General features: G+C 32.5%; 8 protein-coding genes across 9 annotated transcripts; 2 read left to right on the top strand and 6 right to left on the bottom strand.

Annotated features, from left to right (window-relative positions):
* Positions 1-8,806: 8,806 nt before the first annotated feature.
* On the bottom strand, positions 8,807-10,803 carry LOC122599428 (bax inhibitor 1-like). The gene is made up of 6 exons (XM_043771937.1): positions 10,604-10,803; positions 9,929-10,072; positions 9,738-9,829; positions 9,436-9,622; positions 9,139-9,294; positions 8,807-9,047 (listed from the first exon to the last, which is right to left on the bottom strand). Exons 1-6 carry the CDS (start codon positions 10,724-10,726, stop codon positions 8,997-8,999), a joined length of 753 nt encoding a protein of 250 aa, XP_043627872.1. The 5' UTR covers positions 10,727-10,803; the 3' UTR covers positions 8,807-8,996.
* Positions 10,804-13,952: 3,149 nt separating this feature from the next.
* Positions 13,953-20,201, bottom strand: LOC122600850. Its single transcript, XM_043773625.1, has 15 exons — positions 19,785-20,201; positions 19,623-19,681; positions 17,980-19,179; positions 17,786-17,852; positions 17,623-17,685; positions 17,286-17,349; positions 17,117-17,210; positions 16,957-17,040; positions 16,791-16,880; positions 16,373-16,400; positions 15,777-16,268; positions 15,617-15,678; positions 14,901-15,010; positions 14,700-14,787; positions 13,953-14,485 (listed from the first exon to the last, which is right to left on the bottom strand). Exons 1-15 carry the CDS (start codon positions 20,137-20,139, stop codon positions 14,201-14,203), a joined length of 3,141 nt encoding a protein of 1,046 aa, XP_043629560.1. The 5' UTR covers positions 20,140-20,201; the 3' UTR covers positions 13,953-14,200.
* Positions 20,202-22,738: 2,537 nt separating this feature from the next.
* On the bottom strand, positions 22,739-26,947 carry LOC122600722 (vesicle-associated protein 2-1). Its single transcript, XM_043773476.1, has 7 exons — positions 26,506-26,947; positions 25,439-25,509; positions 25,167-25,248; positions 23,908-24,023; positions 23,698-23,814; positions 23,524-23,598; positions 22,739-23,101 (listed from the first exon to the last, which is right to left on the bottom strand). Exons 1-7 carry the CDS (start codon positions 26,552-26,554, stop codon positions 22,946-22,948), a joined length of 666 nt encoding a protein of 221 aa, XP_043629411.1. The 5' UTR covers positions 26,555-26,947; the 3' UTR covers positions 22,739-22,945.
* Positions 26,948-37,584: 10,637 nt separating this feature from the next.
* Positions 37,585-40,914, top strand: LOC122599186 (ras-related protein RABD2c). Its single transcript, XM_043771648.1, has 8 exons — positions 37,585-37,792; positions 38,834-38,906; positions 39,345-39,392; positions 39,480-39,527; positions 39,686-39,757; positions 39,863-40,018; positions 40,249-40,352; positions 40,472-40,914. Exons 1-8 carry the CDS (start codon positions 37,779-37,781, stop codon positions 40,566-40,568), a joined length of 612 nt encoding a protein of 203 aa, XP_043627583.1. The 5' UTR covers positions 37,585-37,778; the 3' UTR covers positions 40,569-40,914.
* A 725-nt stretch (positions 40,915-41,639) lies between these two features.
* On the bottom strand, positions 41,640-45,185 carry LOC122600374 (RGG repeats nuclear RNA binding protein A-like). Of its 2 annotated transcripts, XM_043773083.1 has the most exons (8): positions 45,114-45,185; positions 44,755-44,924; positions 43,707-44,010; positions 43,194-43,259; positions 42,969-43,098; positions 42,626-42,787; positions 42,467-42,523; positions 41,640-41,990 (listed from the first exon to the last, which is right to left on the bottom strand). In XM_043773083.1, exons 2-8 carry the CDS (start codon positions 44,918-44,920, stop codon positions 41,808-41,810), a joined length of 1,068 nt encoding a protein of 355 aa, XP_043629018.1. In that variant the 5' UTR covers positions 44,921-44,924; positions 45,114-45,185; the 3' UTR covers positions 41,640-41,807. The 2 variants fall into 2 exon arrangements, with proteins under 2 accessions (XP_043629018.1, XP_043629017.1); XM_043773082.1 differs by lacking the exon at positions 45,114-45,185 and having other exon boundaries at positions 44,755-45,078.
* A 3,572-nt stretch (positions 45,186-48,757) lies between these two features.
* On the bottom strand, positions 48,758-50,362 carry LOC122601830 (phospholipase A1-Ibeta2, chloroplastic-like). Its single transcript, XM_043774566.1, has one exon. The coding sequence runs from the start codon at positions 50,360-50,362 to the stop codon at positions 48,758-48,760; it is 1,605 nt and encodes a 534-aa protein (XP_043630501.1).
* Positions 50,363-58,298: 7,936 nt separating this feature from the next.
* On the top strand, positions 58,299-62,520 carry LOC122599799 (probable enoyl-CoA hydratase 2, mitochondrial). Its single transcript, XM_043772384.1, has 8 exons — positions 58,299-58,563; positions 58,727-58,896; positions 59,758-59,832; positions 59,919-60,009; positions 60,113-60,164; positions 61,272-61,375; positions 61,447-61,523; positions 62,166-62,520. The coding sequence occupies exons 1-8, from the start codon at positions 58,404-58,406 to the stop codon at positions 62,340-62,342; spliced, it is 906 nt and encodes a 301-aa protein (XP_043628319.1). The 5' UTR covers positions 58,299-58,403; the 3' UTR covers positions 62,343-62,520.
* A 5,325-nt stretch (positions 62,521-67,845) lies between these two features.
* On the bottom strand, positions 67,846-68,750 carry LOC122599877 (ethylene-responsive transcription factor 1A-like). Its single transcript, XM_043772479.1, has one exon. It carries the CDS (start codon positions 68,669-68,671, stop codon positions 67,991-67,993), a length of 681 nt encoding a protein of 226 aa, XP_043628414.1. The 5' UTR covers positions 68,672-68,750; the 3' UTR covers positions 67,846-67,990.
* Positions 68,751-71,591: the final 2,841 nt, after the last annotated feature.

The raw sequence follows: 71,591 nt of genomic DNA, 5'->3' as shown, positions 1-71,591 counted from the left end.
ATTGATGTAAAAGAGAGTGATATTGTCATTTTAAAGGTTGAAAAATGTAGTGGAGTTTTTTTTTTTTTGAACGATTGTTGGTTGCCCTTAGCTAGGAGTTTTCCAAGCCAGAATGCTACCCACTCTGATACCTCCAATACACCACATGGGGGGAGAAAACCCCCAATTAAATTAATTGAGGGAAAACTCTGCTCCCTCCGGATTCAAACTCAGGTTTTCTGGATCCAAAGCCATCATTAAAAGACTCTCATACCACTGGGCTATGAACCCAATTATGAAGAGTTTTATGAATATCTTAGATTAAAAAATTTTAATTTAGTGAAAAATAAATGGGTATATATATATATATTATATATATATATATATGACTACCACTACAAAGAGAAAAAAATAAATTTATCATTTAATCTTGATCATTGAAATTCAAAGTTAAATTAATCTTAACCATTAAAATTGAAGTCAAACTTTTTTTTTAAACATGGTAACTAACTTATTTTTATTTAATTTATAGTTTATATTAATGGTAACATAACAATTAGTCAATTTTTACGTAAAAAGCATGCAAAGTCTTCATGTTGTATGCATCTATTTTTAACCAAATTCATATATACATAAAACTTCAATTTTATCCATGTACAAAAATGAAAATAACAAAATCCTCTGAAACAACAAACGATTAATTATGAAGTTGGTGTAGTTATATCACTATCTAATAAAATTTCTTTTAACTTTTTTATTTATTATAAAAAATAAAAATTAAGTTTTAAATTTTAGTTTATAAATTAGCATTAGTTCATTAATATATAATAATAATAATAATAATAATAATAATAATAATAATTATAGCCTTTTGCTATCGATAAGATGCAATAAAGTATGATAGTTGAAATTTTATATATTATATATCTGATACAGTTATTTTTATGTATAATATTTTACCCAGACCTATAAATAAGTTCTATTAAGATCGGGTTGACACGTTGAAAAGTTTGTGACCCGAACCAAAGTTGAGTCGACCCAATCGTCTCGATTAATACATGGGTTGACATGTCAAACGAGTTGTTTTAGGTCAAATGAGTTATTTTTCGTTGACATGTCTAATTGGTTGGTTTTGGATCAAATGAATTGTTTTGAGTAATGTGGGTTGATCGGTCGAATGTGTGATACCCATGTAAACTTTTTTTATTTGGTCATCCAATGTGTAAAAAGTGAGGTTTGCTCTTTAAGTTTAAGTCAAATGGATTATAGGTTGTTGGATCAAATGAGTTGATGGGTCGATGTACTATCAACATTGTATAAAATTAAATATTTTTGGGTTGACGGGTTAACTTACTGACCCAAAAAATCAAGTTGATGGGTTACTGCGTCTAGATATCACAACTCTAAACTGACTATATATATTATATTATAAAAAAAATGTACAAAGTTGAAGATAATTTATTTTTTCTTTTTTGTTATGGGAACCATATATTTATATAATATATTAAAGGATTTAGTACGCGAGAATGAAACAAACTATGCCCAAAAATTTATAGCGTGCACGAACTAACGTTTTTTTTATTGTATGCATAAACTTAGTAAAATATTCAAATCATGCAATGTGTATACGTGGCATCCCATATAAGCTATCACGTGAAAAAAAATAAATTGAACATGCCACGTGTAAAGTTTTGATTGGTCGGTCACAAAAAGTTACATGATTTAAACTTTTTTTATTAAGTTTATGCATACAATAAAAAAACGTTAGTTCTTGCACACTATAACTTTCTGGGCATAGTTAGTTGCATTCCGGCGCACTAAACCCTATATTAAACTGACAATAAGTTATTATTTTTGGGTAAAAAACTTTTAAATTACTTGGTAACCAGTCGGTCATGCTATAATGAGAATATATATATACATATATACCTTCAAGCTTTGATCTCCATTTAGGTAAATGCCTATGAACCCCTTAGTCCCATAGATAAATTTTTTCTCCTAAGCTATCTAAAATAATACACAAAACAATCATAGCCTTTAAAATTAAAAGTCAAACTTTTGGTAAATAAGGTAATTTTTTAATGTTATATAAATACATTTTCTAATTACGACATGTATTTAATTTTTTTAATTTAAATTTAAATATTTTACATAGCTAACAAAATTATAATGGTGTTAGACTTGAAGAACCAGTAAAAAGGAAAGAACATAAAACAGCGTAAAGTAATTTTCATCTAAAAATCTTTGTGTCAAGTGTAAATTAGTTTTGTTGCGTGGGATTATCGGTTGAGATATATAGAAAGAAAGAAAGGCTTCATAAAATGAGGTTTTAAACTTATAATTTCAAATCAAAAGTAAAAATAGTTTAAGTCATATATGCATTGTTATTATTATACTAAAAGGGTACCCGTGCAATACAGCATAGGTGACGGGTGGCAGCGGTGCCGTCGTGACGGATGGCAGCGGTGGCGATAGCGTTGTTAGGCATGAGCATGGGTCAAAACTCGACCAGATCCGTACAAAACCCGACACCCGACAATGCAACAAAATTCAACCCGTCATTATCCTATTAGATATATGTTATGCCTTTTACTAATAAAAGTTGGATATTTACACTTTTGTTGATTTATTTTATTTTTTTATATAAAGTTCAACACGTTTCGTGTACTCTTAAATATATATATATATATATATATATATATATATATAGTTTTTGGGGTGGGTTATTTTAGGACTACCTCTTAGTTTAGGACCATTTAGGACATGTGTTTTTTGTAACTTATACACCACCATTATCTACTACGATATACAAGACTTTTTTTGTAAAAACACTAAGACTTCCCGGCGACTCTGTGGTCGGAAAATCATGGTGGTCGGAGATGATCATGGTCGTTTGTAAGTTACAAAAAAACACATGTCTTAAGATTGGTCCTAAAATAAGCGGTCATAAAATAACTTGCATCAATAGTTTCTAACATATATATATATATATATATATAGTTTCTAACCCGGTCAACGACCGGGTATAGATCTAGTATATATTGTTGATAGAGCATAGAGAAAAAAATAAGTTTCTTTTTAATCTTGACCATCTAAATTAATGAGCAAATGAATTCTAGCCCTTGAAATTAAATGTCAAACTTAACTAATATAAACAATGTATTAATTAATATTAAATGAAATGAAATACTCTACATTGACTAATATAGTATTGCCAATAATTTTAAACTTGGCTAATACAACCCATCGTATCAAATTTATATTTAGAGGCAAGCTATATATTACCCATAAATTTTCAAATTGGGTTATCAATTTGTTTTGGGATGGGGGTCATAGGGCTGGATAATTTTCACATGCATAGATTTTATTTTTGAAATTATATAAATAATGTTAGTAAAGCTTAGATAGAAAATTCAATGAAATTTTGACTTTAGTCATTTATTCAAACTGATTAACAAAATAAACCATGACTTTTGAAACTAAAGTCAAACTTACCTTAAATAGACATTGTATAAACATCGAAATTGAAATATTTGAACACAATTGCAGAAGTTTTTCAACTTGACGGATGGTGTATTTTAGATCTTAAATCAAATGTTATAACATATTTATACCACTAACATGAGTACACTAATATAAGTATTTTTTACATTAATCACTACGAAGAAAGTTACTATGTCACATATAAATTTAGTTATCAGATACTTAGTTAAAATTTTTTTTTTTGTTTTTAATGATTATAATAAAAGACATATTATATATATATATATATATATATTTAAAATCTACTTGAAATTTTAGCCAAAACTTGTCAACCCAACAAAAATCGGGTTGGCAATGAGTTGGTGGGTTGATTTCAAGACACGTGGTATATAGGTAGGTTGGCGTGTTAAATGGGTTGGTGGGTTGATCTCAGTTCATATGGGTTGGTTTGGTTGATGGGTTCATTTCAATTTAAATGAGTTGTGAGTTTTCGAATCAGATGAGTTGACAGAGCAACCTATTAACGTATATATATTATATAACTTTAAATATTTTCGGTTGGTGGGTTGGCCTATTAACCCAAATGGTCAACCCGACCTCGAAAAAAAATCAAGTTAGCGGGTTGAGATTTCACTCAGTTTCAAGTCAACTTTCGAGTAAGGTAGATTATTGACAATCTTAATATATATTAAACAGACTCTATATATCTAATATCAAAATATGTAAAAAAATTAGGACTTTATCTTAACATTACGTTCGATTTTATAATAAATTTATCTTTTGATAAAGACTTTGGTTATCCGGTCACCAACCGTGTATTAATCTAGTTAGTAAAGTTGTCGAGGAAATATTTAATTCTGAAACTGTTTATTACACCCACGTTTCATCAGTGGGTCCATTGATTGAATTTATTTATCGTTAAAAATATATATATATATATATATATATATATAGTATCATAATTGTTTTCATATTTAAAATCTTTAGTTTTTGTCAGCAGAAAAAAACACTCATTTTGTTGCATAATATTAGAATCTTGTAACAGAAAATTTTATAAAATACTGGTATTAAAAGCCGTACATTGAAGCTTGATATGATGATTTTCCCTATATAAAGTTATCCGGAATGAATAACAAAAATCGTCTTAGACATGTTATGTGGTCGTTGTTTTGATTCATTCTACTTTAACGTTTTTATTTATTTATTTATTTTATTATTATTGTTATCATTTTCTTTCATTGTACCTTTAGTAAAAAGTCTTATAATAGTTTGTTTTATTTATTTGTCATCGTCAACAAAACAACTATAAAAACAGCTCTTTGTGACACGTTATTCCTAATTTTGGATACATATGTCATAGAAAGAATTTACATTTTCACGATTTTCATCTTCTATGAAGTCTTTAAAAGAGACTGACTTCTAATAAAGATTTTGTTCAAGAAGACGCATATCTTTAGAATATTCAAGAAGACTGACAAATATTTTCTTAACCTTTTAAGTCAAATATATCAGTTTGAGAGATGGTAGAGTGACAAACAAATTCTTATAAACTCATGATCCACCAATTAAAATCAGGGAGAGAAAACACAATCAAATAATCAAATATCATTGGTTCAATTCTTATGTCATGCCAGTTTGTAACTTTATGTTTGTAAATAGTTTGTAAACCTAGCATTTTCCTTTGTTAAATATATCAAGAAGTATGTTCCAAACGGGAAAGGTATAGTTTAGGCGTATTGTTTATTATTAGATTACGTTATATCTGTATTCTTAGTATCTACACATTATGTAAAGTTAAAACGGCATATATAATGCAAATTTAGATACAATATTATTGCACACTTAACGTCAACCGGTACCTATTAATGTATTGATAACATTATCCCGATGTGTGTTTTTATATGGTCAAAAACTCAAAATGCACATCTAAACTCCCTATAATTACTTGAAGCCTTTTCAACGAGGGATTGGGACCATTAGTTTTTCCTTGTCATGCTTTCATTTTCTTTCATGTTGCACTAATTAATTATTCATTATAAATTTATCTTATTAAGAGCGCTTAAATTAGACATCATTAATCATGAAGACGACTTATCATAAACTAGTCATACAAAATTGTCAATGTTACTTGCACCACTAGTCATTTAAACCTTTTATTATGCGTGCACTACTTTTTGGGTTTTGATCACACTTTTTTTTACACTATAATGTACTCATTGCTTTCTATATATAATTATATATATATGAAAGGATATATGGAGTAGTAAGTTTTTTGTAATTAACGAGGTGTTTTGAACCACCTTCTAGGCTTCAACTCATCTTACAAAGGTGAGACTACTTACATTAGGCTGTACCACAACATAGTGGATATACAAGAAAAAACCTTCAAAAAATTTGTGAGTTAAACTCAAGTTTTGAGAGCCCCGATGCTTCTAATTGGTTGGGTTGATCATCATTGACATATTAATTATGTAGTAATTAAACATCGGGTCCAGATTAAACATTAAAGAAAGGGGATACCTAAATCGTATTAGTAAAAATGATAACCGATATGATCATCTACCTGTCCTTTATATATATGAGAACATAATAATAATTGAACATATAAATAGGCTAACCTACTATTTTGGAAATGCATGTTCTACTTTTTAAAAGCTCCTTCTTGTAGAACTTTGAAGATATTATTGATTTTGATTGATTACATTTATTTCATGTCGAGTAACTTTGCAGTCGATCTCTCTCTCTACCTTCATGGCCAAAAAAAGGTTTGGACACTCGTGCTAAAAACGTATATTTAAAATAAAATACATATGAAATTAAAAAAAAAAAAAAAAGTTACTAGGCCCGTGTAATACACAGGAAATGTAACACCATGTTAAAGGAAATATGTGAAGGAGATTTATTAGTCCATTGATCTTTATTTTTATGAGCATGTTCTATGATCATTAGGCTACATCGAAGAAATCTATTGATCGATGTAACTATATATTTAGTCAAAGTTTACTTGGTAGCTTAGATATAGACATATAGTTAGAAGTGGTGTTTAGTGTCAATTAACTCTTTTGTAGGTGAAAGGAAAAGTTTTCACAACATTAACTAAAACATTAATCATGTTGACCTCTTTATATTGTAGCGGTAGTAGTATATGTCAAAATCTCTAAGTGATGGTTGTCCATGTATACCACATCCATTAACCATATATGTGTCCATTCTAATTAATAACCTTAATGAAAGTTACCAAAACATGTTTTAAACTCCACTATTTTTTATTTTTTTGCAACTTTTTACTGAATTTAAGTTTATTTTTTTTACCCTTGAAACCCCCAAATTCAAGGAATTTTTGGTACCACATACGACCTCTCATTCAGTCATTCTTTTCTTTAATACCATCATATCTCATTGAACCCTTATATATTGAAGCACTATCTTTTTTGTTTTTGTTTTCTTGCGTACTTCCAAGTTCAATGAACAAGACATGCTAATCTTAAAAGCACAAAGACCTCTTTTTGTTCAAACTATTCATATTTCTGTTGGCCAAACAAATTTTGGAAATTTTAATTGTTTAACTTTCATAGTTGTTTTCCTACATATTTGGTTGCTAATATCTAGATGAACTACATAAACCCCACTCTTTATTGGTCATAATATGCTTGTTTGTTGATGTTACATTAATAAAATAGTGTACATATACGTAAAAAATAATTAATAATAATAACTCAAACACAAGTCTATTGTTTATTTACTTAGAGATCAGACTCACAATCTTAAACCTACCTTTTGTATTCAGGCAAAATGCTGAAAATTTGTTATTTTGCTGAAAAGGTAAAAACATACATTATATAGATCATAAGTTTGTGGAAAACGACTCTGTATACACCGCGTCGAATTGTCTTCGCCCGTGTCTATAAATAATGCTTTCTAACAAATTTAGTTTGCCTAATAGTTAGGGTATAACATACCACATGACTCGACAAAGTGACCAAAAGACCACCAGTGCCAGCCAGATAAAACTTTTAGACACAAAAGTTGCTAGTTATTAATTTGTACTTCTTCAATTGATTGCCTTCCTCATAAGTAATATGCTCAGGAATCAGGATAAACCTTTTATCGATGGCCGGTAGAAGTTAATTAAATCATCATACTCACAAGATGTATATAATCGTCTTAGGGATTTACACTAATCGTTTATTCTATTACTTGTTTGTTAGTATATAGTGTTGAGTGGTGTATAACAAAACAATATGAGCATAAAATTCTTACATAAAACAATCATGTTTGTCTGTTACAATGTAGTTAAATTAATACATTCAACCACTTAATACACTCTGCACTTAATGGCTAAAAAAAGAATGGGTCATAACCAAATTATCGATGCTCTTTTATGAAGGTTTGAAAACCTGGGCTTTGTAGCACTTGATGTATCTCCGGCCCTTAGATGCATTCTCAAGCTTTTAAACTTGTCCAAACTGCCAAAAAGGAGTTGGAAAGTCAGTTACTTGAATAAAGTAACAGAATTCATACTCACAATATTCAATAATCAATATAAGAGTACAAACGCAATGTGACGACATGATAGAAGTAATTAATATAAAAAGATTAGTGTAGATAATATAAGTGATATGATGTAAAATGATAAAAGAGAGAATATGAGTATTTTGCATATCTAATTTTTCTAATTTTTTAAGATGTTCTATCACTTTATAGAAGAGCACATAACCATTGAAGATCGTTTTGTCAAAGTATTGGCCCGCGCAGGATTTTCAACAACATAGTTCTCATCAAACACATTCGACGATTCACATAAAACACAATTCCATTACCACTGGATAACTTTGGTAGCCAATAAGAACGTCTAGAACAGATCGACCAAAACAGAGTGGGATAACAATTACAATGGAAGCAGGAACTATCCAGTGTACAAGCTTAGTCTATCAAATTCATCATCTGCATCATAAAGATTACGGTTTGCTTGCGTATACTTGCTATAACCAGACTGTCCAGACATGATTTACAGCTTTGGAAATTAAAAAATAAAATGAAAAACAATACAAACATAGTTTGCGTTAACGTGGTTGCTACTACTTGCCAGCATTTAACTTTGCAATGGGTGGATAAACTATTGTAACATAGTAGCATTGAATCAAAAGCCGTCTCAAATAAGATTGTACGGTCTAAGAAAATGCAGAATGACTAATAATTAACATCAAGTCAGGCCCTTTACTTCAAAGGTATTCACAGAGTTTAGCTTTCAGGCCATTCATACAAAGTCCACCCGAGACCATCCAAGGCCCATAAGGCCATAACTAAAAATTGACTTCATCCCAGCCTGCTCTGCAACAGATTATGAAGATTAATAAACTGATATTCACGCTACATTTTGTTCTTAATTAACAGTTATCCGTTTGTAATACATACTTGCAAGTAAAAATTCAGAAGTACACAAGTACAATTGATTTCTAACGAAAATTAAACATATGCGAGAAATACATATTCTTAGTGTTATTATTCCGAGGTTTCAGTTAGTCTGAAAAACTCTAATCCCTCCTCTTCTTCTTCCTCTCTTCCCTCTCAGCAGAATTCTTCAACTGTATCAGAGTTTACAGTATGAGTCAAATTCTATCCAAAAGTATTAACCTTTAGGTTAAGAATAAAAATTTCACAAAACACAAAGCTTACCATGATGATCAGGATGCGAACAAAGACAGCAACAAAGTCAGTAAAGAGAGTGAGTGCATGTTTGACGTAGTCTAGATCTCCAAGGTGAGCCTTCTCAATGATCTCCTGTGTATCAACCACCATGTACCCAACAAATACTAGCAGCCCAAAATACAGCTGCATAGTAAAACACACAAAATTGAGACACGGTTAGTTACCACGAACATAAAAACTCACACATATATATAACTCTACCGCGTTATAATGCACCTATTTACAATGTAAAGCTTATAGAGAAGGAGACGGTAAGCTAGTTACCTCAAACTTGAACATGGCCACAGAGCCACCAAAGATGGATGAAGCAAAATGCAACCAGAAAAGGATCGAGACACCAGAAGAAAGAAGGCCTCCTAGGTAGAGGTACTCTCGGCGCCTTGCTAACATGGCTGCTCCTGAGAAACAAGCAAACGCGATTGCAGTTCCCATGAATGCACTCACCAAAATGCTGCGAAACCCACCACAAAATATACATCAATAACAATGTACAAGGAGAGCTAAAATTGTACTACAAGTCGACTGTAACTAACAATTACGAGTATAACATAAATAAAAACCATTACCTTGGGTCAAAATCAATGGCCACTTCGATAAGGGGACCAATGGAGGCTCCTTGGAGAAGGGAAGACGCCATCAACAAAGACACCCTCTTTTGCTGGTCACATTAGTAAAAGACCAAAAAAATATGTCAGAATAGTGTAAAAGAAGAACAATCAATACCAACAAAACACGAAAAAAAGTAACAAAGGTTTACCTCATGGTATGTAGGAGTGGCGAGTAACCAAAACATACATCCCAAGGAAGCAAAAGTGGTCAGGAGACCACCAATGTTCCATAGGATATGAAGATAAGCTCCGACTGCAGACGCTACAAGAGCGCAACATAGCGATAGATACACCTGCCAATTACATTCCACATAACCACTTATTAGTTACTACAATTCCTTCAACCTCATCAACTCAAACCGCAACAGTTTACTGAAAAACAAACTATCTACTGTTTTAACATATTTTTTTACATCAACTATACAAACTATCTACTCACTTTCAGTCTTTGAAGAGGAGATTCCAGACATGTATATCCTATTCTAACAGATAATTAACTACAGGATACATATACATGTGATTTTATATATATATATATATATATATATATATATATATATATATATATATATATTTGATTAAAAGATATCACTAAGGCAAAAAACTCATCTAAGGACTTAATTAGCCCTAACACATCAACACCATACCATACTTTCAATTAACACAAAAATACATATATAATATAATCAATTTTCACAAGTATACAATAGAAAATCAAATTGATTTATTCAGAAATCAACATCTTAACTAATCAACTAAAACATACATACATATATAGAGATATAGATATAAAAAAGATGTAGATATAGATATAGATGATATACCTGTTTGAGATGAGTTTGAACAAGGGGAGAGATTTGACGGAAATTTTTAAGAGAATCGTAACTCCAACTGTTACGATGAGAGGCCGATTGTGATGATCCGAAGAACGATGAGAACGATTCCATTTTCAATCAGAGAAATTATTTTATTTGATTTCTAAATTGATTTTTGATAGAAGATGACTTTTGGGGAAAGAAACCACCAACCCTAATTTATACTCCTAAAACGCGTTGTAATTTGATTTTTTTTTTTTTTCTTGATGACGTCATTCAAGTTAAGTTTCGTCAAAAAATAATATCTGTATCTCCCGCAGTTTCGCGAACCCACGAGAACGAGCTGCATTTATTCATTATCCACCTTCTAATCTAACTCGTAAGTAAAAATAATACGTTTCTTTTTCTAGATTTTTTTAATTTTTTCGAACATTTCGATATTTTATTTCTTTTTCGAGATTACATCTTTAGTTAGGCGTTGATAATAAGTTTTAATACTGCCAAGTGATATTCTTATCACAATCGTTAATATATTTACCACACATGTGTTTTACTGATTTGTACAGTATGTTAAAAAAATTATACAATGTAATAAATAAATCAGTATTTATGGTACTAATATCAATTCTCTTTAATAATGGTTACCATATGTGATTTTTATTAACAAGACTTCTTTTTTGTTAATGATAATATTTTACGATTCTTAAAAGTTGTAAAACATAATTTGCTAATTAAGTTAAGTCATTTTAAATATGAAAAACTTTGACAACTTATTTAAGAAAGAATTATACTATACTAATCTTATAGGATATTATTAAGACTTTTTTTTTTTTTAAATTCTGTTAAGACTTCTAGCTATATTAGTAGACAAAATAAAATGGTAAAATAAATTTGTCTTACTTATGATAATAAATATTGTCCTGATTAATAAGTTATGAAAAAAATAACATACATGAAATCCTGAGTCAAAGTTCACTCTTTAATTAATAGTCAACTGGGAAAAGATATGGAACTTCTACCTTATGTCTTAAGATATGTAACTTCTACTAATAATTAACTACGAGATTTAGTGTTCGCGTGTTGCAGCGGTTAAATGATGATGATATACGTGTGTAAATAGTAAGGAGAGGAAGAAGTAACTGTGTGTTAGATATTGAAAAGATTGCTGAATTTCCTAAAATAAAGAGTTCAATATGTTTTGTAATGGAATATAGATATTAGTTATTGGGTTAATAGCCCAATGTTGAAAAAGTCTTCTCGTTAGAGTTTGGATAAACAATATATAAAAAACTTAATTATATTAAACAAGACTCATGGTTGATCTTGAAGTAAGAAATCTGAATCCTTCCTAGAAATTTCTACCAACTTTCTTGTCGATCTTCTTATTAAGTCTTGACTAAAAAGATTAAAAAGAGTGGGACAAATAACCAGCCTTTTTTCTATATAAAAGTATTGCAGCCGATGGTTTATACGAGTAATAGAATAGGATCTGACATGGACATGATTTTCATGTTGAGATAATAACTTTAATATAGCTCGAAGTAGGAGGATGGTTTTAGCTACGAACAAGTGTTGATAACTTAACGGTTCGAATACAATAATTAACGAAATGTAATTTAATTAGTAAAAAGATTTGTTCAGATACACCAAATAATACTATAGTCTATACATACAAAATAAGGATAAAATCTCAATTTCTTAGCTAGGAAACCAAGCATTTGTATTAACTTGTCAATGTATTTGGTTTCCAGATATCAATCCAATCTTTGATATGAAATTATATTTATATTGGGGAAAAATAACATGCATGGAATTGAAAGAGTCAAAGAGATATAATCACCATTTATGCCCAAGAACATCGAGCTTCCATTTGAAATCATCCATTCTGAGATGTCACCTTGACTTCCGGCGAGGTCTTTGCGTTGCTTCATATATGTTTGTTTGCAAACAATAGCAATCCTTCATACTGTCACATGAGTTTGTTAGCATGAACCTTCATCATATAACCAATGATAAATAAATCTCTAATAACCCACCACACACTACTCGTAATTGACCCACCATACGCTTACTTGTGAAGCTTTTAACGACGTTTCATTCTACTACTATTTGCGCTATCTCATTTGAAGCTGATGATAAAGATGTGAAAATTTTAGCATGTTTGAATTGAATGGATTGGTTTGTGTGGGTGTAAAGAGTACCAATTAGGAGGTAATGTTTTGAAACCCATTGACCAATGCCTACAAGAAATTGTCTAGCTACTCCAATTTTACCTGTTTCTTTGAGCAAAAAACCAATGCTATTGGTTTTTAATATGATGCTTCTACGGATTATAGGTTTCTACATGTGGTTAACAGAGGAGCTGTCTTTGGAGCTTATATCTATCTATTCCAGGGAGAAGGTTCAAGTTTTTATAAAGTATTGGAACAGCAACTATCGGCCACGGGCTACTTTTTCAGGCGGAAATCTTTATCATTGGGGCCACAACTATTGGTTGCTGGCTACTTTTTCCGGTGGAAATCTTTACTTTGCGATGAGGTCTTCCGACCCTTGGAATGTTGAAAGTTGCATTATCAGTTTTGATGTGAATTCTGAAAAGTTTTAGGGAGATAAGATTTCCAGTTTGGGACAGATGCTGGAAATCTAATGATTTTCAAAGACTCAAAGGTTGCATTCATTTGGGTACTGCTTATAAGTTATACGAGTAACTACCAGAACTCTGGGAGATGGACGCACTTGGACGGTGATGGATGGACACTTGTGGCTGCTTTATCCAATAATCCATATATAGACCAGATATATGAATCCTGGAATGCGGATCAGATATGTGAATCGAGGAACGCAGATTGGTTTGCAATTATGGACGATAAGTCTTTCTTTTTCATAATGATATGTGGTACTTCACGAGAAAGTCTATTTACAGTCCTGGAAGTTGGTCAGGTCCAACTCTAAGAACCATATTTGTTGAGATCCTTGAATTAGCAAATCCATGATTCAAAACCCAAAGACTCTTTTATCCTGATTAATTGCCTTTTCTTTTGTTTAGTATTAACAGTAGATTTTTTTGTGGAAGATGCTTAAAATACATTCCAAAAACACTTGCAACACATCAATGTTTATCACATGATTATGTTATATTTATTTATTTTTTCTCTTTCTTTACTTTGAATGCTTAACAGGAGTTTTTTTTATTCTCAGTTTCTTGTCATAAAATTGTTATCGGCCTTGACTCTACACATCTCTAATCATTTTTAAACGGAAATCCTACCCAAAATTTTTCTAGCAAGGGCCCACACTGTTATTACAATGACAAATTGACAATTAAAAACGAAGACTAAAACTATTATGTTTTGCCTTTTTTACAGTTATATTAACACTTCTTTAGAATGGTGAATCACCTGATACACTTTGTTAGACTGAAACCTACAACAGAAATACAACCATACACACCATATGAGATAGCAAATAAGAAGCTAGCATGAATTTAACTTGCTAAGATTCCTCCTAACTTTATTAGGCAAACTCTTTTTTCTAGGATTTGCAAACCCGTATGTTTCAAGCATGTGGATCAAACTCAAGCATGTGAAACTCCTGAGTCTGAGCGGTTCACGGAAGAGCTTCATAAGTCACAGGCTGTGAACTTTGTGATTTCAAGCTAAGCCTTTGCCTCCGCAACCTCTGTTTCTCAAGTTCCTCGAGGCATGGCATGAAAAACTCGTGTTTGAGAGCATCTTCTGCACTAATTCTTGATCGTGGGTTCACTGTCAAGCACTTGTCCACAAGATCAAAAAGTGATTTTGGGATATCCTCTAAGAATTCTGGGCGTCTTGTATTTTGGTTACACCATACTTGGAGTTTAGTGGAGTCCAATGATTGTGTTTGGAAGAGTTCCTATAGCATTGAATACATGTAATGTTAACTTGCATAAAAGTTGACAACATAGTCGGTTCAGGTTTAACAAATGCCTTTTCCTAGTACCAGTCAAATTAAGTTGGTTGAGATGACTTGCTGACAATTTTTTATTAACATTCAGCAGGTAACCTTTCTGGGTTAGTTTCCTAGGTTTTGAAGTGGACACAATTAATCAATACTAGTTGTATCATACCGGTGGAAATGATGACTCACGGTCATGCAACTTTGCCACTTCCCATAGATCTTCACTACCCCTAAACTTTGCAATCTCCTTCATGTTCCTGTTGGTGAATTAATAGAATGAATGATCGACCATGACTGATTTGAGTTGCAAAACACATTGAGAAAAAACAAAAAACTTCATTATCAATGAAAAGGAAATGGGGAGACTCACTGGTCAGGTTCACCAACAAAGGGGGTTCTTCCGATGATGAAATATAGTAAAGTGACCCCCGCAGACCATATGTCAACTTTTGGGCCTTGGTACATAGATCTCAACAATACCTGCAGCATATTTATAGCAGCAAGAATTAGGACATGCAAAGAGATTGCTAAAAAGATGCATGATCTCTTAGTCCTACACCAGTACACTTACAATGCGGAAAAGCTGTATTCATGCCCTAGAACACTAAAGTATATTGGTAGTACACAGCCTATATCTTACTTGGAAATGATCAACATACTTCAGATGCATACGTTAATGATCTTTTTTAGCACATCAAAGAACCATTGGTAAAAAAAACATCCCCAACTACCATGTGAATAAATTTTAGTGGTGGTAAAATAGGTGGGTTAGATGACGGGTTAAAACAAATATTTTGTTACGGGCTTACGGCTATAAACCAGGTAAGGCCAAAGTTTGTTCAAGTGGTTGACCGAAAACACATTTGTAAACCCAAATCCGCCCCTTCATACATAGATCCTTAGATAGCACTGAAAAGGCCCTATTTATATTTTATTTATTGGTGATCATCTAGTTCGAGAAGTGATCATTCAACCTTATCTTATGTTTGGAACCTAGAATTAGTATGGGTGTCTTGTATCTTATCTTATACACAAAAGACACGGAAAGAAACTGTATGACTGCTGAACCATTGCATTAGAACCTACCTCTGGAGCTCTGAACCCCTTTGTACCAACACACGGTCCATCTTTCCTTTGTTTCCCTTCCCCTTAGAAAAGAAGAAATCATAGTCAGTCCAGCTAATTGAAACCAAATAAAAAAAAAATATTCCAATATAATGTCAACCAAACTCGTATGGATATACACCTTTGTACTTGAGGGACCCGGCACCAGATTCAGCAACTCCTGGACATTGCAGAGGCATTGGAGTGAGATAGAAAAACTTATTATCAAAATTTGCTGGAGGAGCAGCAATTCTCTTTCTCTTTGAGCCTAGAGTACTTGTTGCGTGATCATGATTCTGCATTGCTTCATGTGCCAGGTTGAGAAGTTCTTTTCTGCCTTTGCAGGGAATAGGCTGTCTAAAGCGTTCTGCTGAAGGAACTCTGTTGCTTGTCGCATCCTTTGTAGAGGTTATTCCAGAACCATCAGCACCTTGGCTTTTCATCACACTCTTCATATGGTCCTTCACTTGATCTGTTTTCTTTTTCAAGTTCTTTGGGAACAAAAGTGATTTAGAATGCATCCCTGCTTCTAAAGTTTTGGCATTTGTATATTTCCGATTCTTTGAAGGGAGGGATTCTGGATCAGATGGATGAACAATCCCATAACTTGCATCATAGAGCGACTTGGATTTTCCTGCAAGTTCATCACCAAAATAATCATTCAGCCTCTTTTACAACCCAAACAAGATAGTACAACAAAGCTTGTATGGTAAATTTGAAAGGCTATATGTTGCTCACCAGTAGATCCAAACTTCTGATGCAAATCCTGTGTAAACAATATTGATAGTTGATAAGTAGTATATTGTACGTGATTGCGTATCATATTATCAAAGAAAATAAAACAAAGATGAGGTGAACAGAATCACAGATGGCAAAATGGGTCAGTTGGGTAACAGATTAAAACTAGTTAGTGTCAAAATGTTCAGTTTTTGATACATTTAGCTTAATCTCCATTACAATTTACATAGCCTGAAAGTATTTAACAACTTATATACACTTCTGGTCACCTTTGACTGTTATAGTCTATCCATTGTCAAATTTTACCCATTTAACCTACAAAAGCAGTAAATTATAACCCGACCCAAACTGTTTTAAACAAATGAGTTGAAACTGCCACCTCTAGCAAATTCCAGTAGAAAGGTAACACATTACTTACAGTCGCAAGGTTAAAATCTATGAGATAGCCTTTAAAGGTCTTCCGAGAGAAAAGGAAATTTCCAGGCTTAACGTCTCTGTGAACTACTCCCTAAAGCACAAAAATATAAATAAAAATTATTTGGAGACCCATGTAGGTATGAAATGTGTTTGCACTAGATATTTACCTGTTTATGAAGACTAGCAAGTGCTCTGAACAAACAGTAGCCATACCACCGAAGATGTAAAACATCTATTTCTCTCTTCAAAACCTAAAACAAACTCAAGCATATTAATTACGTGTTCACCAGATACTTGTTCGATTGAAACAAGTAAAAAGGTCATCACCTCAGGCCTGTCATGCACAACATGCTCAAGAACAAGACAATGGGAATCATCACTTCTAAATGAGCCTTCGTATCTAATCACAAAGTTCTTGCCGCTGAAGTATTATAGCATACTGTATCAGCATCATTACAACAGAATATTGTTTACAGTGATATCTTTACATTCTTACCCAAATCTCTCCAGCATTTTTAGTTCGTTATAAACATGGTGTCTATTAGCATTTACATGAGGATCTGCAAAACAGAGTACACCAATGCCAACTAATTATCAGGATGCTATCATAAGTAAATGGTCAGCGGAAAGTATACACAACGATCATGATTACATATTGAGAAGATCAATGACGCTATGTAATGACATTATTACAGCACTGCTGAATACCATAAATGATAAAAGCAGGCTTATGAGCTTGGTCATATACTTATATTATGTTTGGCTTTAAACCAGACAAGCTATTGACATGATGAAATGTTTGGCCACAGAAAGCAAAATATTCAGATACTTACATTTGACAGCAAACGTTGTTCCATCATTTTTCCTTCGAGCCTTGTACACTGTGCCATAACCTCCTGTATATTTCATAAGAAAAAAACAATAAAAAAATACTGATATAAATTCTGATATAAACTTAAGACTTTTCAAATTCAGGATCCATCTTTGCTTTGTTACCTGAGCCTTCTTCTTCCTCCACAATAAAAGAATCAAACCTTGGCACTTCTTTTTTTTGTGAATCCCCCTGCAAATGAAGCATTGAAAGCTTTGAAGTGTTAAAAGAAGTTAGCAGTGAGCTTGTGAATTGTATTTGTATCAGCCTAGAACCATTACTGTACAATATTGAACACTCCTACATTACTGGAACTCACTTTCATAGAAATGGTAGGAGCCTTTTCCCTATTTTCTTTTAAGTTATCATGTTTTCTGGTAGTGTTCATCTTCTGGTCGCAAGTTGGCTTTAACTTCTGCTTCGTCAATTCTGGCTTGTCTTTTCTACAATGATTTTGCTTTGTATGTGAACCAGCATCATTTCCCTTGTTTCGTGTTATAAAGACTTTTTGCACTGTAGAATTTGTAGCCTTTGAAACAGCTTCCATATCTGCAGCAGATCCTGGCAAATGCTTTTGATCGAAAGAGATGAGCTCCTTTGGAGAATTTATCAAATTCAGCTCAGCACTCGTACTAATATCTTTGCATCTGACACTGTTATCCAATGTACGGTCATCTTTACAAATCACATCGATGTTCATTGGAAAATTTTCATGATCTTGTTCTCCATTTTGTGAAGAAGCTAACCATTCCTCTCTTCCACAACTTACTTTTACTTCCTCCAGTAAGTTGTCTATGTGAGCATCATGCATGCACAAACTTTTAGCATCTGCTGGTAAAACTATGTTCTGATCACTAACTGCTTGGCAAGATGCCTTTTCTACACTGCCAAAACAATGTGCCATGTCCTTGCAACTCAAAATGTTTCGGTTTCCGAAATTGAACACGGGTATTGTTGCCCTGTGACCTGTGTTATTTAGCAAAGTTACAGCATTGCCTTTAGAGCATTCTCTTCCCTCCTCTACTATCTCTCCTTCACATGAGTTATTATTGGCAGCAGAAGAACCATCCTCAATCAAAGCCTTCACTATAGAGGTTACGTTGTTATTATCATTTGATTGGCAAGACACTGTACTAAGCTTCTTGCTCAACAAACAACCATCACCTTTTCTATCTTCAGACCCCACATATGAAAATGCATTTCTACTATAAAATAACTGGATCGGAAAATGACTCCTAAGCACCATGGTATTAGGACTAGGAAACCTAATGCAAGTATCATTACCTACAAAGCTATTTTTTATATCAAACTCATTCATGCTCAAAATCATACTCATCTCCCTTTCACCTTCACATTTGCCGTCATTTAATCTATAAGTCACTAGCCCAGCATCAGAATTCATGACCGGCGGCATCCCAACCGTCATTTTATATGATCCATCGTCATTAGATATACCAGCTGACAAATTTTCCTTGTTTATGATCACCCTCCTTACAGCATCAGCAGCATAAATATGGATCTGTTAAAGTATTATCATTACTATCTTAAATACTTAAGATAAATCTATGAAATGTCAACCTTACATATATTCCATTCAAAATAAGCAAACACAAGCTCAAATATAGACTAAGAAGATATCAAATAATTTACAACTAGTGGAGTATGCCCTAGGCTATATACACATGCACACATACATTCACAATAAACCAGAAAATAATAGGTAAATCAAACGAAATGCGTTCTACTTTCTACATTATTATGATAACTAGATACATATATTCAAATCAAACCTGTATATATATATATACATATATATATACACATATGACAACTGTGAAAATAAACAACACCGCGTTCTAACTTATTGTGATAACTACGTAATTAGTACATATATTTACATCAAATCTCCATACATATGCATAATAAAACTTTATAAAATATATTATTCAAAAAATAAAGTACCTGTCCACAAGGATTTAGAACTTTAAGCTGCATATCAAGCTCCATTTCATCTGCTGTTCCTGTTACATAATTCACAATTTTTTTAAATAATCAACAACATAATTAATAATATAAACATTAATTTACTCAAATTAACTCAAAATTTTATAAATGAATCATTACCTGAAACATTAGACTCCGATCTCCTTCGTTTCCGGCTACCTGAAACAAAAACGTGAAAATCTCGGTTCGAATTATTCAAAAACCGCTGTAAACGTGAATAAACAGCACGCGAAACCACAACGAATCCGTCGGTAGTCAACGAAATCGGAGAGTTAGTCAAAGAGCAAATAAATTGAATCAGTTCAGGTTTCGCATCAAAGTAACTGCATCGAGATGCTAATTGGATCGGAGTAACCGGATGTCCGGTTGATAGTAGAACGGAAAATAAGTTCCATGAGTAGATCTGTAATTCAGTATTGTTGATTTTAAAATCAGGAAATACATCATCTGATACAATTATCTGATTGTTTTCCATCGGAATGTGTATACTGAACTTTGGATTTAGATCTGATATAAGTTTTTACTACATCATTTTGGATTTTGGGGAAATGAGAGTGGGAGGCGCGAAAATGGGGAGATTTTAGGGTTTTATTTGAGTACCATTTGTTTTTTTCCGTGTTTTCCCGCCCCTTTGATCAAGTTTTCGATTTTACGAATTTTATCCCTTATACTTTATCTTTTGTTGCAGTAATGGTCCCTTGTATTTTATTTATTTTTTCAAGTTATACACACGTGTCTGGTCACTGGTGTGTGGGTTGGCCGTGTTAGCTTTGTGTATCTGTTTGTACAAATTCGATTAAAAACATCTTCTATACTGCTAGTCTTCTAAAATACCAAAGCACACTTTTTTTGACTGATATCAAAAATATTAGGTACAATTTCTTAAGTTGTACACCTAAGATTTAGGTATGTATTTTATATCTTTTTATATAGGCCACGTGACATTACCGTCTTTTTATATTTTTTTGGGAAAAAAGTTAGGTAAAACATATGGTACCTATATTAGGTAAAACATGAAAGATTATGTAAAATTCAGGGGAGGTTATGTAAAATTCAAGGGCTATGTATGTTTATCAAATTCAAAGGTTTAATTTATAACTTTTTTTAAAATGTCAATACCTAAGTTTAAGTAAAGCTTGTCAACGGATCATTCTCCTATCTGAAAACTGAAAACCTATATAGTATATCGGTATGTATTGAATCAATAAATGTGCGGAATTTTTCAATTTAAATCTATACTTTTCTATCAAAAGTTTTGAATATATTAGTTTGGAACAAACTTCTTCATTGTTCTTTTTATTCCCAACACCTTGTTTCTTCGTTGCCATTTTTTTTTCCCTGGGTCATTCAATCAACAATTTGAATTCTTATCAAATCTTTTTCTATTCCTTCCAAGTAATAATATTCCTTTTTAATGTTATCTTAATGTTTCTTTCTTCGTTCCTTTTCTCAATCACTCTTTTTCGTTATCTCATCTAAGTCTTCTCCACATCTCTTTGTAAATAATTATAAGACTATGATAAACAATACCAATTGTTTGTTTATGTAAACCAATGTAGAAATAAATTATTTCGTTATTAGTTTAGTCAATGTCGGCTTAAACTTTTTGGTGATCTTAAACGAAACTAATTTTGGAGGTCTTTTTGAAACTTTCTAACAAAAACCCTTATCCTTTATCTTAGTTTTAAATCGACAAAAATAAACTAAAAAACATATAATGCAGAGTTTGAAATAATTGATTTACTTTTTATGAGTAAAAAATTGTTTAAAACATTTATATAAAATGTTTTTCAGTAAGACTTTTTAATGAAATCTTTATACTCAATTTCGTAAGATAAATTCCCAATTAACAAAATATCTAATCCATAATCCTCGAAGATATGCAATTACTACTTCACAAATTATATTTATTTTACTTTTAAGTTATCTATACGACTGTACGTGATGTCTTATTTTCTTAACGTTAAAAAAATTATAATACATAGATTTTCTTTCTGAATAGAACTCAAATAGTAACAAAATAAAGTTATAAGCCCAAAACAGTATATTAAAGCTTAGAAATTGAAATTTTTGGGGCCTTATCTTTTAGTGGGCCTAAGGTCACTGCCTAGTCTACTATCATTATTGAGCCGGCACTGAGTTTAGTACACCATGTCAATTTTGTGTCCATACTTGTATGGGCACAATAAGGGTTTATAAAAAAATCAAATAAATTTTGAATGACTAATAAGCATTAAAGATTTTGTTAGCGTATATAAGTCTTTTTATATTGTGTATAATTCTTTAATTTCATGAAATATGAGACTTTTATATTCTTAGTTGTTACATTTATTAGTGTTAAGTGTGTTATGTTAGTTTCATATATACCCAAAGAGGCTTGAATGACCTTAACTTAAACTCGTTACAACTTTGTTATTCACTCAACAATGAGTAGTCAAAACAGGAGTCATGTTAACCTATACATCAAAGCCCCACAAATATTATGTGACTTTTAATTTAAGTGGTTAAGGTGAGATACTCAATGACTTAAATAACGAAAAGCTCATCGATTCAAGTTTCACCCGTGATTAAGTTTGAGAGTTCATATTAGGGCAAAGGTTGACTTTTATGGTAAATCCAATTATGTGGAAAGTGAAGATGATTAGATGGTTAATGGATTTTTTATAAAAATAAAAAAATCTTATAGCTAGTATGCAACCTCTTCAATTGAAATAGAGCCAATCGATGAATCCCCCCCCCCCCCCCCCCCCACCTCTCTCTCATACTAGATAGGTGACCGCGCGTTGCAGTGGTACCATTTAAAATGTGATGGTTTAGTGTGGCGGTGATGGATATGAAAGGCGACGGTTGGGGTGTCGGTAATGATAGATACTGAACAGTGATAGTATGAAAGAAAGGGAGACAAAGAAGCAGTGTGAAGTGAACGTGTTACTTATTTTATGGTTAGAGGTAATTTAGGGATTTTGTAAAAAAAGTCTTAAATTGAGTTCTCCTTATAAGGGTTTATAGACATAGATAAATGATTTACTCCTTAATATTAAAATATAGCATAAAAATAGTTTCAAAGACGGTAATTACGAAGAACAATGAAGCTTAATTCAAAGTTGATACAAGTGTTGAGAAAAGTACAAAAATACAATATTGCAATTTGCAATTGTGAATGATCAATGTACAAAGAAAAAAAAAAGACAACAAAACGTAAACAAGGTTGATTAAAAATGAATGAAAGAATCATTATCACTGTCACTAGTTTTAGGTTTTAAACGTGACAGTAAGGACAATTATTCTTCTGTTGTTGGTGATGGTGGTAGGAATGGAGGTGAAGGCAAAAATAGCTTCAAAAGTAAACCAACCATTATCCCAATGAGCCCGACAGCTATTGCTAGTTTTATCGAGAATCCAGAACTCTTTTTCTGATTCTTTCTCTTTAGCGAATCCTGAAAGGAGGTCAAACATGGTGCAATGTTTAGTACTATGAATCAAGTAAATAAAAGAAAATATACTCGGAACTTATGTAGATGTTAGAATTCACACATGATGTAATGATAAAGGGGTACAGGTTTGTTTCATATGACACAATAAAAACATAATGTTTGCAAAGCAAATCATCAACTAAAAGAAGGACATTAATCTTACTTTGTAGGTTTATTTGAGTTCTCAAAGAGATTACCAGTTCTTGTCACAGCAAAATACAAGCCTTAAAGTGTTTGGGCAAGTATATAATCAAGTAGATATGACATTAATCAGATTTTGCATATAAATTGATTTCTCAAAAGGGATGATCAATTTTTTTAGAATGGTGGAGTCACGCCATTTTTCTAAATAACCAACTTAGTATGAGGATAAGAAAATAAATTACCAGCTCTTGTTGCAGCTGGGCTACTTCTTTCACAGCTGCATCCTTGGCAGCTCTTGCAGCCTGAATTGCCTGATTCTATATTTATAGAGAAGACGTAACTCATTATAGTCCCCTCTCTATACACAAATGTTGTAAATAACACTAATATGGAAAATAAATTGTTATTGGACTCACAGAGTTTGGATCAGGACTTTGTTTGACATTGCCATCTGAATTTGTCTTGTCAGTGCGAGCAATGTAGACGACCTTGAGCTTGTATTCCTCTAACTGTTTACCAGCTTCCTTGGCAAACTGAATGCAACAAGAAAAACATGAGCCTGTCAATTATTAATTCAATCGACCTTAAATTAGATGGTATATATATATATTCAAAAAAAATCATACAGTATTTTGTGGAAGCTCTTCTGTATCAGAGCTTGTAGACACCGGTGTGCATTGCAGAAGAAATTTATCTCTGCATTGCATATCTGGAGGGTACTCAAGCTGAGCTTGCAAGGTAACTAAATGTATAGCAGCGAGTTGTTGTTAGAAGACACGTAAGAAAGGGGGAATGTATCTATACAAAAATACTGATTGTATTAACATACATACGTCCAAACCAAATTCCATGTCCCTCATATAACAGTACTAAGCACCCCTCTTATATATGTAATCCGTACATACTTATGCACGTTGTGTTACAAAGATTGATGTCCGTTTGACGTGAACCCATGACTATCTGTTTGGTACAGCTAGAATGGAATGTAATGATTACCAGAATGGAATGACCAACCGCCAACGGAATAGAATGAGGCATTTCATTCCGTTAGCATGTTTGTTTTGTTTTGTTTTTGAGATTAAGAATGGATTGAAGTAAATGTACACAATGACTTCATTGACCTTATAACATTTTTTATTTGTAATATTATAAAGCATTATGTCAAGTAGGTGATAAATGTAATTTTGATTGATTGCACCCGAAAGAACATGGGGTCTTAAAAGAATGGAAAAATTGGTTATAGATAGAATGCCATTACATTTGGAATTAATCATTCCACTCAAAAAGGCATAACAAACAACATATTTTCATTCCATTAGAATACTTTATTCCATTCCATTCCATCTCTGATTACACCATACAAAACTTGACCGTTCGAACCAACAACTGCCTCTAATTAGAATGTAAATGCAGAAAGTAGATATAGGGTAATATTTATATCATACATACTAGTAAGAAAAACTCCATGACCAAAAGAAATGAATTAGGTTGCAAGATAGAAAGATCTAAGGGACACATTCTCATAGCATATTATAAAAATTTTAATGTAACAGTTCGAAGCAATGGACAAACAGAGGAGCGATTGTATGTGGTCCTTAACATCCATGATCATCTTGTGTATGTGCTCTCTATACCATTGTATATACTAAATCAAGTCAATGTGTCTCTAATATATGCCAATATAACATGTGTCCTCCAAAATAACGGTGTCATACCCCTCTATGTTTTATGACATGTAATTGGCTAATCAAGTATTTAATGTTTAATCATAGTTCTAACACGATGTTGACTAATATATAAGGTATATGGGGATGTCATATAATTTCACTTTTGACTCAAAATTAAAATGGTTTAAATGATAGCACCACCAAGAGTCCACAAGTACCTCTTATGATACATGATTCCCAGGGTTGAATGACTCCAGTATTTGGTCGTACAAAGTATTTCTTCGGGGATGTGGTTTTGACCTAACAAAAGCAAAAAAAAAAAATCAGACGAGTTAGCTGGGTGAAGGAATCATAAACTCAGTTTCAAATTACATCCAAAATATTATATGTGGGCATAACAAGTAATGAAATACAAATTGCATAGCATCAAGGCAACAAGAAAGTTGCATGCTTTGGATAATTTTCAAGTGATTTAAGGAGAAAAGCATACCTTAAAGGCAATATTCTTGTCTGTGGTGTTAGAAACTTTTAAATCACAATGGCTTGGTTTCTCTAGTTCAACTGTTAATTTCAAAGTTACATAATCAAAAGCAACATCAAAAAATAAAATAAAATAGTAACCATGCATATAAAGATGATTATGTTCTTAAACTGTAACGTGTAAGATTTCTTTTAGTAACAAACATAAAAAACAACTTTTCATCCCAAGTGTTCACTATACAGGTTTCTATGCATGTAAACTAAAACAGTCAAGTCATGAAAGATAAGAACTGGCAGATAAACCAAATGCATTCGATATTTGGACTCCTCAAATCGCTATAAAGAAAAAAACTTAGACTCGTTAAGCTTCGCGCCAACTTCAGACATGTATACCTCTGGTCCTATCTTATGCAGCCTCCTTAAAAGTATTATTGGATAATTAATCTTTCACATGACCATACTATGTTCATGCTCTTAGAAGCCTAACTTCCTCTCACCCTTCCCTTCAAATTCAAACATTCATGTCCTAAAGATAACAAAGAGCGTTACAAAAGCAATGATTAAGAAACACCATCACAATGCAGCTTGCATCCTTACATATACAAATAGTAGATATTATTAATAATTTGGTTTCAAAAGAAGAACAAATGTATCGTCAGATAAAACCAACACAATCATGAGGTACAAGCAGATCTCTACATATTCTCTAACTTTGGGTAAGAATTTCTTATTAAAGTTAGTCTGCCCATTTCATATCGCTCGTTTAAATAAATCCCGAATGTAACGCTATGCACACAAAGGATATTTACAATGGCCTGCCACATTTACTTCCTTTAAACACATTTCATATAGCCCGGTTTCCAGATAAAACTCACAAACCACTCGATTCACCGCAATCTAAATCAAATTCTAAGCTAACTAAACATATAACAAGTTATAGGTTGAAAACTTCAATCAACAAATACAAAGTCAAATACAATAACATCTAAACATTACATTTACATTTATATATCTATAAAAATGTATATATGATATTATGATATATATATATGTATAAATTGAAATAATAAAGCTTACATTGAAACCTGAGTTCTTCAGGGTCAACATTGACTAATTTGCTAGCCATGATGAGATCAACCAGCGATTAAGCTCTAATAATATTAATATAGATAATTAAAAAAAAAAAAACAATAAATTAAAATTTGTTGTCCGTTAATAGAAACGGAATCGGTCATGAAACTAGTGATCGGAAACCAAAAACAAAGACGTATAGATCCCAAACAGGACAAAAATTGAAATATTTTTACTAATTAGGCTCTTTGTTAGGACATCCTAGAAATTAGGATCAAATTATCACGGATTGACTTTCGTAACAACTTGTGGTTGTTGTTTGGTGTTGTTAATGGTGGATAATATAACTACAGAGTGATCGTCGGAATTGGATTTTTTTTTTCCACGATGAGTATAAAATAAGTCCCAAATTTTATTTGGTGTGTGTGTGAAAGAGTGAGTATCTATGTGACAAATGTGTACTTTCAGGGGATTAGAAGCTACTAAAAAAAGTGAAAAACATAGATGAAATTCTACAATGATTAGTCCATACAATAAATATTGTACTCATTTGTTTGCCCCCTTGACTTTTCAATTTCTTTCATCGAATAGCTTTCGAATTCAATGTTCAAATTCTAGCTTCTAATAAGCTTCTAATTATGTTCAAATGTTCATGTGAGGACTGTACTGTCAAAATAAGTTTTTTTTTTCTAAAACTCTATCAAATTTATACGTGGTTTAATTACAACATCGCATGAAATAAATTTTATTTAAATATTATCAAAAATTATTTACACAAAGCCAACTTGGCGCGTATTTTATTTTTTTAAGGATGAAGATCCCTAAAGTTAAAAACAATTTGAGGGGTAAAATTAAGAGAATCATGGTCCTTGGATTAAAATCAAGGGTCGAGATTCAAAGATATTCAAAGATGATCTTTGAATCTCGACCCTTGATTTTAATCCAAGGACCATGATTCTCTTAACTTTAGAGAATCCTCTTCCCTTTTTTAAACAAGTCAGCTAAAATTTTGTTTCTGTTACAGGTTCTATTTTTTTGCTAACCCTTTAGTGTCTTGTACCTTGACTTTCGTTACCTACTAGATTTTTATCCCGCGGAAAACCGCGGATCGATTTTAAAACAACGAAATTTAACACTAAAATATATTAGTTATATATAATGTGAAAGTAATGAAATAGGATTAGATATAAATCGGACAAAGTAGAAGTTGTACATTAGATATTACAGATAGTAACAAAAGATATTAAGCCGAGATTTATATAAAACATTAAGCGTGTTTGTAGCAAAACATGTTTCCTGCTTGAATGAAATAAGCCATGACTTTGTTGATGTTGTTATCCTACTTCCCTTACAATAGAAGCATCACAGTCCGGTTCATCTCCAACTTCAGCCACATCATCTTTTTCATGAATCACTCTATTTTTCTCCTCGTCGAGTAATCTCTTCTTTTCTTCAATTTGTCTACTTATAACATCTTTATATCTAGAATAAAATCTGAAAACAAAAAATGAACAACTTATTAGCTCTCTTACTAAATATGAGCACTCAGAAAAGTGTTGCAAGACTTAAAAGTAGGATTATCTAAGATAACCTTCAATGAAGGTCCTTCATTAACATGTCCTTCATTAACAATCCATAAATTACATTTAACCAACTCTTTAACCAACAGTTTAATATATCTTTTAAACTTACTTATGTATATGGATAACCTAATGTGTATAAGATGTAGGACTTGAAAACACCTTAACCAAAAAAACATACAATTCATTCAACACTAACAATTCAAAATATATTTTAAACATACTACATTAGAGAAACCAATGTACATAGAATCGATAATCGTTGGTTCCTTATAGTCATTTATATTTTTTTTTTTAGAAAGAGAACTCTGGAGTGAAACTTTCTTACGGGGAAAAAGTCATTATCATATGGTACATTGAAGATAATGAAGGTCATCATCGCCAAGTAGCCAACTTTCTTACTGAGCAGTTGTGGGAGATTGTAACCAAATATTTATATAATTATCAATCATCGTGTCACACTTGACTAATCACCAATTTGATTTCAAATTCCAAAACAATTGTCCCATAATACCATCCGTTTGCCCAACCCAGCTGTTCTCTACCCATACTTAAAGAACCATTACCCAAACCTCCAACTCCACTCATTTTTAACCATATTCTGCTACTATCCTCACTTTTCAAATTTGCCAAAACTCTACAAATACCAACGCTATATAACCAATTCTCTTTCCCATTAAAAATACCATTTCCACCACTATTATTATACGAATTGAGTGACCAAATCGGAAAATACTTTCCTGAACCATAGTTTACATATTGTGTCATAGAGCACACCTTAAAAGCCCATTGTGACTAAGCTGATTGAAAGTATAGTGTCATAAAGTACTTCCAAATATTTAGTAGTTTTGCATTTATTTTAGCGACTAAGCTAATGCATGACTTTCAATCTTATCTTTCTTATCAGGTATTAATCTGTCCATACCACCTCATTCCAATGGTGGACATGGCCTCACTCATAGCACAACAATATGTTAGCGTTACTATAGTCATCAAACCCTGAAATGCCGAAAAGTATTGTTCGGTCCTAGAACATGTAACATCTAAAACTTAGACATGGTCTCACTCACAGCACAACAAAATGTTACACACTTTACTTAATTCTAAGGCAACATTAGACGAGGCTTTGTTTTATCAAAAAAAGATGTCATAAAAGATAAAAACTTGTATACTAATCTCGACAACAGTTACTATCAATCTGCATAAACAGTTAAACACCGACAAACTCGGCAGTCGGCACCTTCCACAACATATAGCTAAGCGATCTGATATTGAACATAATAAAATATGAGATTGCTTTGGACATAAACTCAAGTAAAATGGGGTTTAATAAAAGAGCTTCAAATCAATATAAGATGAAGCTCTAACATAAGCAGTGTCTAAAAACCTATAAAAGAATACATTTTAGAGACATTTAATGCCCATCCCATAAAACAAAAACATAGAGCTCTAAATTATAAGTCTGTACTCTTTAATATTGCTATACAAAAAATAATTTAGAGCTTTGAAACGACTAAAATCCATACACTACAGTCAACCCTATGTCCCTATATGTTTGCCATTTTTAAGGTACCAAAAATGTACATATAAACATATGTGTAACTATACTCCATACCACCACCACTTTGCAACATATAAACCAAAAAACCACTAAATAGGAAGATCAAAAATCACTAATTTAAAAGATTCTCAAAAAACCAGAATGTGATGCTTACTTATTTAAAAGCAGCGACATTTAGTTAGATGCAAACCATCTTGGTGGCATTGTGTGCAACACTTTCTTGTTATGCTCTTCATTATGCAAATGCAAGTTCCTCCTTTATATCTTGCACAATAGCATATTCAACAATGTCACAAATGCCATAAATACGACACAATAATTAGTATAACATCATTAACTCACAATCTACTATAATTTTTTTAAGCGATAAAATTGGGTGTGGGTCAACCATTCATCCGGGCCCCATCCAGCCTGTTTTTAACCTTGCTAAATGTGACTGGTTACTACGAAAGTTCATTTTGACCCATTTCCCATCAGCTGAATATATGAATGGATGACCTGTGATTAAGCCGAAGCTTGCAATGAGGCATCCTACTAAACCAAAAAATGACATGTTTAGTCAATAATAAGCCTTAAGTGCTTTATTACCTTCTATTCCTTAAGTGCTTTATTCATACCTAAAGTGGATAAATCCATCAAGTTTTGGCTGAAAAAAATCCTTTCTATTTGCTCCCCTGCACCAATAATAATATATATATATAATCTAAAACAGCTACTAAATGCATACCTAACAACCCGTATTCATTTTTTTCCCGAGCTTGAAAGGTTAATCTCAATAGCCTCTCGTTTATCTTCTATCTCTATTCCCATTTTGTGCCTTATTTGCTTGCTTTCGCTTCCGGTTTGGACAACCCTTAAGGAGTTCAATCATTTTACTTTTTCAATGGATGAAAAACGTCAAGATTGTTTGCTATCGCTTCTGGTTTGGACAGTCCTTAAGGAGTTCAATCATTTTACCTTTTCAATGGATGAAAGATTTTTATCCATCATTGAACCTGCAAAGTATAAAAAGTATAAACAAAACCCATATCTAATATATATATATATATATATAAAGACATCATAAAACTTAATCACAAAAACCAAATCTATATATATAAAAAAAACTTGTATCAGATCTATATATCAAGAAACAAAGCTTTTAGCAACTGCTTAATTAACTTACTTGTATATAGATGATGAGTATTGTTCTTTCTATCAATTAGGGATCCAGATTTCTGATAGTCAAAGATTATACCCACTGCCGACCACAAGTTTTACCCAAAAATCCCTAATTTCAAACCAAGAACAACCAAATTAATTCTTTTTTTAATCGGTAGTAAAACAAAAAGAAAAAGAAAAAAGCCTTTAGAATATTACCTTTTCATCATCATCTTCATCTGCTGCTGACTTATAGGATTTTCGAATCCAGATTCTTGACTATTTTTAATCTACTAATTATTACAAGTCCACAATAATAAATCTAAATATATCAAGAAATAGAAGAAATAAAGATTTGGTTCAAATCTAATTTTGACAAATACCTTGATTTCTATCATCATCATCATCCTTTATTTCTCTACATATATATCATCATCAGAAGTTGCTTCACATGCCTATATCCTTTAATCTTATTCTTCTTCTTCTCGAATTCAAGAAAAAAATAAACAAATTGATTTATAGATGTATGTATGTATATGGATACATATACAGATGTATGTATATATATAGTTTATATATTTACCTCCAAAAGTTGGATTAGAAAAAGAATCAAAGAACAAGACAGAGATGAAAGAAAGTGGTGCAAAATAAGTTTTTTTTAGATCTGATGATTACTTTATTTGGCCTTTCTCTCTCCACTATCCCTTTACTCTCTTTTTTCTCACTTTCAAAATTCAAAAGACCCGCCCATTTTACACACACACTCTAAACACCTTGTAAAACATACCACTTGATGTCATAGTTCCAATGTGGCATCCCTCTTTGCTTGACAACACAAATTTGTGATGTCACTTTGGAACTTTCCTTTAGTATGAAAGGGGGGATATGTAGGCTTTTGTACCTTTGTCTTTATGCCCTTGGCTCTTTTGTTTTTCTAGTAGGAAAAAGTGAAGTAAGAAGTAGGGCATAGAACAATGAATGAAAATAGGAAACTTGCATTTCTCGGTCATTCCCATCCTTTTTGACTTAATTAGGAGTTCCAACGGCCAATTATGCGACAATATAGGCTGACTGAGGAAGTGCGATCAATGGTAGATTCCACACTTGGGTAAAGACAATTGACTTTGGACACGAACCAATTTAAGTTATTCCAGCTACAACACAAATAGACGAATAAAGAAATATAATACCATCATTAATAAGTATTTAGTTTTTTTTACCAGGTGCAATCCCAAATAAAGACCGATAATTTTTGTTAATAACTTTTAGGAAAAGACCTTAAAATAAGTCTCTGCTAAAGTCATAAAAAAAATTGAAAAACACTAAATACAGTTTCAAATGATGTACTTAACTTGTATAAAAAAATGTGTATTTTGATATCAAACTTTTACCTTTGAACTTTATGGTAAGTATATCACTATTTTATAGACTTTACTACACCCCGGGCTTTATTTAACAAGATTAAAAAAATAGGACCAGCCTTCATACCTATGTAGCACCGAAACGGATACGGCGACGGGGCACGGAATACAAAATAAAAAAATAAAAATATATTAATTTTATATAGAAAGACTTGAGACTTGAGATTTTATGTATAATTATAGATATGTATAAATTTATAATATATGTTTGATGTTGACCGGTGATCACGGATTAAATTTTTACGACTCAACTTTGGAATAGAAAAATCCTGATGGTGATCCTCAATTGTATAATGTAATTGGTTTGTGTTTGGGGTATGCATAGTCACAAGATGTTAGTCGTTTTTGGAATAGAATAAAACTCATTGAAATTCTAATATTAATTAGATTCGGTATAGAAGTTAACAGAAACGTTTCGGTATATATGGAAACTTCAAGGAAACGTTTCAGACGAGTTTTTGTTCCCATGGAGTTTCCGAAACGGTTACACCTACCTGTTTGGAGTTTCAAATATCTTTGAAACATGTTTTAATTATGCTTCGATATGATATATTAATTAGGGTTTAATTAGAAAAAGTATATATATGAGATTGCCCCATTATGATTAAGATCACACGATCGAGTTCGTATCTTCATTTTTTTTTCTTCTATTAAAGCCAGGCCGCCGAAATTAGTTTTTATAATCCAAATAAAAAAGCCATCGATCCAAAAAGATATGATGATGATATCTCATGTAGCAGCCGATGATGATGATGATTGTTCTTCTTCATTATTCATGCGTTTACCAGACGACATGGTTCTCGATATACTAAGAAAACTAACCGATTTAAAAACCTTATGTGCTCATCCCACAAATTTGGTTGAAGTCAATGAAAGAGTACTTTAGAGGTGTCAAGTCTCTACGTATCCAACTTCTTTCTTTAGCCAATGTTTTTGCAATGATAGGTTTTTCTCTTTGTGCAAGTGGAAAGTCAAGTTCAGTAATACAAGACTTGATGCGCTTGTACTTCTTTCACCCACGTCAATTTTTGATGGAGGATCGGTAGTTAATGTTGAAGCACCAAAAACATTCGTAACAGATTTGATATGTTCTGCCGTATGTTACACGCAGTTTGGAGAGATGTATAAGATGTCGATGGGTTGCATACTGGATCTTCCGTTGTTGGAAAAGATTTACATTACGGATTCTGGTAAAAGGGGCACGGTCTCGTTTAGTGGTACACAAATTACTGAGTTTAGAAAATCTCCAGAAACTACGATCGGAATGGATGGTAAAGAGTTTAGGACAAGACTTATTTGTGACCTCCCGTCGTTGGAATTGGCAATTTCATGGTATGTGATGAAAGGGGTAACTCTAACTATATATACGAGAGAGAAAGGATAACTTTATGAGCAATAATATTATTGAGGATTCTGACTCTCCTCAGGACTCTCACTGCCTATAAGGACAACTTCTTCAGAACTTCTTCGTCATATCATCAATACTTTTTATAATTTCTTATTACTTAAACATTAAATTAAATAACTATTTATATTAATTAAAAAAAATACAAATAGATTAATAAAATCTAAAAAGTATAAAGTAAAAATAATAAATTAAATTTAGGGGCTAAATTGATAATTTTCAAAACTCAAATTAATATTGTATACATGTATTATATTTTAGGGGTAGAATTGAAAATTGTTTAACTATTATATAATATATGCAAATGTTTGTCATCTTCAATCCACCTGCAATGACCACATACAGAAAACTATATATATACTTCATATACATATATATGTATCAAAGCAAAAAAAAAATATAAAAAAAATAGAAGAAACCAACCATTGGCCCCACAAGCAGAACGTCTTCCAACTTCTTGGTGGAGAACAACACAAGGACGCAAATGCAAGGACGATTGATGTTTATAACTCGTCCGCGTCTTCGCCATTTTGGACGCTCGCAAAACGGTGCTATAAGCATCGGCCTAATGATTGTGAAAACAAAGAAGAAGCTGCCTATAATGAAGCCATGGTTGAGATTTTTAACAAGCATAGCAGCTTATTATTAGAAACTACAACATGATAATGTTAGTTAATTGCATTCTTTGAATTCCTATATATATGTTTTTCATATATATATATATATATATATTAAAACAGTAAGAATTTTAGCATTCTAAGTCATTCTCTTCAAGTCAAAACTATGCTTAGATATTGCCACATGGGATAAATCTTATGTGGCATCTCCATGTTTTTTTTTTACAATACTAATCTTATTTATAGAAAATTTAAAATACAAAATATAAAATAAGCTAGATCGTATACCAAAAGCAATCTATTTATGGGTCGATCAACATTAATTTGGCAAAAATATTACATTACAAATCCACTATATATTACTAATTCCTTATATTTATTAGAATTGTATGTATTTACGGTTTTACTTTTTAGGTATTTATCATAAAAATAGACTGGGTTTTGATATAAATTTGTTTGTAATTGTTAATTTTCATAATCTGTTGTAGGATATTAATTTGAAAAATTGAATAGACGTACTATTTTCTCCGTAATTGGAGTTTGAAGCAAAGAAAAATCACTATATGAGAGTCCTGCATATACTTGATCGACTTGAGGGCGAGGTATCTGATTGACACTTCTTAAAAATCAATATTTTACTTATGTATTATCTTTGTCTAAAGAGGTCAAATTTAACCTTGGACATAGGTTGGGTTTAAGATCTATCAGACGGTCGTTCTTTGTATCTTTCTCATCTCACACATATCAACATCACTAGGAAACAAAAAACAGACGCACAACTTTATATTCGAAACTTTTATTTTAAAAGCTAAAACATTTAAGCATAGAAATTAGAAAATATGAAGAGAGTTTTCACTACCACTCAAATATCATAGTTAATTACACGGTATTCGTATATCGTATACCTATATTTTATCTATACAGGAGCTAAAATAGGTTTGGTCAATTATAAATTAATAGTTTAGTTATGAATTAATTTTTTTTGGAGATTTAATTTTTACCTTTTATATAGGGTATTATATATAATAGATATTTACCAAATAGTTAACCATTCGTCAATCTATATGTAGTCAGAAGTTTCAATCTTCATGAATTGGAAATAATGTACTTTATATGAAGCAATAGACGACAGTAGAGGTAGCAAAACATGTTGGTCCAGAGTCCAAATATTAATTCTTGATAATATTTTTTGGGCGCTCCAATATATCGAATTCACGTCTTTCAACTTGACATGTAGGTCGACACTTCATTGTTTTATTTTGTTGGCCTAATTCTATGTTGCGGGTATTTGATCAACTATAACAATGCTTTAAAGTATAGCCAAAGTCTTTAATGCCAAATTTCAATATGAATTTAGGTTAATTTCTATGTTATGGAGTTCACATTACAAAATTTTATCATCGAGAGAACATTGTGTATGGAGATCACTATTTTTTTCATGTTTCATTATATAGTTTATTATATAGCTTTGAAAAAAATCCGCACATCGTGCGGAGAAAAAACCTAATATATATATATAATATATAATACGTCTGGACCTAGCTAGCTAGTTGTTTACTCCAAATTAACTTCAAAATGGTGAGATATATAATGCATCTAATTAACATTCTTTGATATATAATTAATGCATCTAATCAGAGGCGGTACAAAAAAAAATCTCACAGAGGGCAAAATTAAAAAACTAATATAAAGTAAATTTAAAAGAGGGCAAAATGTTAAAAATCTATAGAAAAATTTAAAAAATCTACAAAGATTTTAAAAATACATAGACAAAATTTAAATTTTGAGGGGGGCAATGGACCCCCTTGGCCCCCCTTTAGTACCACCTCTGCATCTAATTAACATTCTTTGATATGTTTTTGATATGTTTTCATTGTGTCCCTTCAATTCATCAAGAACTAGCTAGTAGTCTTTGTGGTGATATATCATCTGTTGATCGAACATTGTTGCTAAGGATTTAGGATTAGTAATAAACTCTTTGAAGATATAATGCTATGTGGTTTTTCATGACACTGAAGAATTTGTGCTGAAAGTATATAAACACCCTCGGTACTACTAATTAAACTTCGTAATCATTCTTAACAAGTACTCATTCGTAAGTATATATACATGTTTGATCAGTTGCCTTATCTTGATGCTGCTCGAATGCTCGATCATCTCGCGTATATGTCTTCAAAATCGATCCATGAACCCCACTTACTGACTTACTCGCTAACCTAGCAAGGTAAAATGTTAATAATGTCATAATTATGTACTCAATTTAAGCAAATTAAACAAGATAGGATTAAGGACTACATTCTTAATTCATTAGGATACCATCTAAACATACATACATATACGTGTCAATGTCAAACAAATAAAAACTTTTCACCTTGACAAGAAATCAACTCGATTACTCATTTTTTTAGGATCTAAATATTAACTCAATCTTTCTAAGATATACTCTTCTTGACAAAAGAATCAAACCGAGTTGAAACCAAAGACAGTGACACTCCATATTAACTATCACGATTGAAATGGTGTTTAGTGGTTGTCACCAAAACTTTTTAGTTTGATATACAGTGGAACCTCTATATATTAATAATGTTGGTGATGAGATATTTTATTAATTTAATGAGTTATTAATTTATCAAGTGTTGATATATAATAGTTTTTTTAAGTTGAAACTAGATAAATTGTTAATTTATCGAATATTAATTTATATAGGTTTGAGTGTATACTATTCCAACAATGCTTGAAATTTCTTGTTTTGTTCGTGTCCAACCTTTTTTTGTGTGTGTGTGAACATTGGATGGTATACCCTAATGATCGAATGAAAGTCACCATAAAGATTAGAAAAATAACCTTTTAATAACCCACAAAATAGTATCTATATTATCTAATAAAACAAATCATTCATTTTTTTCTTTAAACTTTCTTTCTTTGAAAAACCAAATATTTTCTTCTCCTTTATTCACTAATTTAAATATCTCCATCTAATATACCTATAGTATCCTTAATGAAATAATATACAGTATAGATCTCCAAACACTTAAAATAACTACAATATCACATTTAACATCAACTACTTTTACATTCACCATCGCCGCCTCCATCACCATCTCCACTGTCGCCCCCACCACTTCCGCCATCACACCCCACAGCGCCGCATTGCGCGGACATAAGTCTAATAATAATAGTTAATTAAGGTAAAACCTAGAATTAAAACCTAACCGTTCTCAAACCGAACCTTTATTAAGGGGTATGAGATATTATTGGGCTAGTGCCAAATTGATGTTGGTTACTTCGTTTACAAATTTTCAGATAATTAAGTGCAAAAAACACGTGTCAAAGATTATATAACTATGTTATATATCAACTACCACCGTACCCACATTCTCAGCTCTCCAATATTATAGCCCACTTTCCTAATCTATATTCTCTATCGAATTCTATATAGCATCCAAATTCACTTCATTCTCACCTTTTTATCCGGCGAAGTTTCCGATCATCGCCGGCGCACCCAAAATTCACCGCATATCTCTGACTTAATTGATCTCGTCTCTATACACAGACATGAATCCCGAGTAGTAAGTCAAACTCTAATTACTCTTGTTTTGACCTCAAATTCCTATTTTTATATATTATCTGCTTTGATCATGTTAGATCTATGCAAAACTTATGATCAATTTTGCTTCAATTTGTTGATTTTTGTATGATGATGAGATAGGGTTTTATTATTTTTTAAAAATTTGGGGGTCTTTAGTTAAATATAAAATTAAGATAATCTGAATACGATCTGTTGAAATTGGCTATGCTAATTATATGGTTTGTTGATAAAGTTTGAATCTTTATTCGAAAGTTGAAGTGGGTCCCTTGATTTTGTTAGTCTTTTATATATTATTGTGTTAAATTAATGATTTTTGTATGAATTTATGTGCCGTTATGGATTCTTACGAAGAACTGTATGTATATATTTTGTGGGAAGATGAATATTTTGAGTTGAAGTTGAAAATCTTGGTCTGTGTGACTTGTTAGCTGTAATTGGAGTTTGGAGCTATAAGGTTGGGTTTGATTTCAAACTTGTAGATATATATATTTTTTCCTATCTGGATGTAATGTTGATGCGAGTTACATATTGATGCTTTCTTTTAGGTAGTAGGTTTCGACTATACAATAGTTATGTACATATTATAGATGAGATGTCTAGTGTGTCTGTGGATACTTGTATCTTAATCTAATATTCGCTACAGATAGTGTTGTGTTGGCGTTTTCTGAAAATTTGGAAAAAGTTTTTTTTTTTTTTTTTAATTTATATAACATGTATCATCTATACTACAACAAAAGGTACCTAATCCTGGTATAAGCGGGGAATTGGGATTGGGTTGGGGGGTAAGATGCAGACAACCTTACCTATTGAGGGTTAAGATCTCTTGATTTCAGATCTAAAGTAGGAACCCTCTCTCTAGAGGAAGAAAACTCAACTATGGCCTACAAAGTTGAAAAGACTCAACTATTGTATCATCTATACACTAGTAAAAATTGTATTGTAGATATTCTGCACGTAATTTCTTTTATTTGTAGCAGTTATTTTTGGCTTCTAAAAACTAATAGTTATACTTTTATTGTAGTGACTATCTGTTCAAACTATTGCTCATCGGAGATTCGGGAGTCGGGAAATCATGTCTCCTTTTGCGTTTTGCTGTAAGTTCTTCGCTTTACTTTTTTGGGTTTTCTCTGGTGGTTAACCAGGATGCTTATTATATCTGTATGTGTACGCTTTTTACAAAGCAATTTGTTTTGTATTGGTGCTCATAGTACGCAGAACATTATTTCTGTCAATATCCATATATAATGGATCCTAATGATTTCGCGTTGGCTAGCTAACCTCAACGTAAAACATTTGGTAATTGCAAAAAGTATTGGGCATTCTTGTGGAAATAGGTCACATGCCTATTTGTGATTAAACCTGAAGTTGAACTTAAAAATTATGCTCCTTGAATAAGTTGGATAAACCTAACAACAATATCTGAATTCGTATTATAAATAGAGTAAGATATCAATGATTATAGTATCATTTATGATATTTGTGTTTTCTACTTATAGCAATTAGGTAACCATTTTTATACTTTTGAACTGCAGGATGATTCATACTTAGAAAGCTACATTAGCACCATCGGTGTGGACTTTGTAAGCAAATCTTGGTTAAGCTTTCAGTTTAATGTGTTTCCTTTTTAATAGAAACATGTTTTTAACTTATCATGATCATTTTTGTAGAAAATTCGCACTGTGGAACAGGATGGGAAAACAATTAAGCTTCAAATCGTAAGCCGTTAACTCTCGTTTATTAGATATTTTTAAGTCATTTAAGCTGTACTAGAGCATATATCCGGCATGATGCTTCATATCCTATAATTCCTTATTAAGCATATACTCTTTTCTTGCTACATTTATGTTTTATGTCGCCATTCTTGTGCCTACAGTGGGATACTGCTGGGCAAGAACGTTTTAGGACCATTACCAGCAGCTACTATCGTGGAGCTCATGGCATCATTGTAAGTCATAATATAATGCTCTATTGGTCATTGCTGGGCATTTGTTTGAATGGCGCAAGCTATGGGACTTTCTTTAGCAACTTTTCCCTTGGACTTCTCCTGCAGGTTGTTTATGATGTGACAGATCAAGAAAGTTTCAACAATGTGAAGCAATGGTTGAGTGAGATTGATCGATATGCTAATGAGAATGTAAACAAGCTTCTTGTTGGCAACAAATGTGATCTGACATCTCAAAAAGTCGTGTCATATGAAACAGGGAAGGTAATGATGCAAATTTGTTGTGACGTCCTCATTTTTCCAATGAAATTGATACATATGGTTCAACTAAGAGATTAATTGACATAATGCTTTGTAGGGAACAAGGTAAAATTAAGTATTGAATCAAAAAAAAAAAAAAAAAAAAGGATAAAGAACTTTACGATTATCATTGGACATGGCAAAAAGGGAAGTGTTGAGGTATCATAGATTTGGCATTTTGTTTGTGTGTGCAGGCTTTTGCTGATGAGATTGGAATTCCATTTCTTGAAACAAGTGCCAAGAGTTCCACCAATGTGGAAGAGGCTTTTATGGCAATGACTGCTGAAATTAAAAACAGGTACCTTTTTTTCACTTCATATTTTTCTGGATTCTGAATTCATATAACATGTGTACTTAAAAGAAGTCATCTATTCTTAAAGTGATATGTGATTAAACATAATTTGCTCGGCTATTCAGGATGGCAAGCCAGCCAGCAATGAACAATGCTAGACCTCCAACTGTTCAAATCCGAGGACAACCAGTGAACCAGAAGTCAGGTTGCTGCTCATCTTGAAGAGGATACACATTTTGGTGGTCAATGTTCCGACAGTATGCATGTTCGTTTCCATTCATGCAAGCTTCAGGGTCGTGTACTTATTGATCACAAAATGTTTCTTATCCCCACATGACCACATCCCTTTGTTGAAACTTCTATTCTTTTCGATGTAAACTTAAATCAGGGCTTGTACAAAGTAGGATAAGATTGTTGAATGTCTATTATGTTTATACTGTTTTCCAACTTGCATCTTTTTGCGAGTTGTAATTTGGCAAATGTTCAAGATACTTTTTCCCTTTTATATCAACAACATTCCGTGTGTTTATGATGAATACAAGTTAACCTGAGGTCTGTTTGACTTTTATTCTGGTTCTTTTTTCAGTATTTCTGTTTACTGCACTTCATTTTTCATTATTAGAGCCATTGTTAGTAGGTTTTGTATACATTATTCAAGTTACTGAATACTGATTATGTGGTATTTAAGTTTTAACTTTTGAAGAACATTTCAATTTTAATAAAAAATGCTTACCAGACGTCAGATACTGCTGTCTTTCTATATTCCAGTTCAATTTTGACTATGAAAATGTTGCTCCAAGTACAGGAATATAAGCAAAAGACCAAGACCCCAAATTGTATCATCTGTCATTCATATTTCATGGTTTACTGCAAGTCTGCAAGTACATCATCACCTCTGTTTTGACAGAAAAATGCATGAGAATAATGCAGACAGCTGAGATTAAAATTGCACTTGGCAGATCTGGTCTTTTACTAAACCTTGCAGAAGAAAATGGGAATATCCATTTCATGGTTTATCGCAAGTACATCATCACCTCTGTTAAAACAGATATATTCATCAGAATGATGCATACAGTTAAAATTAAAACTTGCACTTGATCTAGTCTTTTAGTCTTTTACTAAACCTTAGCAGAAGAAATGGGAATATCCATTACACATTACTGGTGTAGCATTGACATATGGCGTCTATACAATAACCGATCTTTGCAGGGTACAAATTACTTGAGAAACAAGACCCAAAAACATACAACAGAAAAGAAGGGAGAAAAAAAAACAGAATCATCCACAAGAAAGTTCACGGCTAAGAAAAATACCATTGAACGAGTCATGATAAAAAGGAAGCCAAGTGCAGGTTATCTTGACGACACACACTCTTACAAGACCCCCGTTGGAGTTTTAAATACCAGTGTCATTTCAACATTACTAAGCAAAAACCCTGAAAAATTCATGAAAAAAAAAAGCTCAATTGACTTTCAAGGATGGAAACTGGGCAACATCCTCGATAGCAGGTGCAGCCACATTGCTCATTCTGTTTCCACCACCATATCCTCCTCTAAAGCCACGTCCACGGCCCCTACCACGTCCACTTGGGTTATTGTACCTTTCTCCGTCAGCTGGCTTTAGAAACTCATCAATGCTGACAGACTGCAAATTTAGAACTATTAAGCGAATTGATCCATGTTGTATATACATATGTAAATATGTAAAACCCAACTCAAGCCAATGTAGGGGTGTTCAGACTATTTCTAAGTCCATTTGATCCTGAATTTTTGATCAAATATAGAGAAACAGATAAAGATAACATTGTAATAAAACTCACATTTAGAAGCCATGAGGGTACTAGATAGCTAATCATAAACTTTCATCATTGTTCACAAATTTTCTTTTCTTTTTTCTGAACTAAAAACACAGCTAAATATCTGAATATGATTCTTGGGAGTTAAAAAAACACAAACACCCCTCTCAGGGTTAATTGGGTATAGCTTAAAGCCTAAAACCTTTGTATAACCCTAGTTATGTATAAAAATTTCTTAGCTTTTTATCTATTCTAAGTCATCAAGTAAAAAGCCTTTAGACTAAAAACAGATACCATTGAACGTTATATACTTATATATACTCACCTTCTTCATCTTTTCTTCCTTTTCAGTAGCCTCCTTCCGTTTGTCCTTCTCGGAACCCTGTTTGTAAATGGAATTATAGATTACAATTATGAATTTATAATACAAGCATTTATACCAGATAATATTCTGATATAGTGATATTAACAATGGAATATTTACCAGTTTAACAAAGATGTCTTCTTCACTCTTTTTGTTTGAAAGCAGGTGCATTTTTGCCAAATCTTTGTCTAACCCAACCTTCCTTTCCTCAGACTTCAGAGATGTCAATGTTTTCCTCTTCTCTTCTAGCACTTTCTCGTACTCCACCAGTGTCATTTCCTCCTGTTACATGGGCAAGCAATCAAAAGTTCAAATCATGATAAACGAAGGTAAATAAGTGAATTTCAGTCGCCCTTACGATAGCCAATATTGTTGCAACTGGTACCAAAGTGGATCTTCAAAAATAAACTATTTAAAAACATCTGATAATCACAAGCAGGGCCTTTTTGAAATTTCCACTCACCTTCTCTGGCTCTTTCTCCTCTGCCACATCAACACCATTCTCTTTGTTGGTCTCGGTTGTTTCTTCTTGTCCAGCTTGTTTATCAAAGTCCATGATCTTTTCAGTTTCAGTGGTTGGTTCTGCAGTCTCCCTACATATAATATGTGTTTTATAAGCTTACAGGAAGTGTAATTCACAAGTTAGATGGCAGAACATACGTGAACAATATCCAAAAAAAGTACTTACGGGGCAACCTCATCAACAGCAGTTCCCCAATTGCCCCGACCTGCACCTTCACGCTTATACTCATTTCTGCACAATGAGGACACAAATAAAATAAAAACTTTTATCAAAGAAGTACGCATTTACAATGAAGTTTTGCAAAGTGACAGTTTCTAAAAATAAAAATAAAAAACTTTTAAGCGGCAAAACGGGAGAATCAGGCAGGTAGCAGATGAAAACTTTTGAGTCAGTTCTTTTTATTTAACTAAATTAATTTAATAGTAATCCAAATTCTAAAAAAGCAATTTAGAAAACTGCACAGACCGGAGGATACTTTAAGTGACTTCTGTAGTTTACCGGTTGTCTTAGTGAGATAGAACCCGGGCAATTGCACTAGTTTCACATGAATGGATCAAACTATATCTCTAGTTAATGTTATTGATTGGACCAGATCACCAGAGTTACTTAACTTTGTTTATGAAGTTAACTTTTATACTAATGCAAACTTCAAAGTTTGACATATACAATAGCACTAACCCGCGCCCGGTTCCACTGCGGCGTTCAAACACCCTCCTAGGGCGTTCACCTTCTACTGCATCTCCATTGCTGTAACCACCTCGCCTGGCCCCACGGTTACCTCCACGTTGACCATTTCTTTCAGATGGATTCTCAGAGTCTCCATTCTCCAATGATTTGTACCTTCCAGAAAACCCATTGTTGTTTCCATGAGCATCCTCGTTATCAAATGAATCACGATTGAAACCACGTCCACCACGACCACCTCTCCCCATCCCACGTCCACCAAACCTCCCTCCTCCACGTTGACCATTTGCCTCTCGCACTGTAAGTAAAATTTAATATCTATAATTACTTGAAATGTATAGCATAATAATATATCAAAACCAAAATCCATTGTAATATTAATGATTTACAATTAACAATAAAAAGGAAATACATTGGGAAACTATCACACTCAATAACAAGACCTGAATAACTCCAAACAGATACTAAGAAATCAATCAAGTCTTTAACAAGTTATTTGCATGTCCTGTTTTTTGCTTAAATATGTAAACTTTACATTGCCATGTCCAACACACAAGTCACAAAAAGATATGCATTTTCACAGACAATCTATATTTCTAAAAGTGTTTTGTGTGTAAACGCCCATCATTAGTAATGATTTCAGCCATGACTTTCCTAAATTTCATGAGATGAATGTGCCTTATTTATACACTGCGCCCGGTATGCCTGTTAGCAATCAATCCAATAATGTAATGATTTCGGCCACACGTTTTCTTAATCTTTATCAATAAGGGTATTTGTATATTCGATTACTTAGCAGAAACTCTTTGCTCAAACAAATGTTACAACTTACGCTTTTGATTCGATTCAAACATTACATATATAACACCATACTAACATCCCTATATATTTCACTACATAGTAACAAATGTACACAAAGTCAGAAACTTTATTTTAACTACATATCTGATCATCAAAACCCATCATTCAAATAATCTAAAAGCATCACAATTAAATATACATATAACATATATATAATCATGTAATGATTAAAACAGGGTACCAGCTTGTGCAGGGGGGAGTGGCTTGGAAGGAAGTTTGGCTGCCGGCTTAGCAGGCACACCACCAGCCGGGGATTTCTTGGCGGCCACCGGAAGCTTAGCTAAAAGCTGAGTGACGTCATCGTTATCATCATCAACCAAAAGATCAAAAGGGTTTGCTGATGCCATTTTTCTTGAAACAAAAAGAAAAAAGATTCAAACTTTATGATTATTTTGAATGACTAAAAATGAAAGATTGTTAATTGAAAACCATTAACCGATTCCACTGTATGTTACAAATATAACACTGTGAGTGTGTGTGTGAAATGGGGGAGAAGAAATAAAATAGGAGATATAGTGAAGAAGTAAAGTAAAACCCTACCAAAGCGGCATGTAATGTAATGTAATGCAGAACTGATGTAAAACCTAATCTTGACACCCACTTTGGTCTTTTGGTTTGTTTTAAGTGTGGTCATTGGATTAAAAATTAAATAAATTAAATATCGGATAACATTTGGGGAAAATCAAATTTTGGCATTACGTAATATTTTTATTTCTAAAAACTAGAAGGGTAAAGCGTAATGCGACGGCGGTAGGACGATAGGCGGCGACAACGGTGGTGGCAATGGGTGACAATGACGGTGTGATAATAGTAATATAAAATAAATTATGTAAAAGGGATGGTATAGTCATCTTAAGAATTGAGGTTATATGTTATACATTAATAGTCTAAAAATCATCTTAACTGGTTTTAAGAGAATTTTTAGGCTAATTTTTATTATGATTTATTAATTTTCTTTTCATTAAAGATATTAAAGATATATTATATATAGATATTTAAATTAGTGAATAAAATAGATTATTAATTTGAGTAAAATATTGGTTGAAAAATATTTTAGAAATATACTTGGTATATTTAATATATAGTGTGTGAGTTGAAAACTAGTTAAAAATTGGAGGGTTATTTATTTAATTTTTTATTTTAAATGAAATGTTATGTTTTTAACAAAGGTTATGTTTTTATATTAAATTGTTTAGTTTAATTTAATAATAAAAAAAGGATATTCAAAATAATGGAAAATTTTTGTGCGTCAATTAAAATAATTTAAAAAGTTAGTTACGATGGCTGAAAGTAAAAAATAAATTGGAGGCATAAGTTCCCAATTCCCCGCCCGGGGGAAGTAATGCGATGAAATGTGATATTGACGAATTCAAAGTGTTATTAAAGAGAGTATTGCTATTACAAGTAAATAATGTTACTTCCGATGTTTTCAATTCACTCTAGTTACTCACGAATGACAAGAGATGACTCGTATTTATTTTACGAACATGAAGATGTAAGTAAATTATGTTATTAAGCTAGTAGTATATTGTTGAGCGATAAGAGAGACGACTAATGTATGAATTGGGATCCATAAACTTAGCATAGTGATTTATATAATCGGGATAAATTAATGTATCTATATGTAAACTGATTATAAATGTTATCCTTGTGTAATATAATAATAGAAACATGTCACTCACATTGTTGTTAAACTAGTATCCCACTATGTAACAAAACGAGTGGGGACAATGTCGTGGCTGTTGATAATCTTAGTTGTTGAAATAGGCAACCAGATAACAACAAATAAGGATTACATCAGCGCGCTAACGGCTAAACATATAAATCAACTATGTTAGTTAGGTTATATTGGAGTTGTAACGGCTGCTAACCTGTCCATTCACAATATTATTTGTAATCTATACATATATAATCCATACATCTATCTACTAACCCCTTATAATAGTTTCATATATCTATTGATAAACGCCTAGAATGCATGATGTAAAACCGATTTGTTTTGTGAAACTTAATAGACGATTAGAGGTATCTTTATGTTTGTTAAGTGTTTCAGGTTATAGGTGATAACATGGAGCTAAGGCAAATCAAGAAATGAGTTAAGGATGCAATTCTAGAAATCTGAAGTTACAAAGGGTAGCAACCTACGTCAGACTTGGCAGTAGGTTACGCCAGTTGAAGTTCCAGGGGGCGTAAGTTACGCCCAGGAGGGTAGTAGCTTACGCCAGTTGCTGCACAGAATTCCGGATTTTTGGGTTTTATTTAATTTTCAGTTTATATCCCATCTTGCACAACTTGTGGAAGTTACCATTCATATTTTCTCATATCAAGAGCAGTTTCTAACATTCCCAACACCCCAATTTCATCATCAAATCACAAATTCATGGAGATGACAATCTAAATTGAAGATTCAATGATGAAGACCATAGGCTAATTTCTCTTTGATCATTCTCATGTGAACAATTATGTAAGACAATTGTATTCAACTTTTTTTATGTTCATGTTGGATTAGATGTTTAATTTCCCATTAGTCTTTTAACATCTAATGTTGTTTGGATTTGAATGAATGATTACTTGTTTATAACTTTGAATGAATTCCATCTATCTTTTGATTTCAAATTCTTGTTAATCAATTATTATTGGAAGAATCTCTTATGACTTGTAATCTTGTTAATGAATAAAAAATCTAGTTGTGTCAATTCCCCGGTTTTCATTATCGTGAATCATCACAACCGATTAATTTAGTTCTTAACGTTCATTCAATCCAAGCTTATAACGAATCATGTCTATGTGATTTCCAACAAACATAAGTTAGGTTATACTTTTGAAAACATAATTTGAAGCATGAGAATGATCCCTTTTATTTAATTGAAGTATTCTGTTAAAGTTTATGATTAATTTCAGTTTTGATCAAATCAATCAATCAATTGTTTTATGTTTATGTCTAGTTTAATTGACTCTTGCAACTTGTTTAACACTTTCCCTTGATTCCCTGAGGATACGATACTCTACTTGCCCGTACTAGTTATAGGTAATTAGTTTTATTTTTGATTGGCTCAACGACATCGATCATCTATTAACCCCTATAATAATTTCATCGTTGAATGGGTGGATATTTTGACGTAATTTGATTAACTTGATGATCAACGTTGTCATTTTAAGCCATATGAAAGATTCAAGGTATGAAATGCACGCTTATATATGTTTATTATAACATTAAAGGATAACCTCTTAGATAACGAAGGTCTCAAGGTTGTGTCCCTAGGCCGTAGTGCGGTCCAAGGGGCGGTAGAGTTGGCAGGGTACATAGAACAAAGCACCTGGCTAGGCTCGTTTTGATAAAAATTTCAAGAGTTTGATTTCAGTTTATACATACAATGGGCGAATTTGCCAATACATTAAACTTGAAAATTGTCATGATGGCAGGACCAACATAATTGTAATATTAGCACGTTACACACGCAATGTGGCGACGTTCGTGGCGGCAACGATGTGATGATGGAGATAACTGTTGATGGTAGAGGCGATGTCGAGTGGTGGTTAATGGCATCTCTAGGCACCAACATTCGTCCCCACCATGACAGTGTTGCCACAATGACCACTGCAACATTGTGCATGTGGCGTGCTAGTTTCTTCAAGTGGGATGACCCTATCGTTTGAAAGTTCACTAAAAGGAATTTGTATAAACACATATTAATATTGCTCTTATGAGCTTTGAATTCTATTATTAACGTATCGTTACTATACCATCCATCTGACTATCATGTTTACGATTTAACGAGTTCTTAACATTTTAACTTGCATGTACTATAAATGTAGTGTGAATAAATAAGAGGTTAAGTTTTCTAAGAGTCCTAAAAAGTTAAATAATGATTTTCTATAGATTTTTGATGAATAAATCCAGAAATCTTCCATCATCAATAAACTTGATCATCTTTCTTTTGTTATTTCTAGTGATATGTATATGAATGACGACAATGTCACGTTTCGATAAAGCCAAGTTAGTGACTAGCCATTTTTATTTAATTAGAAGAATAGAAAGAGATATACATATAAATTAGCAAGAACTGGATATCGAATTAATTAATTATCCTTCTTGAAACTAAAAAGAAGAAACAAATATGTACCAACTAATTAATTTGGATACATTATACACATACATGATCACTTTTAGTGTGCATGTTTTATTAATGTGAAGGACTAGGCAAATAACTTGGAAATTGAATCTCTCTTTCAAGATTTAACTTCAACTCCGGTGGCTTGTTTGTATATAACTTCTTCATATTTGAGTTTTGTTCATGGACCAGCTTCACTAAACTTCTTTTGGCATTTGCCCTAAATGGACAATTTGATGCCAAAAATCCATCAACCAAATGTAGATATGCTTCCAAGTCGTGACAGCACGCGACATCAGCGTCAGGCTTTAGGTATGGAGACATTTTCGTGTCGACTCTTAGTTCGGTCCCGACATGTGAGTATGCCCATGGCATGTTGTTATCGAGCATATTGAGTACTTTGTTAGCTACACTTGATTCCCTTAGCTTTTTATCGAGCTCTTCGCTTACAAACATCCCTGGGACACGAGTGATTAGATCTTGAGAGTTCACAATTCTAAGAACTTTTACGTTTTGGGAGCTTAGACGTTTGGCAAAGCCACGGTTTCCAACACGAGGGCCTCCAAAGGTGTAAACAGCTATCGGTGGCATGTCTTTTGCGCAAGTGCTCAAGTCGTCGGCCACAAGTAGTGCTAATGCCGCGCCAAGACTATGCCCTGTCACCGTGATACTAAGGGTTTCGCCTTTGTATAATTCTTTTAACCGTTTAACTTCTTCAACCACTGACTCAGCCAAACTCGAAACATGGGCTCCAGCAGTTTTATACAGGCTTAAAAAGCCGCACTCAACTTTTGGTTGCCCATAGTTTGGGTTCTTTGGTCCAGGAACTTGAACCAGCAAGTCCCTCATATTTTCAGCCCATTCAAGACAAGTGGCGGTCCCACGAAGGGATATTACTACATCCCTTCGTCCCATACGTGATATTTCCCTCTGGTCATCACAAACCGCCACATACCCAATACAACTCGTTCGTTGGCTCATCCAATCAAGCCCGGGCGCAAGTTTATCCACCCACTTGGGCAACCCAATGGATGCCGTCGCATAGAGATTCTTGGTCACTCGATACGACTTATCAGGCAAAGCCACGTGGCGTGGCGAAGGAGCTTCATCCGCTGACGTGGCAGGATCAGAGTGAAAACAATGGTAAGCCGCTTGAATAAACTCACCATACCGAATCATCTCTCGTCGGAGATTTTCATCTAATGGGTCAAGTAACCCAGCCCAATTATTACTCCCATGATACTCCCTCCACCTAGAAGCTAGACTATTCCTTGGAGAATATTCAATCCCATTTTTTGACAACAACCTTCTTAGGCGGTTTAAATGCCTTGGAGACATCTCTTCAGCCTCCTTATTTTCGGGCCAAACTCTAGGCAAGTTTAGTCCTTCTAACAAACCTTTACGTCGAACATCCGACAATGAACCATGACTCGAACTTTCTTCATGAACAACTTCCGAGTCATTCAAGATCACCCGAGGCTCTTTACTACCTAAAAGTTGATCAAGATTTGAAAGATGTTGCCGAGTTGATATGTTGGTGGCAATTTTCATCATGCACCACTTACTTGTATAACATGATCTTCCCAAAGACGACCCATAATTACATCCACCGGATGTAAGTCGTGCCTGTAATGTTTGAAGATTGTTTGTTGGAAGAGTTGCACCGATTTGCATCATAGTTTTATTAAGATGTTAAAAATAAAAATGAAGGTTTTGGAGTTTGTAGAAAAGAAAAAAAAAAAAAAAGTCAATTGTCAAATGTTAGATGTAGGGAGATTAAGTGTGATACGTTTGAGATTGATGGCGTATTTATAGACATATAGAGGGGGCAGAAGTGTTGAAATTTATACTTTTGAAAGTTTGACAATAGCCCCAAACTACTCAGAACTTTCCTTCATGTAAAAAAAGCGCTTCTATATCTATTTTTATCCGCTAAAAGAGGTCTTGTATGTAACGCGTGTAACTAACATATTTGACCTTTGCATCATACATTTTCTTATACAACTTGGAATATAACTGTTATTTTAAGGTAAATGAAGTACTATAAAGTACAAATTGTATTCTATATTATGTTTATGTAATTGATAACATACACAACACATCAAAGACAATTGATTTTTTATGAAAACGAAAAGTATGAAGAGTGCATATGGTATATCAAGTGACCATATAAAGCATGGAGTGCGAATCAAGATTTAGTGTAAACATGAATTATGATGGTCAATGTAGACAATTAGTATAATCAACGAGTAATAGACATTTAGCTAATACATAGAACTTATGGTTATCGTAGACAATTTCTAACAGAGTGACACTTTAAACATAAAGTTTACATAGAAGGGTTTTTTTTTTCTTTTGAAATGACTACGTTTATGATTACTCTCAACTCACCATACACTGGTAAATATCATTCAGAGTAGACTACATTTTTTTTTAAAAATCACACATACATGTCAACTTCAAAATTTAAACCTATAACATATGAGTAACACCCGAATACATATGTCAATTTATCTGATCTAATATGTTTAGAAGTTACTTTGATGTAGTTTTATGATTTATAGTTGCCGGAAATGTAAGTTATAATGACTTAATATAGTGTAATTTACACTTAAGAATTAAAAGAGAAAACATGAACTTTAGAAAATGAAGCATAGAAATTATATGATACGTGGATACTTCAAGAACAATATATACGCATTTTAACAAAAATAAGTTCAGGGATACACGATATAAGATTTGTTGAAGAGGGGTTGGTTTTGTCATAATCAAGATGGAGGGTGTGAAGTAGAAAAATAGAAAGTTGGGTGAATGAAGACCAGCGAATGGCTAATCAAACAAACAGTCAAATGGCGGAATTGAAATGCCTCGTAGGCTCGTATCAAATTGACCAACCTCTGCTTCGTACAAAAGACTTGCAACCAAAGCAAATACTATATATATTCAATCAATGTCTACAAGTACATTTGACTTTTTTCTTTTTTCATAAATAAACAGGTCATGATAGTTGGAAACCAAAAGGAAAAAAGATAGGTTAAATATTAAATAGTAAAATGGAGAAAGGAAATTCGTTTAAAAAAGGGTAGTTGTAGTTTTTAAATCTATTGTTTGTTGTTGAGACTTGAGAGCATGTTCTTTGGTTCGAATCATTCACACTTAGTTGTTCGCAAAGACTTTTATAGTTTTTTTGATAGAATGATATTAAAAAAAAAAGGACAAAATCATAAAATTATTATTGACCAAGTAAAATGGAAAAAAAAAAAACTTTGAAATAACACTGTAACATATAAGATTAAATTTGAAAAAAAGACTAATAATAAAATTACTGCATTTATTTTTGAACACAAAATTGAATAAAGTCAGGTCAGTCGAGCAATCTGGCCCAGCCCACAAATATACACTAAAATGGTTTTCGAGTAGTTGAGAGTAAAAAGCAGTTAAGCACCACACAAAACGGCCTCATTCTTTTTTTTTTTCCTTAATAGACTTAATAATTAACAACTTAATGCATTCAGTCAAATTTCAAGTCTTTTCTTTTTTTACTTAATAAACAAAAATTTCCGTCAATTACCTATTTTTTACTTAATACACTCAGACATTATTTATACATTCAACCACTTAATACATTTAGTACTTAATGATTGAAAAAAAGAACGGGCAAGTGTCTCATAAATGAATTACGACATATTCCGTCTAGTTGAGTTTGAATTGTTAATCCGATTAGTTTTTTTTTACATGTACATACAATGGAAGTCTAAACTATATTGTTTTCACCGAGTTCACGTCAAAGAATTCATCATTGAATATTTAATACTCGAGTAGTTATTTTCATCAAATAATAACTAAACGTCATTATATAGATATAAACTCCATATAGGTATATATTTGGTTTGATAAAGTCCGTTCTCATATGTATTTTATATATTTTTGAGAACGATTGGATATGTCACTATTTTTACTACTACTAATAAATATTCCAAATATTTCGAAATATACGTATGTTTCTTGACTTTTGATAAGAGGCATGTGTGCAGAGCCAGCTTGATAGTTTTATGGGTTTAGCCTTGAGCCTAAAGTTCATCAATAACAAAGACCCTCAAATTTTCAATAATTTAGTCTATAGCTACACGGTTACAACTAGATTTTTCTTAAAAGTTAATAAATTTTATAATTAGGGCTTGAAAACATAAACACTTTTCTTAGAAATCAAAGTTCTATTACTCTCTTAGAGAAATTCGAATATAAATTTGTTGATTATGGCATTCAAGTTTATAAAAAGCCTTCAAAATTGATTTCGCTTAAGGCCCCTAAAAACGTTTAGCCTACACTGCATGTGTGTCTATCAAATGGGTTAACCATCAACATATTTATTTTCTTTTAATATTGTTCATGTAGAGAACTGGAAAATGACATTTAGAAATGAGTAATATTTTTAGGAGTATGTTGTCATAGTCGTATGATTGATAATAGGCTATTCTAATTTTAAAAAAATCTTAAAGTTAGCACTAAACTTGATACGTTGTATAACACTAAACTCAACAAAAGGGAATAGACAAGATAACTACCCCTTAAGTCCTTAATTAATCTTTTTTCTTTTACTTGATTTCAAAGTAAACTAATATGTTAATCTACAACTTAAAGTAATACAATAATTTGTTGACTAACTCTACAAGACAAATTGGACATGTATTAGAAATGTTGACTTGTGCTTCTATATTCTATAATCCCTTATAAAGAGGATTGAGATTAAGAAATTAAGCAAAAATTTTTTCCCCAAAATACCCCTACTTAAAACATAAAACCCTTATATATTCTCCTTTCCCCAATTTTCTCTCTAATCATTATACACTCTATCGACTTTCTATCACTCTCCGTTGCCGCCCTCCTTCTCCACAGCCTCCCTCGATCTCCACCACCGCTTGCCTTTCTCACCTTCTAGCCGCCGCAACGCGCGGGCACTATGATCGTCTTAGTTAATAAATAATGGATAACAAACTTAAAATGTATAATTATCGGGAAAGAGGTTTTCATAAAAACACAAGTAGTTATTTTCATTTTATGGCTCTTTTGAAAGTTTTTAAATTTCAAATTCACTGGCATTTAATTCACAAGGAGTTGTGTAATTGGAATTTTAAAGATTTCTCCTTCCACTTACAGCGCAGTGGCTGTACACAAGGTGAAAAGTACCTTTGTGTGGTGAGATCCCTGGATTGAAACTTGAAAGGGCAGGGGTTTTTATCCCTAATTAGTGTCGTGTCCTCAGACGGCTAGTTAGGGGGGGGGGGGGTTTCCTCCTACCGGGTATTGGGGTGAGAACAGTGGCGAAGCCAAGATTTATACTCTGGATGGGTCAAAACCACTATTACAAAACTCTCTGAGTCGAGCTGAGTATTCCTCGAGTACTCATTATAAGGTAGGACGTCGAGTCGATCCGATTAAACCTATTGTACTCAGTGTATTGTTAGAAGAATATAACATAATAAGAAGAAAGATTCCAAAACTTTTGTTTACACTATTATAAATATATTAGAAAATAGTGTTATACCCAGTCTTTGGCTGGGGAACAAATTCAGATACATTTATACTATTTATTAAAAGAAAAAGAACAACTTTTTTTTAAAGTTACATTGAAATAAATGTTTAAAATGTCTCTCCTTATCTATACTATATAATATTTTCACCTAGCACCTATTAAAATATTTTCACTCACAATAATTTCTTAACATTTATAATTAAATTCTATTATCAATCATTCATCTTTTAAAATAACTCCGTTAATCCTTTAAATCTATAACTTGTATATCAATTATCTACTCCATTTCACATCGCCTCCATCACCACACTGTTGTTGCCACAACCACCGTCACAATGCGCAAGTACAATGCTAGTGTTTAAAAAAATAAACATATATAGAGAATAACAAAAAGATTATAGCTTTTCAAATTCCTGACGGAAATTAGTTATATTAGCGTTAATTTAGATAAGGAAAATGACTAATCCTCCAAACAAAATAGCTTAAAAATCCTCCTAACACTCTAACAAAGGTGACATGTGGTATCCACTAATTCTCTTTCCTAATCTTGTCCCTTGATTTTTTCACATGTCATCATCCAATTGTTAGGAGGATTTTCAGGCTATTTTGTTAGGAGGATTAATCATATCCCATTAGATAATATAGCTTTTCAAAAAGTTTCAAACAATAAATACCTTAACAATGGATAAATTTTAAATAACTTCGAGTTTCAATGGGCTTGGCTATCATCTTGATTAAATTTGATAAAATGATTATGTTGATGAGGCCGGGAGTCGAACTTCCGACCTTATTTGTTCCATGAATAAGTTGTATTTTAGTTGACCAATCAACAAAAACTACTGTTCACGTACAAAGTTTATAAATAGGTTATAACTAGTATTTTTCCGCCCGCGCTTCGCCGCGGAATCGGAAAATCACATTTTTGAGAACGATTTGTGTGCCACAAACGGTTTATCAGCTTTTGGGGATGAGACTCGATAATATAAATTAACATGTAAGTTGGAAATAATCTTTGAAAAGATGTATGTTGTTGCAAGTGGTACTTTGTGTTAATAGAAATATAAATTTAGAAATAAAAATTAAGCTATAGATCTATTAATCTACATCCAAGCTATTACAAACTTGTAGTTGATGTATAGCTTGTTGTACTATTAGCTACAATAGACTACACTCACAACACTGACATTAATTTTTAGTATATATAAGTATTTTTATCAGCGCGTTGTCTCGGAAGAAAAACAAAACTCTTGTGGCAAAACTTAAAAAAACACTAAGCCGAAAACAGAAATTTTGTGGCAAAAGTTAAGAAAATAGAAGTTGTGGTCAAAAGTAAAAAAAATGAAATCTCGGTAACCAAATTTAGAAACCAAAAGTTAGGTGGTAAAAAGCAAATAAAAGAAAACTTTCCGAGTAAGACTTAAAAAACAAAGTTATGTGAAAAAAATATAAAAGTTAAGAAACTTAAAGTTGAAAACAAAGTTTATCTAACGAAACTTTAAAAAACAAAAGTTATGTGGCAAAAAGTAAAAAGAGAAATGTAAGGAAAAAAAAAACTCCGTAGTGAAAGTTTGAAAAGTAAAAGTTATTTAGTAAAAATAAGAAAGAAATAAACTTTTGATGGAAATGGTTAAAAACCAAAAGTTATGTGGCAAAAAGTAACTAAAGCAAAACTTTAATGGCAAAAGTTAAAAAACGTAAAGTTGAAAACAAACTTCGTTAAATATAATTTTGTAACTACCGTTAGCTAACCAAGTAACACCTAACGACCGTTAAGACCCGTAAGTTATTTTTGGTTGTGCAATACAAAGTTGTACCATTTGCATAAAGGGTGATACTATTAGCTACAGTACCACACTCTCACATGGCCGACCTTACAAATTAGTGTGTATATATATATATAATGTGAGGTGTCTAAAGAAACCCTTAATATACTATTTAGACACCTATATAATAATTGATAATGTCATTAAATATCTCTCTATTCTTCTTAATCATTAAATATCTCTTAAAAAACCCTCATTTATTAACTTTTTCTTTTTCTAATCAATACATAAAATATTTTGTTATAATTTTTTTCATTAACACAATATATCTCATAATAAATTTATTTTTTATAATAGTTTATAGATATGTTAATCTTTATATATAGTTATGTTAGTGATATTATTAATAAAAAAAACTTATGTCTTTTATAAAAGTCCAAAAATAAAATAAATAAAATTGCTAAACACATAGAAACCACAGTCAAACGTAAATGGCACAGTCAAAGAAGAAACAGAATTAAATGATGATGATATATAATTAAGGGGATAACTTGGATGATGTTAACATTATTTTGGTTGGATGATTTTGCTCTCACAAACCACTAAAATCATGGGGGGCTTTTTGACATGTGTAGAAATTGATTTAAGTGAGTTTGTGAAAGCAACATCATCCAACAAAGATGATGTTAACATCATAAATCATTTTCCCTATAATTAATAAACTTTTGTGCTTTTATTAGATAAATAAAAACTTAGAAAGTTAAAAAGGAGGGAAAGGAACTCATAAAAAGCATATGATTTTAGACAAGAATTAAGAAAATATACTCCTTAATTTGTTACTCTGTAGTCTGTAATATCTCTTTCTATATAAGAGTCGGTCAGTCAAATTATTTAGACAGTAAGTGGATGGGCCATATACATTATACATTAAGATTTTATAAACTTTTACATGTAAAAAGTGATACCATTTGAATGCTTGGGGTGGGCCTTGGCTCATTCAAGTACTAAGGTGGCTCGCCACTGGGTGAGAAGGTATGTAAAAACTAGTTTATGCGTTCGATGCGATGATTAATTCACACCTCTCAAAGAAAAAAAAATCTATGATGCACGAAAACTCTTAACATGTAGGCTTATCCATTTCAAAAACTCCATAGTAACGAATATGAAATGTTTCTTTTAATTAAGTTTTCATAGATTCTGAAACGTTTCATACCGTTAGTGAGTTTTTCTATTCTAAAACCATCTGCCCGACTATACATTTCCCCCAACCGACTCCATCAAACTTTTTCTATTCTAAAACCAATTAGTAAACATTCTCGAGTACGTGATCAATGATCATCATTAAGCATATACTATACAATTATATATACACATTAAAATTATTTTAGTTTCTGAACTCTTAGATTTTTCATTTTGTGTTAAACATTAGCTTCTGAAAACCCTACCCACACATCTAAAACTAAAAAACAACCAACCATTATGGAGCCTTTGAGTTTTGTTTTTCTTTTCCATTTGATGGTCTTGTCTCTATTTATGCAACATGTTGGGCAAAACGACATGATACATTAAAATTTAAAAGTTGAAAAGAAAAACAATGCAAAAGCTTATCTTCTTTCTCTACCAACCGTGTATACATTTGATGTCATCATAAGCATTGCTTACCGGACTTGGCAAAGCTTAACGACCTTTATAACTTTCTTGACTTTCTATGCAAGTATACAACAATTGATATTACTATCTTCTCTATAATACACGTATTAACTAAGTCGTGTTAATTTGTTTTGTTTCACAATTCTATTGACATTTCATAGTTTATTCAAATGTCATAATTTTCAAACATAAGAGTTTTTTTTTTCTAAAACATTCACGTCTAGTTGTCTGTCAATAATTTTTTATAGGGTTTGTTATATCTTAACAGTAACCATCTTAAGTCATCGTTTAATTTCTTCCGAGGTAGCCACATTGGGATCCAATTCTTTACCACATTCCACATGTGCATTTGCATAGGCTTATTAACAATGATAATACTAAAAATTGATATGTATGTTTTGGTCGATCAACACACTTAACATTCTTATTAAACTTGATAAATGAATTATACCATGAGCTTTCATTTATAAATTTTAAATTCGAGGGTTGTTAATAACTCATTTCAATTATCAAATGATTAACATATTTTTTTGAGTTAGAAAACCAAAATACCAAATTATATGAATGAAAAATTGAAGCCATAAGTTTACTTGGCATAGGTTTCTTTTTCTTTCTTTTGAAGGGCATAGTTGAGATTCCACATCTATTTTCCCAGTATGCATAATATTGATCCGTGTAGATATGCCCCACTATAACAACATCATCGTTTTGGACTTGAAAACTACTATAATCCATCTGATTTGATCTGCTCTGATCTGTAGTAGCAAACCCTATGGCTGTTTTCTCCAATTTAGTCAAACAAACTCACCTAATTATAAAACAACATTCAAAAGCACCAAACTTTTTGCACTCTGGATTCCAATTCCGTACACTTCTCCTTCAGTCGGCTTCTGATTCCGTCAAACTTCATCGACTTCCCGATGCCGATTCCGGTCATTCATTTTTTCTCCCAATCACATATCTTCTTATATTGTATTTTGTATAAATTTATTATATTTACATATGAAATGTTATATTAAGGCTATGTTTAATTTGAACTTGATTATTGGACACAAATGAAATAAGTTATATTTGCTAATTGTGATGTGACAATAGGAATTATACAAATTGATATGGATAGACCCGAAGCGAAAAACGCCCTTGGAAAGGATATGTTGGGGGGATTACTGAATAGTTTTGAAGCTATAAGTACAGACTCTGCTGCAAATGTGTTGATGATTTGCAGTCAAGTTTCTAGAGTCTTCTGTGCCGGCGCCGATTTAAAGGTATAAACTTGTTCCCCTCCGTCTTTTTTTTTTTTTAAGATTAGGTATCGTCGACTAAGGAAAGATGGCACTATGAATTTTATTGTGGATATGTCTGCCGTAGCCTTACTTCGTGGCATTTTGCTAAAACCTTGTGTGCCATATGGTTTTCATAAGTTTATGCTCATAAGCTTTGAGTAGTTGTCTAAACTCTAAAGCTTTAGTAGCATATGGAAGGAAAAAATTAAATTAATAAAGGTTTCAACTTTCAAATCGTAAGTTACTAGAAGAGAAGTAATTTATCCCCTTATTGTTTAGATTCCACATTTTGAAATTAATGTGTTTGTCCATTTGCATTACTTTACGTTCTTATAAGTTCCGGTTCCAACTACTTTGTGAAACACATTTTATACAAACAAAAGCTATAAATACCAGCTATTTCAGCTCGAGTTTTGACAAACCTAAGTCAAAAGTATATAGGTTTGATGTTGATCTTTGGTAAAACTTGTTATTTAGAAGCATTGCATGTCTAGTTGCATGTGTTTTCACACACGCTACGATGGCATTATACACATTGAACAAGTTTAACATACGTTTTTAGGATTTTTTTTGTCATCTTTGAAGGGGAAAGCAAAACAATTGAGATATACAATGTACCTCAATTATTTTACGAAGTTCTTGTCTTGTAGCTATCGAATATTGATTTTAAGTTGGTTTTGCTTCTGAATTATTTTACAAAGTTCTTGTCTTGTAGCTATCGGATATTGATCTTAAGTTGGTTTTGCTTCTGATGAGTATCTGTCTCTTGGCACCATGCCTCTGCAACAGCTATTTCATGTCTTTAACAGTTAACAGTGCCTTTGCTATAAATTGGGTTGGTAGGAAAGAAGGGGAATGAACGTATCTGAGGTTAGAGCTGTTGTTAACTCACTGAGGTCAACATTCTTATTCTTAGAGGTTTGTGTCATCATTCTCCATTTCGTTTCTCTGTTAAACATTTACTAGTTCACTCGAGATTAAAGAAGGTTACATTACATGTTTAGGAACTCCAAATTCCAACTATCGCAGTTATTGAAGGTGCAGCAGTGGGCGGGGGATTGGAGATGGCACTAGCTTGTGACCTTCGGATATGTGGTAATACAAAGTACATATAGCTTTTACAAGATGGTGCCTTAACTTCCTTCACCGCATTATGTACATTTCAGTTTTGAAAAAAAGATATTCACTGTCTTTTCAGGAGAAGATGCGAAGCTGGCCTTGCCAGAAACCGGGCTTGCTGTAATACCAGGGTATGTCTCTAATTTAGTAAGCAAATATTATGAAAAAGTTGTATACCAACTACTCAATTCATGTAGTTCACATGTGCAGCTTGTTTTTATTTATTTGAGTCGGGTTAAATGGTTTGCGGCAGATATATGCTATAAGTTATTAAATTATATACTTACAAAAGTAAATCATTTTTCATTTTCTTTATAGTCTGAAAAATTATACATGGACAACATTTATGCTGCAAAATTAGAACAAAAGATCCACATGGATGCTACATTCAGCTGTAATACCAGGGTTTTTGCTCGTCATGACACAACTTAAATATATATCACATATCTTTGAGACTCTTAGTAAATAGGTTGCTAATTTCTGGCTTTACCGTTCAAGTATATGTATTTCATTTATAGAAGGATTATGGCAATAAATTATCTTGTTGAATATCGGCCTGTTTATGACTGGTTTGTCTCTGGATAAGAGAGAACAAACGGAAATTTTGTGTTGCATCTTGATGTATAGCTGTTGACAGATAAGGTTTGTATTAAGGGATTTCTATGCTTCTTAATTAGAATTAAATTCATCACTTGGAAGATTTCGTTTTTTTGTTCCAAATTGACTAATTGTTGGGTGGTTCATGTAGTTCAACAATTGACCTGTTATGGAGTTTGGCCTGCAACTAGTTTGATTTTTTAATTTGTTTCTTATCGATCCTTCTATGATTTATGATGTGGTTAACGTGGTTTCCCTTTTCTTTACCCAGCTTGCCTGAGCTACCCTTCTTGCAATTATCGTTTTTTGGAATAAATACTTTAAATGACATTTATAATATGAATGTCATTTGAAGTGTTTATACATTAAAACTGAAGGTTGCAAGATGGGTGGGTCGGGCGGGCAGGCTGGGTAACAAAAAGGGGAACTAAAGGAACGTATTTCTGTAAAACAAAACCAGTGAACTGTAAATTGTCTCAATTCTTTTGCCGCACTTAAAGTGGTAGTTTAAGCTTCATTTCTTTGTATAATACTATAATTTATCAGCGGAATATTAAAATAGTTCACAAGGCACGAAAAGGTATTATAAGAAAACGTATCTCATAAATTGCAATGTCATATATATTTTTGGCTTTCTGTAGGGCTGGAGGGACACAACGTCTGCCTAGGTTGGTTGGGAAATCAATAGCCAAAGAGCTTATTTTCACTGGCAGGAAGATCAGTGCCAGAGATGCTTTGTCGCTGGGTATTTCATTCAAACCAAGTATTCCTTTGTTTATCACCCCCTATTATTTGCTAACGTTGAGAAATACGTAGGTTTGGTCAACTATTGTGTTCCTGCTGGCGAGGCTTATTCAAAGGCACTTGAAGTTGCCCGTGATATAAATAAAAAGGTATTGTTATAATACGTGGTTGCTCTATTAAAGACTCATGCAAATGCCAAAAAACGGTGGGGATGGGCGGGGTGATAATGTGTCAAAACTGCTACTATTTTGGTCTGCTTCGGAACATGCTGGGTCGGGTTGAGCCAAAACAATTTTTGTCTCCTATTGTAACTTTTTGCAAATATAAATAAATATTTTAATTGAGAGGATTTATTTTTAGTGATTTCTGAAACACTGATTTATTCTAAACCCATCTGACTAGTTTCCTTTTATTTCACCCATTAGAAAAAAAGCATACAGTTAATTGACATGTTCATTAGTAAAGGAGTTGAAACATGTGGAATCAGAATAAAGGAAGAGTTATATTAGAAATAGAAACTGAAAAAAGGGAAGAAAGAGAAAAACGGCTAACCTAAGACCCAGCTCATTATGGTTCACCGATGTGCCTTTTTGGAGTGTTCATTTAACTCGTTCATTCTCACTTGTTATTCTATTTTATTCAGCCCTCTGTTATTCTATTTCATTTACACAGGATGTTCAGAAACTAAAATCTTTTTCAACAATTCTGTTTTAGTAGTCGAAATTTTTGGAAAAACGGATATCAATGCTTATACGATTTGTGTTATTGCCTTGAATGGTTGGTGTTATTAGGGTCCTGTAGCGATCAGGATGGCTAAGCGAGCCATTAATGTGGGTCTAGAAGTGAACATGACCAACGCATTGCGTGTGGAGCAAGACTGCTATGAACAGACGCTGCACACAAATGACCGCTTAGAAGGCTTGGCTGCCTTTGCTGAGAAGCGAGAACCTTTGTACAAAGGTGAATAAAATTAGCAAACATCAACTTTAACCATTGCAAACATGACATTGATTATAAACCTTTAACATCTGAGTTTAATACCTTGTAACAGAATAGATTATTTAAAAAGGTTTGACTCCCATTGTCATGAGACTTATCTGTGACTGCACAGGCCTGTTTACAGCTACGTAAATATAATTTCTTTCAGACTTTCTCTTGTCAAGGCATCAACCTGTGCCAAATCTTGATGCAACATTATTTATTACACAATTTTATATCTAATTGTGTGAAGCACTAATTAGGGGTGTAATCGAGCGATACTTGTCAGCAAAATGCCAGGTTCAAGGTTGACTTGATTACCAAACTTGAAGCTTCAAACTTGACTTGATTGAGTTTTTATTTTCAAGCTTAAGATCAAGCTCAGTGTAGTATTTGATCTTATTGAGCTCAGCTTGACTCAACTCGATTATGGTATTAGGAACAATATTAATTAAAACTAATAGTATGAGCTTGATAGTTCTTGTTCAATTCGATACTTCTGTGCTCAACTTGATCAGGTACTACACAATAAATATTACAATATAAATATACATAATATTCTAAGGATAACTTATAAAATAGCAAAACTGGTTAGGCTTGCAAGCTTTCCGAGCTTGCTTGCTCTTATGATACTCGAGATTGACTCGAAAGTCTACTCTAGTAGCTTGAGCTCGACTTAATTAAGTTGGAGTTAATTTTAAATACAAGTCAACCTTGAGTAGGTCGTGAGTAGGCTTGACTTGTTACACCATTGATTAAATGAAAGAGGTCATTAAGTACAAAACCTGAGATAGACAGACAAAAAAATAAAAAAATAAAAAAAATCTATTCATCACACCAAATTTTTATATGACTTACTAGTCAAATAGTTAGCATACAAGCTAAAACTTTAATCTATAAAGATACCTGATTAAATATATATGCATCAAAACTATTACAATCTTCAAAGCTTTGAACAATATTTACTACAGTTCAAAAGGTCAATATTAACAATAACTACTGTTTTCTGTTAAAAAGTTAAACTTCGTTACTACACGATTATTTACTGGAAATTTTAATTTATATATATAAAAAAGCTATTTTTCTTATTAAATACATGAAACAATGCATTTTTTATGGGGAGATGGTAGATTAGAAATTTAGATTCATTAGATTCCTCGGGAGGTCTCTTAAGACTGGGCCTGCAATAAGCCTTCAATAAGCAGGAGGAGTCTGGGCCTGTAGGTATCTATTGGGCTTGAACAGTACTATGGAGATACTAAATTTTTAATTGTAAAATTGGTATATGTATTTTTCATTTGGACTAGAATATTTTAAATTATTCTTCAAACCATATGATTACGATACGATCATTCTAAATATGCTTAGAGGACAATCCAAGGATTGAACAAAGACTAGCTAGAGCCTAGAGAGGAATAGGATCATGGGAAGTTGTTTATTAAGTGAGTTTTCGATTGCATGATAAGTATGAGATGAACATTCACTTACGGTAGATGTGGGTGATAAATGGCTCTATAGGTTTGATGACATTGAGGAATTCAGGGTTCGGAGTGTTAGATTAGCTTTTGATTTTACAACTTCTTATATAACTTTTTTATTATTTTGATTTTATGGAGTATAAGTAATAGTAGTTTCGTGATGTAAAAAAGTCCTTCCACTACATGATTACACATAACGAGACCTTAACAAAACCTGCGCCTATTTGGGTTTAACTAGTGTATATATTCAGATATAATTTAATGGTTATTACAATCGACATTAAGTTTATACTTTAGGGCTGAACGCGTGATCGATCTAACTTTAATTCTAAGAGCTATAAGAGCATATATGTTGGAAGCAAGTAGCGCATGTGATTATTGTCATTTTGATGTGGTGTTTATGGATGAATAATTGAATAAATAGAGTGATATCTTCTAAAGTTATCTATACTATTTATCTCTACTACAATAAAAAATATTTATTCCCTCTAAATTCTTTCAATTTTTCAATCACTCATTGTCATCTCTCTTTTCAAATCTCAACCACTCATTCTTTTTTCTCTCTACTATAAATCCTCTAATTAATTCAAAATCTTTTATCTCAAAAACCGTATATCGATAAATGATTAAAAAAAATAATATATGGGTGTTCTTAATATTTTATGTTTTTTCATTAGAGAGGTCATTCGATATACTTTCGACAAATTTTCTAAATCCGAGGGCGGAACCCGTGCGGCTAAGGCATTTGGCTATCACACTCTATGACCTATCACCTCTACCATCTCACCGTCGCAACGCACGGGTACTTTGTCTCGTTTATATTATAAAACAAATAAGGTTTCAACTTTGAACTTTCAATTTCAACAATGTACACATGATAATACATGATGTACCATACATCAATGTCCCCCAACTTTCAACTTTCATTTTCATCTCCCTTCTCAAATCTCAACCACTCATTTCTTCTCTCCTCCATAAATCATTTTATTTATCTAATTCATTCAAAATCTTTTATTTCAAAAACATACATCAATAAATTATAAAAGTTATATGGGTGTTCTTAAAACTTCATGCTCTTTCGTTAGAGATGTCATCCGACATACTTTCGACGAATTTCTAAATTCGAGGGCAGAGCCCGTACGGCTAAGACATTTGGCTATCACTAGGGATGGCAACGGGCCGGGTATGGTCCCAGTTTAAGCAATCCCGAACCCGGACCCGATTAAAAATACCGGTCCCAAACCTGGACCCGGACCCGATGGGTCTTCATTTACTTACCAACCATCGGGTAACGGGTTTCTCTACGGGTAATCGGGGATCCATTAATTTATATACATATAACATATCTATACGTATAGTACCAACTGCTAACTTCCTTTATAATTGTGACAAGAGCTCTATTCTATTTCATTAACTAAATCTATGGTTATAAAAGCTGAGTTGTCCCAATTTCTTTGAAGCAAACTAAATTTAGGACCATAGTCAAATATGCAGTTCCATTTAGTCAAGCTATTATTCGAGAAGCATAAGTTTTTGTGATTAGTTGTTAAATAATCTATTAGTATACTATACATTTAAATACCTACTAGAAATAAAAATACTAATATTATATTATATAATGTAAACTATACGGATCGGGTATACGGGTTCGGGGCGGGTTTCGGGTATACGGGACGGATATGCGGGTTTAAATCAAAAACCATCCCCGGATTTGGACCCATAAAAAAATTTAATATCATTCCCATACCCGGCCCAAGACCCGCATACCCGGATCTGGACCCGACCTAAATATGTCAGGCTTCGGATTTCACCATCGGGTACGAGTTTATTTGCCATCCCTAGCTATCACACTCTATGACCTATCACACTTTATGACGTATCACCCCTTCCATCTCACCGTCGCAACGCATGGGTACTTACTCTCGTTTTCAGTAAAGTTGATGATGTTGACCATTAAATTAAAATCAAGGGTTATGATTCAAAAATAAATCAAGGGTTATGATTCAAAAATAATTTTTGAATTATAACCTTGATTTTAATCTAAGGGTCAGCAAAGTTGAAAACGACTTTAGAGGATTTTCATCCGATATAATTACGGTGTTGTTTTTAATTAAAAAAAAAGTATCCAGAGTTGATTATATAAAAGAAATTTGGTCACTATCATTCATTTGGATTAACACCATACAAAGACTTATCATGGGAAAATTGATGTGATTAATTTTAATTTCGTTCGTTTTAGATAATGCAATGTATTGTATTGGTGCGTGTACATATGTGATAGGTTTAATGTTTTGTTATACTTTGGCCAAACAATATATAGGCTGACCAGCCATCCATAACCCGACTTTCCACACTTAAATGAGTCTTGAAAAGACATAACAAGGTAACAAAAAGGGGAAAGAAGAAATTTTCCAGGAAGATATAAACAAGTTGCAATACGGGTACGGCATTTTGGTTGACTAATTGACCTGAGCCTAAGCCTTGAACAGTTGAACAATGTTCTATTCACACTGCCAATGGAATGGTTTTTTATTTTGAAGTAATTACTTTTCTAAAACTTTTAGATTATTTTCTACAAACGAATTTTAGACTCAAATATATGTTTACGTTTTAACTAAGAAATCCCAGACTCCCAGTGTAGATTTTTTTTTCCCCCTATTCCTTTCAAGAAATTTAATGTTGTAATTACATTTTTTAATCACTATTTAGGTGTTTGTGTTTGCATTTATAAAAAGTGTGTTTTTGAAAAAGCATCTTTTTCAAAACTGCGTTTTACACTAATAAAACGCAAATAATTACTTTGTCAAACACATTTTTTCATTATTGTATTATGCAAACACAGTAATCAGATAATCAACTAAAACGAAATCACAAACACCCTTTATATACTAATAGTAATTTAAATTCTCATGAAATTTAACGACATAATCACATTTAACGACTCAAATGTGAACTCTACTTTTGATTCATTTTTCTGATACTAAATACTAATTTGAATTTGAAAGTCAAAGTAACAACTTAAACTAATAAAAGTCGACGGTGTTTGGTGTTAAATAGACGATGCTCTTTCGCCTCATACTGTATATCCATTCGTGTGCAGAGTTTGAATTGAATTATTCTATATGCATTTTCTGCTTGCAAGTGGGTGTACAAGTCGCTAATATTCCTATAAAAAAAAAAACATTAACAAATGAAGATGATATTTATTCGAATCTCATTTTCACAATTCATCAATTATTAAACAATTTTTCTCAATGAGTTAAGTTTTAAATCATTCTTCTAGAAACACTACGTATGTTTCTTAAACTTGACGGAACATTCGGATAGGCTAATAATTAAGCGTTAATATATTTGTTTGATATCAACAATTACACAAAAAAGACAAAATGAACTAGATTCATATTGACAAATGTGGCTTATATATATGTGGAAGGAAATATGAGGTTGTTAGTCATTTAAGTTGGATGAAAAACCTCCCACATATTTTTTTTTTAGTAACATATATTTTAAAAAATTATTTTTTTATCAAACAAAGATTAAACATGAAACCACAAAGTGTTTCTTTATCATTATGCTAAATCCTTATTCGTACAGAAGTTTTTCCAACCAACATAATACAATCATACTGAGGGCGGTCTCATTGATTTTAGTAGAGCTCATATCCTAATAAACACATAACTTTAAGTTATTATTTATTAGGAATTTAGAATCTTATATTGTGATATTTTCTTTCACGATGATTTTAAGCTTTTGTTGACTTCTTATCCATGCAAAGATTTCGTGCTTATTCATTACGATTATGATTTTTGTTTAATGCAAATCGATATTCATTGCAATTAATTTTCCTTGTAATTTTGAAAATCTATAAAAATTGTTATTTTCTTCAAAAACTAAAATTTTAGGATGGAAATAATTATTTTAATTAAACTGTTTATTTTATTACGATAACTAAAGACATTGAAATTTAATAATTTGATCATTTATGTATTGTCTCTTTTAGATTACCACAATAAGATAATTTGATCGACGTAATTAATAATATAAAAATTTTAAAAGTTATATACATTAAAAAAAAATGAATTTGTCATTATGCACAAAAAAGTGAAAAGCAGCCACAACACAACGAAACCCACCCAAAATGTGACCCACCCCCAATTCCACTAATCCCTTTCCACTTTTATTCTCTTCTTCGGCGACCGTTCCTCCGACGAACTCGCCGGCGACGTCGACCTCCTTCTAGAAGTTATCCTCACTGGCTCCGGCTCACCAGAATTTATCCTCAACGGGAAATTCAATAAAGCACGTGCACCACGCATGCGATACGCCGCCTTATCATAAGCAAACGCCGCATCCTCCGCTGTCTCAAATGTCCCTAACCACACACGTGCACCATTCTTCGCCGGATCTCTTATCTCCGCCGCAAACTTACCCCACGGCCGCCGCCTCACTCCCCTGTAATGTCTTCCCTTCTGCTCCACCAATGGCGGCGACCCCACTTCATATCTCGCAATTTCCGGCGACCCCACCAAGTTTACCGGCGAGTCCACCTTTTCCGGAGAGGTTGCAAAATTTTCGGCTGATTCTACAAAATCTACCGGCGCCGGCGAACAGTCAAAATCCAATGCCTCATGAAGAAACCTAGCAATTAACATATCTTCAGAATCATGTTGTTTTAATGGTAGTTCACCCCATGTTTCAGAGAAGCATGGAAACAAAGTGTTGCTCCGGCAATACATCGGCGGCACAGAATCGCCGGAATTAGTGGCGAAATCGTCTAGCAAATGACGGCGAATTGATTCAAGAAGAGCAAAATCTGAATCGAACCCATTATTTGTCATCATATTTTTAAATCAAAATTTAATTAGTGAGTATAAAATGTAATTAATAAAAAATGAATCAAATGTTTTGTTTTTTTGTGTGTGTGTGTGTGTGTGTTTTTTAATGTTTTGTGTTGTGTTTGGATGGGGGAAATAATGAAACGTTTTTCGGTTAAATGAAAGAAAAGATGTATAAATAGGTAAAAAGGTGCATGAACCTTGTATGGTTAATGGATAAAAACAAAAATAAGATTAAAAAATTTGATTAAGAAAGAAAATAGTTGTTTCCAACTTTGTTTGACATGATGAAAATGGATGTTTCTTGGAAGGTATGGATAAAATGATAGTGGGATTTAAGGCACGTGAGATTTAGGTGCAAGTTGTAATTGTTGGTGAGGACAGCTGACGTCATTCTTTTTAGTCTTCTAGTTACATGACTTTTGGATTGGCCTTGTGAATATGATTAGGATTGGGTCGTCCATCACTCCATTGCCCAATTTTTAGAAACGTATCAATGTGATAATATGTGAAATTTTAAGTTTTAATATTTATTTATTTAAAATAAATCTTTTATTAATTAGGGTTTGCTAAATACAGTTTTTAAGACTGAATTTAAGGTACATAAATTGTTTGTATATTTACAATGAAAATTAGGGGGCGGACTTTTAATATGGAAGGTACAAGTTTTTTTATGCACGTTAAATACGGCCCTTAGGGCTGTATTTAGCATTTTCCTTATCAATTTTATATTTACCAAACATCTTTTCTCTCTCCTCAAATCTCAACCAATAATCTTTTTTCTTCTTCACATCATTTCTAATTCATTCAAAATCTTTTATCTCACAAACCGTACATCGATAAATTATATGGGTGTTCTTAAAATTTCATGCTCTTTCATTAGAGATGTCAGTCGATATACTTTCGACGAATTTTTATATCCGATGGCGGATTCTGTACGGTTAAGGCATTTGGCTAACACTCTATGACATATCACACTTTATGACCTATCTTCCCACCATCTCACCGCCGCAACGCGCAGATACTTACTCTCGTTATAATTAATGTGTAATCGCTTTGTAAGGATATTTTAAAACAAGTGAGATTTTCATAATTCTTGGGGATACAGATAATATGAAATGCAAAGAATGTGATCAAGACGGTTAAGGTATTAAGTTCCCAATGGGACGACATCCTTATCGTAGGAACAATAGATGATTTTAATATGGTTAGCCTTTATTCCTTTAATAACCTATAATATGATGTTACTTTGCATGATCTGATGTATATTTATGTATTGGGTTGATTAAATTTTGGTTTTTAAGGTCTTTCGTTAAGGTGCATTACTTATTTGTACATTGACCATAAAATTTAGAAACGGACTTTTAATATAAAAAATGTACAATTTTTTATGCACGTTAAATATAACCCTTACGGCTGCGTTTAATATTTTCTACAAATTTTTAACTAGCGCACTGTTAATTTATATTGATATAATTTTTGTTTGTCATTAAAAAAATAAAAGAAAGTTGGGATTTCAAATATAAAGACTATAACTCAGATATACAAAAACTTATGTTTTTTTTATTCTTTGGTATATCCAATTAGTTTCAAACCCCTAGGAATTACTCGTATCTTCCACTAGTTTACTTTTAATATTGGGTTTATAATTGCTCCATAAACTAACTACAATTTTAGTACTAGCTTAAAATTGCTTTATAATCTGATAACGGTTTTTATTGTTTTTTTTTGTTCTATTTGCTTTTCTAACAAAGTTGAAAAAAAGTCTCGACTTCTAGCACCCGACTTCTAATTTAATTGGTCCCAAAAACAGGAATGATTGTTTCAAACAAATATTCTCATAATTTGAGATATGCGTGAGATATGACTAAGACGACCGTCAACCCCGCTAAAAAAACAAAGGGGTTGTATGACTTTTATGAGTTCATTGGACATTTGGATCCGAGTAGTACCTATAGTCCTATAGACAAGTTGTCGACCGTGTAATCTTGAATTTCTAATGGGCTTAAGTTAGCCCAAGGTGTATCCCTACTTTTATAAATGATCAGCTAGAGGTGCAAATACCAGTTAACCGGTTCCGGTTATTTTTTTTAATAACCGAAACCGGTTATTTTTTTTAAAAAAAAAAACCGATTTCGGTTAACTGGTACCGGTTAATAACCGGTTTGGGTTCTAAAAAACTATAACCGATGTAATCGGTTTCGGTTAATAATAACCGGTTAACCGATCCCGGTTAACCTATTTCCGGTTTTTTTTAACCGGTCTCACAACAACACTTGCATACTTGAGCTGCTTAATTAATTCTTACTAATGTGAACACATTAAATGACTTGTGATAATAGTCTCTTTATATTTGATCGACTCCATCAAGTCTAGCTGCTTAGAGTTGCTTGGAGCAGAAACAGAACACAGCAAGCAAGCATTACAAACACAACCGAAACAGGAGCAGCAAGCAAGCAAAAGCAACAACTCAACCGAAACAGGAGCAACAACAGCATTAGCTGGATCACAAACACAACAGAAACTACAAACCGGCTTGATTTTCAAACAGAAACAGAACACAACAAGACAGAAATAGAACACAGCAAAAGCAGAAACTAAATAATATTATATATTATTAATAATATATAGGTTAACCGGTTATAGGTTATTTTTACTTTAAAAAAACCGGTTATCGGTTAACCGGTTAATAATCGATTATTGTTTTGAAATCCATGATCGGTTACTAACCTACGGTTAATAATAACCTATAACCAGTACAGTAATAACCGATTATTGTAAAGTTAGTTTCGATTCATACGTGTTTGAAGATAATTTTAACCATTAATTACTTAATATTTGTATTTCAACTTTCAAGTACTTTATCTTAATCAGGAATGTTATCTTTTGTGAATTGGAATTAATTTTACATGTAATGGAAAATCAG

This window comes from Erigeron canadensis, chromosome 5 (assembly GCF_010389155.1).
Source record: "Erigeron canadensis isolate Cc75 chromosome 5, C_canadensis_v1, whole genome shotgun sequence".
Lineage (NCBI taxonomy): Eukaryota > Viridiplantae > Streptophyta > Magnoliopsida > Asterales > Asteraceae > Erigeron > Erigeron canadensis.
This window is presented reverse-complemented; position numbering and strand designations above follow the sequence as displayed.

Excerpts from the sequence above, each read along its gene's own strand:
- LOC122600722 (XM_043773476.1), bottom strand. The coding sequence starts at position 26,554 with ATGGCTAGCAAATTAGTCAATGTTGACCCTGAAGAACTCAGGTTTCAA. Across the intron at positions 24,024-25,166 it reads GGAATCATGTATCATAAGAG|TTACCTTGCAAGCTCAGCTT; the intron begins GTACTTGTGGAC and ends CTATACATTTAG. Across the intron at positions 23,815-23,907 it reads AAGAGCTTCCACAAAATACT|TTTGCCAAGGAAGCTGGTAA; the intron begins GTATGATTTTTT and ends TGTTGCATTCAG.
- LOC122601830 (XM_043774566.1), bottom strand. The coding sequence starts at position 50,362 with ATGATGCAAATCGGTGCAACTCTTCCAACAAACAATCTTCAAACATTA.
- LOC122600374 (XM_043773083.1), bottom strand. The coding sequence starts at position 44,920 with ATGGCATCAGCAAACCCTTTTGATCTTTTGGTTGATGATGATAACGAT. Across the intron at positions 43,099-43,193 it reads GCTGTTGATGAGGTTGCCCC|GGAGACTGCAGAACCAACCA; the intron begins GTAAGTACTTTT and ends TATTATATGTAG. Across the intron at positions 42,788-42,968 it reads AGGAGAAAGAGCCAGAGAAG|GAGGAAATGACACTGGTGGA; the intron begins GTGAGTGGAAAT and ends CCCATGTAACAG.
- LOC122599186 (XM_043771648.1), top strand. Across the intron at positions 38,907-39,344 it reads GTCTCCTTTTGCGTTTTGCT|GATGATTCATACTTAGAAAG; the intron begins GTAAGTTCTTCG and ends TTTGAACTGCAG. Across the intron at positions 39,758-39,862 it reads GTGGAGCTCATGGCATCATT|GTTGTTTATGATGTGACAGA; the intron begins GTAAGTCATAAT and ends CTTCTCCTGCAG.
- LOC122599799 (XM_043772384.1), top strand. The coding sequence starts at position 58,404 with ATGGCTGTTTTCTCCAATTTAGTCAAACAAACTCACCTAATTATAAAA. Across the intron at positions 60,165-61,271 it reads GGGCTTGCTGTAATACCAGG|GGCTGGAGGGACACAACGTC; the intron begins GTATGTCTCTAA and ends GGCTTTCTGTAG. Across the intron at positions 61,376-61,446 it reads CAGAGATGCTTTGTCGCTGG|GTTTGGTCAACTATTGTGTT; the intron begins GTATTTCATTCA and ends AGAAATACGTAG.
- LOC122599877 (XM_043772479.1), bottom strand. The coding sequence starts at position 68,671 with ATGATGACAAATAATGGGTTCGATTCAGATTTTGCTCTTCTTGAATCA.
- LOC122599428 (XM_043771937.1), bottom strand. The coding sequence starts at position 10,726 with ATGGAATCGTTCTCATCGTTCTTCGGATCATCACAATCGGCCTCTCAT. Across the intron at positions 10,073-10,603 it reads TTCAAACTCATCTCAAACAG|GTGTATCTATCGCTATGTTG; the intron begins GTATATCATCTA and ends TGTAATTGGCAG. Across the intron at positions 9,295-9,435 it reads TGGCCATGTTCAAGTTTGAG|CTGTATTTTGGGCTGCTAGT; the intron begins GTAACTAGCTTA and ends TTTACTATGCAG.
- LOC122600850 (XM_043773625.1), bottom strand. The coding sequence starts at position 20,139 with ATGGAAAACAATCAGATAATTGTATCAGATGATGTATTTCCTGATTTT. Across the intron at positions 19,682-19,784 it reads ATCGGAGTCTAATGTTTCAG|GAACAGCAGATGAAATGGAG; the intron begins GTAATGATTCAT and ends ATTATGTAACAG. Across the intron at positions 15,679-15,776 it reads CGGGTCCCTCAAGTACAAAG|GGGAAGGGAAACAAAGGAAA; the intron begins GTGTATATCCAT and ends TTCTTTTCTAAG.